The 72,089-nt window shown below is 25.2% G+C and overlaps 2 protein-coding genes and 3 long non-coding RNA genes across 6 annotated transcripts; 2 read left to right on the top strand and 3 right to left on the bottom strand.

Annotated features, from left to right (window-relative positions):
- Positions 1–11,480: 11,480 nt before the first annotated feature.
- LOC135120137 (uncharacterized) lies at positions 11,481–14,409 on the top strand. The gene is made up of 5 exons (XR_010278529.1): positions 11,481–11,556; positions 11,648–11,802; positions 11,873–11,952; positions 12,069–12,168; positions 14,196–14,409. It is a non-coding gene; the product is annotated as an uncharacterized LOC135120137 (long non-coding RNA).
- Positions 14,410–19,971: 5,562 nt separating this feature from the next.
- Positions 19,972–25,084, bottom strand: LOC135120139 (CAP-Gly domain-containing linker protein 1-like). Its single transcript, XM_064044463.1, has 8 exons — positions 25,046–25,084; positions 24,192–24,348; positions 21,431–21,762; positions 20,974–21,291; positions 20,669–20,905; positions 20,401–20,587; positions 20,270–20,341; positions 19,972–20,084 (listed from the first exon to the last, which is right to left on the bottom strand). The coding sequence occupies exons 2-8, from the start codon at positions 24,277–24,279 to the stop codon at positions 19,972–19,974; spliced, it is 1,347 nt and encodes a 448-aa protein (XP_063900533.1). The 5' UTR covers positions 24,280–24,348; positions 25,046–25,084.
- Positions 25,085–28,991: 3,907 nt separating this feature from the next.
- On the top strand, positions 28,992–30,001 carry LOC135120130 (uncharacterized). 2 transcript variants are annotated; one of them, XR_010278521.1, is made up of 4 exons: positions 28,992–29,061; positions 29,171–29,248; positions 29,307–29,343; positions 29,872–30,001. It is a non-coding gene; the product is annotated as an uncharacterized LOC135120130 (long non-coding RNA). The 2 variants fall into 2 exon arrangements; XR_010278520.1 differs by lacking the exon at positions 29,872–30,001 and having other exon boundaries at positions 29,307–29,397.
- Positions 30,002–35,028: 5,027 nt separating this feature from the next.
- Positions 35,029–49,432, bottom strand: LOC135120134 (kinesin-like protein KIF15). The gene is made up of 24 exons (XM_064044462.1): positions 49,345–49,432; positions 48,925–49,007; positions 48,382–48,483; positions 48,035–48,121; positions 47,816–47,947; positions 47,080–47,202; positions 45,602–45,680; positions 45,479–45,544; positions 45,299–45,390; positions 43,991–44,056; positions 43,594–43,693; positions 43,380–43,465; positions 43,251–43,311; positions 42,678–42,757; positions 42,467–42,601; positions 42,256–42,417; positions 42,132–42,197; positions 41,858–41,977; positions 41,663–41,804; positions 41,545–41,591; positions 41,429–41,489; positions 38,860–38,953; positions 35,250–35,310; positions 35,029–35,100 (listed from the first exon to the last, which is right to left on the bottom strand). The coding sequence occupies exons 3-21, from the start codon at positions 48,436–48,438 to the stop codon at positions 41,442–41,444; spliced, it is 1,749 nt and encodes a 582-aa protein (XP_063900532.1). The 5' UTR covers positions 48,439–48,483; positions 48,925–49,007; positions 49,345–49,432; the 3' UTR covers positions 35,029–35,100; positions 35,250–35,310; positions 38,860–38,953; positions 41,429–41,441.
- A 915-nt stretch (positions 49,433–50,347) lies between these two features.
- On the bottom strand, positions 50,348–51,141 carry LOC135120133 (uncharacterized). The gene is made up of 4 exons (XR_010278523.1): positions 50,914–51,141; positions 50,576–50,655; positions 50,449–50,525; positions 50,348–50,387 (listed from the first exon to the last, which is right to left on the bottom strand). It is a non-coding gene; the product is annotated as an uncharacterized LOC135120133 (long non-coding RNA).
- Positions 51,142–72,089: the final 20,948 nt, after the last annotated feature.

The following is a 72,089-nucleotide window of genomic DNA, read 5'->3' as shown; positions in this document are numbered from 1 at the left end:
ATTCTGCATATTATTGTTATAGTAAAGACTTGTCTATATTTATTTATATGAGTCCAGCATTTTCTATATATTTTTAAATTATTATAATTACTATTATTATTATGATTTTCATAAGTTCAGCATTTTCTATAATACTTAATAACTTATTATTTTTATATATAAGCTTTAATGCTTTTTATTATACCTAATGAAAAAATAGAATTATTAATATCAATCTTTCAGCATTTTCTATAATATTTTATTTAAGCATATTACCATTATTATTTGTAATAAACTTATTATTGTAAATAATTATTATATACAATAAAAGTTCAGCATTTGTATTATAATAATAGAAAATAATTTATTAACATTATAATCCTTTATACAAATAAACTTTAACGCTTTTTATAAACTTTTAGTAAGAAAAGTCTCACTATTTTATTATTATATATTAATAAAGTTCTGTACTTCCGATTATAGTTAATAAAAATTTATGAAATTTTAATCCTTTTTCAAACTTTTATTAAAAAGTTTGATTCACATTAAGTATTAGTATTATTAGTATAGACAAAAAAAATTTAGCATTATCTATTAAATGTTTTAAAAAAAAAACTTTAATACTTTTCATTTATTTTTATTTAAAATATTTATTCACGTTAAGTATTAGTATTAATATTATATATTACGAAAATTATCATTTTTTATTATATTTCTTATACAAAATGTATCATCATAATAATAATAAATAAACTTTATCTTTCTATTTAGTATTATTATATATCAAAAGTATTATTATACTAATTATTATGATTAAACTTTAATGCTTTTTATTAATTATTTACAAAAAAGTTATAGATACTGTTGGCAATTATTATAAAAAGTTACATTATTACAGTTTAGCATTTTCTATTATATTTATCAAAAAAAGCATTTATTTTCCAATTAAACCTTTGTGATTTTTATTTACTTCTTTTAATAAATATTTATTTACGTCAATTATTATTTATTAAAAAATTTAGCTATTTCTATTAAGCAAGTATTTCCTATGCTTTCATAAACTTTTTTTAAAAAAATTATATTATTTAATAATATTATTATACTATAAAAATATTCAGTATTTTTTAGGTATCTAAAAAGAAGTCATTACTACTATAAAAAGGTTTAATGACGTTTTATATTATATTAGTAAATGATAAATATATATTTTATTATTATATTAAACATTTTTAAATATTTTATTATTGATAATTATTATTATTAGTAAATAATTTTTAATTTTAGCGATTATAAATATTATACACACAAAACTTTTAATATTTTCTATTTATACTAAAAATATTTATTTATTTTTTTTATTATTTTTTTTCAAGATATAATTTAGTTTGTTTGCTTATAACTTTATTTATAATGTTTATTATTTTCAAATTTTTATATATAAATTTTATAATAATTGTTATTATATAAAAAGTTGGGCATTTTTTATTTATATACTAAGAAAGTTTTATTTAAACGTTTACTATTATATATAATAATTAAGTAAAGCTTTTCAATATTATTATAACAAAATTTTTTTATTTACGTTTATAATTATTATTATATATAAATTTAGGCATTACTTAATATATTTTTAAAATTAATCTATAATTGGTTACCATTATTTATTATTATATTTGAAATATCAACTTTTCTTATATTTATTTAATATATTTTTATATAATTATTATTATAATATACAAATAAATAAATATGTTTTATTATTTTTCAATAAAAAGTTTTTATTTATATTATCATATTAAATTAGCAATTTTTATGATATTTATTAAAAAATAAATAAATCTGATTTGTATGTTTTCTAAGATTTTCAAAAGTTTTTATATTTATTTTTATATTAATATAGCAATTTTTATAATAATTAATGAATTAGAACATTTTTTATTATATTTTTATAAAAAAGTTTTTATTTTTATTATTCAGATCTTTATAAAATTGATGTAAATATTTGTATTTATTATATTTTTGTATTTTTTTTATTTATTACTACATAATTTAGCAATTTTTATATTTATCATTATGTATAAATAAATTTAAGATCGTGTATTAGAGTTTTAATAAATTTTTTTTGTATTTATTTAATAAATATAGCATTTTGCCAAATATTATAATTATATATAAATATATTGAAGTGTATTTTATTATTATGTTAATAAAAAAAAATTTTATTTTTATTATTCAGTATTTATAAAATTTATTATTATTTGTATTTTGGTTATATTTTATATATAATTTTTATATAGCAATTTTTTTAATAACAATTATTAAATTGAAGTATTGTTTATGACATTTTAATAAAAAGTTTTTATAGTTATTATCATAAAAATTCAGCAATTTTAATATTATAAAAATTATATATACAACAATACTTCACTCATTACTTTTATATTACAAATATAAATAAAATTTATTGTTTATTTTTTTTATTAAGTTCATTATTATATTTTTTAGTATACTTTATATAAAGTATTTATTATTACTAACATAATTATTTCTTATTTTATTTTTATAAAAATTGTATATTTTATTTATTAAGTTTAATGCTTAGTAGATATAACTATAAAGATTTTATATAAAAAAATTATTATATAATTCTATATTTCTTAATATATTATTTATGCTAATCGCTAATAATTATATACATGTTAGCAGTTTATTATTTTCGTTATAATAAATAACAAAATACTGCTAAATATAAAATTGTTATAAATATATATTAAAAAAAAAAATTAAAAAAAATATTAAACTTAAAAAAAAATATTTATTTTTAAATAGATAAAAACAGACGGCTTCGTTTTCTATCCGCATGGCGATTGGACCGTTAGACTTTACAATATTTTTATAATCTTTGATGCCAATGGCTACTTCGTAGCCAATCATATTAAGAGTTCCTCTATACACAATTCCGAAGCAACCTAAGAAAAAGGTTAGTTTTTTCGTGATTGCTAAGTTATTATTAGAATCGCGATAATAATAAGTATTTAAAAAAATTAATAAAAATAAAAATAAAAATAATAATATATAAAAATAAATAAAAATATAAATATAAAAATTTTAAAAAGTTTGCATTTGTAAAAAGTTTTTAAGTAGTTTTTTTTATTGCTTATTATAATGCAGATTTAGTAATAATAAGAATTATTATTAATATCAGTAGTAAAATATTTATATTTTTATAATTTTTTCTTTTAAAGTATAAAAAAAGTGTATCATAATAATAAATTTAATAAGGTTTGCATATATAAAAAGTTATTAAATAACTATTTTTATAATAATATTGTTAATAATAATTATAGTAATAATAATATCAAGAAAAAAATGTTATTATAAATATAAAATTATATAAAGTCTGTACATATATAAAAAATAAATTAATAACTTTTTTGTTATATTCAAAATAATAATAGTATCAACAAGTAATACGTCAGTATAAATATAATTATTATAAAAAGTTATTAAGTAACTCTTTCTCGTTGCTTATATAATGCAGATCAAGTAATAGTAATAATTATTCTCAAGTAAAATATTTATTCTATTTTTCATATTTATTATAATGATAAAAATATAATAACTTTATAAAGTTTATGTATATGTAAAAGTTATAAATAACTATTTTTAATTGCTCATGATAACGCTAATCAGGTAATAATAATAATACCTTCTCCTACTTTTTCTTGTATTTTTATAAGTCTTGGATCGAGCCACACTGTATACTCTTTACTATCATCCGGCGAGTTAAACTTATCGATTTGCTTTTCAAATAATTTTTATATATATTTTTTTTTTGAAAAAAATAAATTAAAATAAATAAAGTAATTTAGTTTATACTACTTATTTATGATTACTTAATAGTTTAATTTAGTGGTTGCTCATATTTCCATTTAACTTTAATAAAACATTATTTTATAATACTTTTTTACATTAAATTTATTTTTTTCAATAAATAATGATAATAATAATAATTAGCGCTCACCTTTTCATTTTTTTTTTTCTTCTTACTTCCTTTTATTTTTATGCAGTAAACAATTATACACGAAGCGACTGCAGCAAAGAAAATAGCGCAGCATAGCGGAAGGAGAATAATAAGAAAATCTTTTTTGTAAAACTTCGGTTCTTTATAGCCCGCTTTCTCAAAACTGGTAGTTCGATAGTTTTCTTTGGTTTTATTTCCTATAGTTATATTTTCTTTTTATTTATAACATTTAGTAAAATATTTATATAATTTTTATTAAATAAAAAAATAATATAAATAAAGTAAATTATATTTAATAATTTTTTTTGGAAATTAATAAATTTTGTATAATTAAAAAAAACTTGAAAGAATAAAATGAACACGTGAAATTCTTATAAATTTTTTTTAAAGAGCTGTAAAGTTATTGGTTAATTACCAAACTGACATAAACTTCCGTAGCGTCCCTTCTCGCACGTGGCACAGAGGTTGTCACTTCTGCGCCCGCACTTTGTGATGAAAGTAGCGCAGTGGTGTTTGGCACAAACTTTAAAGTTATAATAAATATTAATAATTATTAAAATAATAAGAAATAATAATAAGTAAAAATAATATGTACTTACTTCACAATTTTAAAAGAAAAAAAGTTTGGGTTCAGAATATTATAAAAAGTATGCAAATTAAGAGCACCCTGGCAGGTATTATTAGTTCTGAAGTGCCCAGTTCCGCAACTGCACTTATATGAGCCGATCGTATTGGTGCAATTCTCACCTTTCAAGCAGTTATCAATATTCTCAGCGCACTCGTCTATGTCTACAATATTGTTAAAACAGCCAATCAAACAAGTTTTAAACTATTATTAGCAAGTCATAAGCGCTATAAATGGATGACACACCAGTGCAAACGTAGCCGTTTCCTCTATAACCAGGAAGACATTCACAAGTATACGAGCCTAAAGTATTATTCATTATTATTATTATTATTGTTATTATTAATATTACTAGCTCACTGTTATTATAATTATTATTTATGCATAAATTTCTATTTTTGTTTATTATTTTGTGCCTTATATATAATAATAATAATAATAATAATAATAATAATAATAATAATAATAATAATAATATATTTATTTTAAAGTAATACTTTATTTATAAATAATAATAAATTGTGAAATTATATTAACTAAACTACTATTGTTCTAATTATTATTGTTGCAAGGTTTATAATATAACAATTTCTATAAGTGTTTAATAAATTATAAAAGTATAAATTTTAGAAATTTAAAAAATTTTTTTTATAATAATTAAATATTAAATGAATAAATTATTACATTATTATAGAATAATAAATATTTATTATAAATAAATAATATATTTATATTTTGATAAGTAAAAAATTATTATAAAAAGGAGGGTAATAATTATTTATTATAACAAACAAAAGTTTTAACATATTACTAATTTTTTTACAAAGAATTATAGTATTTTTATATAATTCTAAGTATAATTTAATTCCATTATAATTCTTAGTTATTATTATTAAAAACAAAATTAATATAATAAATATTTTATTAGTTTAATAAATTAATAATAAAAATTTATACTTCATAAAAATTGCAGTTATAAATTTAACTATTATATTTATAGAAAAATAAAAATATTTACTTTTTATAAATTGTGAACAGCTATTGGTAATAAATATTACTAATATATAAAAATAAAATTATTATTACCTCCATAATCATATAATAAATATTTCATTAGGAAAAGTTTACTAACAAAAAAAAAGTTATTTATTATAAAAATAGCTAAAATATAGATAATTATTATTTATAATAAAAAATGTTGATAAAAGATAATTATAAATTGTAAAATACTACTAATAAAATATAAATACTATATGTATATATTATACATAGCGTATAATTAATTTATTTAATATTGATACTGAGTAATTATTATTATTAATAGAAACTGGGAAGGGGAATATTTTTATGTATGTAATTATTATTACAATTAGCAAAATAACATTTTTAGAAAAAAAAGTATAATAATTTTTAAGATATTAACTTTACTAAATAATTATTAATAGTATAAAATTATAATAATCTCAGGTATAACAAAATTATGAAATATATTTTTACTATTTTTATTCCATAACATATATTTATCGATAAAGAAATAATTATATTAAATTAAAAAAAAAGTAATTTCCTTATTATTATATGACTTTTATTTTTAGTTAATAATACTTTTTATAAATAATTATTACTCAATGCATAACTATTATTATCGATAATATAATAAATATAAATATATATTTTTAATATAATTATATTATAAAAATATTAAATAATTTTCATATTAATATAATTATATAATTATAAAAAAAATAATGTTCATTATACATAAAAAGTCATTAAAAACTACTAAATACCGAAAATATAAATGTTTCTTAATTATAATCAAGAAGTTTGATACTTTGAACTTTTAAACTTTTAATAACTCTTATATTTGAGTACATAAAACTTTTTTTTAGTATATATATAAAGTAAAACTGGGAAAATATTTTCAAGTACTATCAAAAAGATATTATAAATTTACTGAAACTAATAAGTATATAAAACTTTAATAATAATAAAGCTTATAAAAATGGCATATATAAATTATTATAATGTTACTGAAGAAAATTTAGAAGATCACAATTTATTTAAAAATTTTAAAAAAAAAGGTATTTTTAATAAAAGAAAAACATTTAAATTTGGGCAAAAAAAAATTCATTATGAAAATATTTATCAAATTTTCTAGTAAAGAAGAATTATTATAAATTTACTGATATAAATAAAATTATTAAATTTAATAGTAAAATGTTTTTAAAAATGCATATAAAAAAATTGTAAATTTGTAGAAGAAAAACAATATTTTTTCCCATAAATTCGCTGAAGAAAAATAAAAATATCTAATTTTCATTTTAATAAAGTTCGTAGAAATGACTATAAAAAGTCTTATAAATTTGCTTAAAAGTATATTTATAATTTCTTTAAATAAAAAACTAAAGTAGAAATTAATGAACTAAAGAGATAATAAATCTTTATAATAAAAAATGCAATAAAAATTTTATTAAGTTGCTTAAGAAAATCAAAATATTAAACTTTAATAATAAAGAAAAGTCTATAAAAAAAATTTATAAATTTTTCTTTATAAATAATTATAAAAATTGGCGCAAAACAAACCAATTCTATTTGTGCACTTCGAATTGAGCGGGCAAAGTTTTTGGAAATAGTCACTGGTGCATTCGTCAATGTCTTTATTTATAGTGAAACGATAGAAATAATTATAATAATAATTTTATATAATAATATTATTATTAACCTTCACATATGTCACCTTTCCTTAGAAATCCACTATTGCACAAGCATACATAAGAATTATCATTAGTGGAAACGCAAGTCGAGTGATTCTGGCAAATAAATCTACGCGGATCAGTACAAGGCCCTACCATAACAATAATAATAAGTAAAACTAAATTTTATATTAACATCAAGATTAACATTTAAATTATATATAAAAATAAAATAAAATTTATTATTAAACTAAATTATACATAGAAATTCTATTAAAGTAACCTAAACAGTTGTTATATTTTTCTTCTTCTGGAAAGTACAACTGAGAGTCTTCTGTAGTCATTCCTATAAAAAATATTACTATAATTTCTGTAGATCTTCCATTGTTATAAAAAATTAATTCTTCGTGCAACAAAGCCACACCATTATAGCAAGTATCGTCTACTGCCTTTATTGCGTTGTGGGTTCGACTAAGTCTTTGAATTACAGCGACTGAGCAACATTCAAGTTTATTGTTTTCTAAATAACTTATATAAAAAAATTTAAATAAATAAAAAAAATTTTTTTTTTTTTAAAAAAAGGAAAACTTACATTTCAGTTAAAGGCAGCTCGTCCAGTGCATCAACTTCAATCTTGTAAATTCTGTTATAATTTAAACTTCTTTTTATATATAAATACAATTAATTATTAATTTACTAATATAATAAACTTACAATATTGTAAGAGATATAAAATTCTGGAACTCCTTCTTAAGTAATTGTTGAATTTGATTATTATCCATTGTTCTTTTATTAAGAACGTTAATTAAAATTCTAAACAACTTTTATTATATATATATTTTTATAAATTTCCATTTTATATACTGAAGTCCGCAAGCATTATTTAAAAGTGAATTGTGTACAATTTTCTCAGAGAAGGTATTGCAGGAGGAATCTCTCGCAAGCGGTTTCCATTTAAATTTCTTTAAAAAAAAATAAAAGTTATCAAAAATATTCTTTTTAATTATGTTTCCTCACAGTTCTGTTAATTTAGTAGTACTCAGAAAAGGATTCCCCTCGATTTTTTTAATTAAGTTATTTGCAAGTTCACTGTATAAATAATTATAATTATAAAAGTTGCAATTGTTAATACGATTTACTTGTTTATATAGATTATTTAGAAAAATAATAAAGTATACAGAATTTCCAAGTTGGTCAATTCACGAAATAAATTTTTGGAAATGCAGTTAATTTTGTTGTCGTTGAGGCAACTGTAAAAAAGGATAATAAATTTATGCAAAAGATTATATATAAAAATGCATTCTTAAGAATTATATAATAAAATAAATATATTGATGATCAAAAATAACAGAGGCGCCGCTTAAGGCGAAGCTGGTGCTTTGTCGAGATAGTATATGAAAAAATAATAATGAATAATAAAGATAATAAACTTTTTATTAAAAAACTTTGTAATCCTTAAATCTTTTAAAAAAAACCATCATTAAAAAAATACTTTTTAATTAAAATAGAAGACCATAGCACAATCACTGAAAAATTCTTGTAATGAAAAGGAAATGCTTTCTAATAGTCTAAAGTTATCTGCTTTACAAATAACTTTATATTTTCTTTATAATATACTTCATGCTACTTAAAGAGAGTTATGAGTGATGATGAAAATAAAGTTCAGAAATGAATTACTTAACAAACATTTTTTTTTTTTTTTTTTTTTAAGTTAAAAGTTAAAGATAGTATAAATGGTTCGCCTTTAAAAGACAAAGTTAAGCAGTACATAACACACGTTAGGTTTATAGGAAATTTAAGTTTTAAAATATTGTTTCTTTCTCTAAAATTTTTAATTTTATGTTAAGTAAAAAAAAGCTTCTTAAGTATTTAAAATTTAAAATAAAAGCTTGAATATAAGTTTCACATTTTAAAGAAGCATTGCTTCATTATAAAAAAATGTACAAAAAAAAAGTTGGTCAGTATGAAACTTTAGTGAACTATTAATGTATATATAATTTAGTAGGCCAACTAAATTTTCCTAAAAAATTTGATAATTTATTAACAACATATAAGTTAATAAGTAAAAAAATAAAATACAGTTTTTCCAAAGACCGTAAACCTAAAAATGCCTCGTTCAAATTCTCAACATTCAGGCCAGTTAAATCTCTACGATAAGAAATATAAAATTACTAGTGGCGTTAAATAAAAAACAATGTTTAATAAATTTTTTACAAAGCTGTACAACGGACTGTGCGACAAAAACAATCTTTTAAACTTGCTTGGGGGGAATTATAATCGCAAATAATTATTTCTTCTTCCTGTTTTTACGAAAGTTTTATAATCCAAGTGAGTGTAGCACATAAACGAACTTTAAACCATATTGTCATCGTCTCCATCGTTGAAATAAGTATGGGTAAGTGTGTTTCCTTCGACAATATACTCACTAAATGTTGTTAAAGAAAAACAAGCGATATAAGCCCAAAGTGGTGCTAATTTATTTTTCTTTATCATGGCAAATATGCAGGATTATTTCAAAGGCGTCATTTTATGGGTTTTTATTAAGTTCTTTTTTCATATAAATTAATTGTAATTAATATAAATACTGATAGTTTTTAAAATTAACTTTATTTTTCTGACTATTTTAAAGTTTTTAAAAATTTTAGGGGCTTAAAATTTGCTAAAAAAGGAATTTTTAATTACTTTTCCTTTTTTATAAGTCCGTGAACTGGCACCTCCAATGACTAATCTTCTGGTGTGCGTAGCTTCAAATTCCTCTTCATGTTAAGGTTAACACTTATGATACTGACTTTACTATATATATCCTGCGTATAGATAGCAAAAAAGCAAACTTTAACAAAGATAATAATACAATTGGACGTTTAAATAGGAATAAATTGGAAAGTCGGAATAAGAAATAATATCTTATACATATACATTGTATTTAAGAGCTCATAAAAATAATTTAAAGGTTAACTTGTCAATAGCAAACAAAATTTTGTAGGCTTTTTATAAAAAAATCAGTATTTCAATAAAAAAAAAAGTAATTGCAAACCATATTATGAATATTATAAATAATGCTTGGCATATCAAAGTCATTTAGTCTATAGATTCAGTCTAAAGTTTCTTTAACAAAGCCGGGCTTATAACCAAGTTTCAATTTCGATATGCATGCTGTCCTCCTGTCTTTCACTAAGCTCAAAATTTTGTCTAATCCGCAGACTTAGCAAACTACAGAGCCTTTTTACTTAAAAATTATAGTTTACCTAGCTTTTTTTTTCATTATTTGATAACTAAGTCTTTTCAATAGTAGCTATGAGCATTTATTGAAGTAAATTTTTATATTTTTTAACGCTAAAAGCACATATACAGGAAAAAAGCGGGAGCACCTCGAAATAGATAAGTTATTTTAAACGATAAAGATTGGAGGCCGCACCACGTAACCTCTAATAGATTTTATTAAGGGATTATAGTTAAAGTAAAGTAGTCCATCTTCAAAGCTAATTTAAACAGGTAGCAAAAAGTTTTGCTAATAGAGTATACTCGCTACTATAGCTTGCTCTTGTTATAAACTGATTTTCTGTTTTACTCTATTATTATAAGTTATTAAAATTAATGTGGTCGGACACAATTGTTTTTTCTTAACAGTCATTAAACAATATTACTTTAATCGTTACTAAGCAGTTTATTAAGCCAAAAAGATTAAACATCTCTGCAAGAAGTTAAGCGGTGCCATTGTGTACAATTAATGGTACGTAAATTTCAACAACCACAATATATTTCGATCTATGTTAAGTGTGTAATAAAATAAAAGGAAAACCTTTAGTTATTTTGAACTGTTTCGAAGTAAAAATAAATTCCCGGAAAAAAGGAGTAAGTTTTACATTTTTCTTTTTTGGTTTTAGTTTTCTAGCAATTTTTTAATAAACTAGATCCGAATTGTCGACAGTCCAAACTGATGTTTCTTCCTAATCCTCAGTTTTTCAAAACAAGACGGCTGTTATACTCCCTTATGATACCTCCGCAATTTTGCTTATACTCTTTTCGAGAAGGGTACAAGCTAATCCATTGAAGTTTATTTGAAGGGCCCCCTTAGTATGCCAGCGCAATAAAAAAAATAAAATTTTATGGGCGGTTGAGTCGTTTTCGTTTACGCTCGCTTGTTCTAAACCTTGGCATTTAAGTGTGCTTTAGTTTATAACAAAAGTTATGGAGCATAGTACAAGTATTCCCATACACTTCTGTACCTTTAAGTATACCTATTTACCTTTTATTTATAAAACTATCTATTTTCCTGATACACATTTAAAATTTCTTTGATGTTATCTTTTTTAATTATCACAGCCATCCCATAGCTATCTTTTTTCATCTCTTTTTTCGAAGTGCAGCACTCCTCACGTATTTGTTGTGCTCTATTTTTACTAATAATTTTGTTCTTGTGTTTATCTTCATTGTATTACTTTTATCCTTTGACTTTTGGACTGTCAAAAACGTGACGGGTAATAACACAAACATACGAAATAGTTATTCAAAGCTTGCCTAACTATGTTTTTATTTTCTTATTTAAAGGCCGGTTGCTCGTGGGCCTTAGATGGTGGAATCACATTAATGAAGACGGTACTTCAAAGTGGATTTTTGAAAGTAAAAAGGTGATTTTACTTGTAAGCCGAAAGAAATTTCGCACATTATTGTCTTCATTGCAGCTCGAAAAAAAACAGTTATACTTTTTTATAGTAACTTATTTTTTTTTTAATGAAAACTTTAGGGATCCTCCAGTATTAATCCTTTGGAATCTGCTATATTTTGGTCTTCCTTGTATTTATATCCTGTGCTGTGGATTTTTTTTCTCATCGTCGCTTTATTAGGTCTTTTTACTATTATAATTAATATTAAGTTATTATTATTTTAATATATAAAATGTCTCAATATATTATAAGCTATTCTTTAACCTTTGAAAACTGTACGAAACTTAACACTTTTATGTTAGCGATATAAAGAGAATTTTTATGAAAAATTAAAATAGCCACAAAGTTATACTTCAGCGTGTAAATATGGTTAAATTATATTTTTTTGCTTGCATTAAAAGCTTTAATAAATTATAATTTTTTAAAAAATATTTAACTTTAATTTATGTGTAGTTTTTTTTATAAACTTACTGCAGGAATTTTCTAAAACCCTAAATCTATTCACTATTAATACGAGAAATCTTAAATTAATTTTTTTTGAAGGCAATTGTCAACTATGTTAAAACTATTTAGTACAGCAAACTTTTTTTAATTCCTTGATTTATCAAAGAAGGAAAGAATATTTAAATTTAGTATATTTAATTGAATAATTTATATATACAATGTTTGGTAATAGATGCGGAGTTTTTATAATAGAAGATTTTTATAAATTTAAAAAATTTAAGTTTTTAAAATCATCATAGGGGATAATTTATTCTACTCGGAAATGCCTTTGTAGATTATTACTATAAATAGGAAAATAGAGCTGTTAGTGAAAATTGGTTGGAAGTTATGGGAAAACCATTTGATTTCTAATAATTTCAGGTTTTCAATGGTTTTATACGGTCTACTCGACAAAAGATTACTTTCTTTCTATAGTTTAAAAGTAGTGAATAAAACTATTTGCTGGAAACTTTGAGTGGAAGATGTATAAGTTACTGAAGTTCAGTCTAAAAAGTTTTAATAATTTTTAATTTGTTGGGTTTCGTTAAAAATAGATCCACATATACACAACCAATAGAAATAACAGTCTTTTGCTCTTATTTCGCCTTTTAAATGACGTAATAAGAAATGCGAGTTTGAAGTATATTTGAAATCATCAATAGTTTTTGTATTCAATGTTTAGGCTCTGCAAGGGATATTTATACTAACAAGGCTGCGTAGGCAATAGAATTTTATTTTAAATTTTATAATAAATTATTGTGATATTTATAAATTTAAAATAATTATTATGAAAAGAGTTCTGTAAAGCTTTTTTATACTACGAAAACGTGTATATGCAACTTTATTTAGTTTTATATTTAAGATATAGTTTTTACGTATTATATACATGAAGTTTTTATAAATTGGGTTCTGTACTTAAAATATCTATAAAGTCCATTAAACTTTGAATTTTTAATCATTTTTATTTTTACACATGAGCGCTGTAGGGCTTATTATATTCTAATGAAGTGTGCATATGCAACTTGTTGGCATTGATTTTTAAACTTAAGTCATTAATTCTTACAAAAATTTATACAGTTGTAAAATTGTGCTTACGTCCTACAAAAAAAGATAGCGTAGATGACTTGACTTGCTTTTAAAATTAAAATCATGGATAATATAAATAGACTTGAAATAAAAAATTTATTATATCAATAATCAACTTATTTGCACTAGAAATTAAAAATACAGTAAAATTCTAAAAGTAAATAACATTTGCATAGGCAATTAATAAAATTTGTTTATATAAATTAAATAAATAAGTTTGTTTTCTATTAATTTTTAAAAAATCTTCAAGTTATCATTAGTTGGGGATATTATTATTGATATAAGTGTTATTTATCTCAATTTTTATAAATATATAGAAAAGTAGAAGTAATGCTACAAGCAAAGTAGAAATGATATTTCTTGCTTGAAAATTTATTATATATTTAATTCATAGTTTAAAATTTTTAAAGGCATTTAATTTGAGGGGAAAAAAAATCTTCGCCACGTTTAATAGTGAATATTTTTGTGATCAACTAATTTATTACAACTGCTGAGATATATAAAACTTTTTAATTATTACAAAATTATTAGTAGCTATTGTCGGCTATAAAAAAACCGTTACGGTTTCTAAAAATAAAGGAGTTAAGAATAAAAATATTATAATTTTTAGTTCCTATAATAAAATTATTTATGTTTAGGCTTAAAGTTAACGTGGATGACTATAATTATTGTCGCGCTTATGCTTAACTTTGCTAACGTTATTGGATACAACAAGTGCCAGAGTGATGCTAGAAATCGACTTCAACAATTTGGCGCTCGATTGATTTCTTGGAATTTTTTACATAAAGCAGCAAATGCTATAAGGAATTTTTTTATAACTGAAAAAACTGGTCATATGGAAGTTGCATAGGGGAGAAACAGGCTCTAATAAATCAAAGAATATAAAAATAAAGGAAAAGTATAGTAGCTAGTAAATTCTCACATCCCTCCATCTTTTTCCGTTAGTTATTTTAACTTTTTAAGTTAGCTGTGCTGTTTTAATATTTTTTTTTAATAGGCAAGTTGTAGACTTTGTTCGACTTATAACTAGTAAAATATGTATACTAGACACTAACGTGAGCTACTTTCAAGCAGTGGGCATGGGTTTAAAGATTTTAACTATTATTAAAAGTACTATAACTGTATTAAAGGCGAAGGCGAATTTTCCATTGTAAGAGCATAAGATTTAATTATTGTTTTAGCTATTAATAGCGTTTCACGGTTTTCGATCGAGTTAATAACTTTGAACACACGAGCTCTCAAACAGGTTTTTAGTCTTCCACGAGTGCAAGTAAAAAATTATTGTCAACCTGTGTCCCTCACGTTCAATTTTAAACCCCCCGCTTAGCTTTCAACCGTCATGCTAAGAGTACATGGCGGCGGTTATGTGCGCTGTCCCACAACTCGTAGGTGAGTTCTTTGGCTAGAAGGAGATTAGCGTGTTCAGCTATCCGTTCGTAGAGGGTAACAGCTATCAATTTAAAAAGTGTGGTTGGCAACTCGATTCTGAAGTGTATCATTGCACACAAACCTCGGCGGGTTAGTTGAAAGGTGCAGCAAATTTTTTTTTGTCACGCTTGAAACGAGGGCAATTATCGCCGATAAGTCGTAGGTCCAGGCAAAATATGCATATATCATAATCGACCGGATGCACAACACTTTAAGCCTTCGCTTTTTGTGCAACGAAAGACTTTTACGCCATAAAAAAGGTTATAGCATCTGGATCGCTGTCTTGACCTTCGCCGCGGCGTGTGGGCGTCACGACAGCTTAGAATCTCTAATGACCCCTTGGTATTTTACCTAAGAACACGGAATTTTCATGCTGTTAAAAGTTAACGGAATCGGCAGTACATGGCGTCTCTTGGTTATAAGTAACGCCTTACTCTTTGCTGCGTTAAGGGAGAGGTCCCATTGACGATACCAGCTAGCAAGCGCTTTGAGGTAAAACTGTAAGTGCTGACATAGCTAACGAATGTCTTAGACCAAAAATAAGTCATCGTATCATCGGCGTAAATGGCGACCCACGGGGGAATATCGCCCGTATAGAGGCGAATAGCAGCGGTGATGGAGGAGAGCCTTGCGAGACACCAGCTGTAAAATAGCGAGGCGACAAAAATTGCAGCGCCAACTCGCACGATGAAGACCAGACCGGTTAGGTACGACTTGAGAACGTCTTGAAGGCCGCCCGTTATCGCCAAAGCATATAGCTTGCAGTACAAACCGCCGAGTGTTATATCCGGTTAAAAGCTTTCTTAACAACGAAAAAACAGTGCCGATGACTTTTGTGAATTTAAAGACTCCCCTCGTCCACTCTTCTAGGCGAAGAATTTGTTGGGTCGTTTAGAGACCATTGCAAAATCCAAACTGAAACTCTGGTAGAATTCCGCCAGCATCCACAACCGCCTTCAAACGGTTAAGTATCACTGCTTCCGCTACCTTATCAACTGCCGACAAAAGGCCAAGGGTCGATAGTTGTGAGACTCTGACGCCATTAGTGACATCTTTGATAACATCGCGACTTCCGCCATTTTCTATAGCACGGGAAAATATAGCTAAAGGCCAACACCGAGTTGACGAGGTCGCATAGATGATTTATAAAAGCCTTTGACAACTACATCAGGTTAGTGATGCCTCCAGGGCCAGGCGACTTTCTCTTCGAGAGTAATTTGATAATTGATTTGAATCTCTCTGTGGTAGACAGCTCCAGAAACTCAGTGGTATCAGACAAGTCAAGATTAGGCACAAGGGGAGCGTTGTCGGCGGTTGAGGGGGTAGGCAGTAAACAATGGGCAGTTAGATAATCTGTAAAAATTTTCGCTTTGTCTTCATCGCTTACGGCTACTGTATCACCGTTGCGAAGTGGTGGTCGAGTCAAATGCCTGGTGTCCCTAACTCGCTTAACAAATTTTTAAAGAGAGGCACGATCGATGTCACACTCCCGGTACTTCGTTTAATTTATTATCCCATAGGCAGTTTATATGCGCCGAGTCATTAGCTTTTTCCTGCTGTGCTGGTGAAGGTGATTTAGCACAAGTTTGTCTTCTGCGCGTTGGAGGGCCATGACTACTCGGACGAATCGCTGAAGCTCGCATATTAATGCCTTTATTTCCTCAGGAAGGCGTCTAGGGCGGTACACAACTTCACATGTCGTTGTTGCTTTGCTGTGGGCTTCCGTCACCGAGCGTTCAAATTCGACAATAGCACCATTTAGTTTAGCGGAAGTTTCGAGTGGTGTCGTAAAGGAAGGGGGAGCCTTCTCGGTGCTTCGGTGAATTTGTTCCACTCTCCTTTATATTAATCGGATCATTTTACTAAAGCGTTGTCATTGTATCATAAACTTATATTGGATTAAATGGAGTATGTGCTCTTGTTTCTATTTGTTAAATATCTTTCATATTTTCACTAAATATTAGGTGTTGTTTGTTGTAGGAAATTAGCATTCGTATGTATGTTTTGTATGGTCTATTTTGTCTCCCAATTAACAAGTCTTGATTGTGACTTTTAGTTGTCACTTGTTTAGTTTTAAGTTAGTAAAAAGTGAACTTTATTATAACGCACCTTTTAAGCCAGCAATTGCTGAGTTTAGGAACAACATTTATAATAAAAAAATATCAAATCTTAAATAATTAAATTAATAAAGTATCCCTTTTCATTTGTTGCTTCTAGTCTTGTAACTAGTAGTATTTGCTAGGTATAAAAGTTTATTAGATAAAAACCAAAACTTGATCATATAACTGAGTTAGATAAACCCATTAGTAACTACTTATTATAAGTAATTAATGTAGAACTTTTATTGAATTCGTTGGTAGACTTGAGCAGTTCAAGTTGACTGGGATTTCAGGGTAGGTGGGAGAAAGGTTTTGTGCAAGGTGTTCAGGGTGTCTTGACCCTCCTTTTGAAGTAGCGCTCTCACAGAAACGGTAAAGGAGTGTGATAATTTAGTGATGATTAGAAATGCGTTTCAAAAGGAAAAATATTAGGTGTTTAGCGTAATTTAGTATAATGTTTGGTTTATTAGTAAAAGAAGAAGCTCGCCCGCCAAATCAAAAATGATATTCATATAAATTAAGCATACCATTTCGTTTTGTAAAGAATGCTGTTATAAAAAATATAAAACTAAAGTATTGTCCCATGAATATATATAGACTAAAGTGGTTACAGTGAAGATCAAGTTGTTTTTTTATAATCAAAGAGTATGTGGCGATATCACACCTAAGAATTGCAACAAACCTTCCACGGCACGTAACTACTTTGGCCATCACGACAGATTAGATTGGATTTAATTTCTGGAAACTTTGTGGTGGAATGTGGATAGGCCGTAGTACGTAAAATTTAAATTTATTTAATTTCTGTTTTTAACGTTCCAGAGTACGATCCAGCTAACTGTTTTGTCATGAAAAATGGTCCTGTTTTAAAGTAAATAGGTGTTCTGAAGCTCCCTGGTAGAATCGGGAGTACATTAGCTAACTTAGAGAAATTAAAATGAAAAATCCTTAAGGCGCTAGCGAGCACTTGAAGCCTAACATACTATTTTTATATATATATACTTCATAAAATATAAATAAATTTGTTATCCCCACAAGGCAGCGCTCTAGGAAATAATTTAAAAAATACAGACGGTTTCATTTATTGCTCGTATAGATCATAATTTAACAGAGTTAGTGGTAGGTTAGAAAATCATGAAGGTTTTGAGCGCCTTCCAAGAACGCAATAGCTAATCAAATAGTTTTAAAAATTGCTTGCAAAAGAAAAAAATTGTAAAGCAAAAACATGTTGTTGCTGGCAACAATTGTTCTGTGCACTCTTTCTCTATACTTTTTTAAAATAGTGTTCTTCAAAAATTTTTAAGTCGTACAGGTTAGCTTTATTGTCTTTAACAAACAAGTGGTACTTATTAACTTAAGGTTCATTCGTAATTATGATTAATTGTAATTTTCTCTTCATCGTTCCATAAAAAATGAGGGCTTTATATTAATTTTAATTTATCAATTTTATTAAAAAAAAATCAGGTAATAACTATTTTAAGATCGAGTTAAGATATAAAAGAAAAAATAAGAAAAAGTAAAACGAACTTATCAACTTGAGGATAATGCTCATTTACCCCAGTTATATTGTTTGAGCTTTTAACATCAATTATTACTTAGTTAATTGTAGTTGAAACTTCTAACGGATGTTCTGATCTATGAATAAAATAGTTCGTGCGAACATGCCAATCTTTTTTTCTTTATAACTTTATTTTAGTAACATCCTACGTCAATTGACACTACTTGATTTTATAACTTTAGACACCAAAAAGTTATTGGAACCTAAGATTTAAAAATGGCAACTTAAAGCTAGTAACAGAATGAAAAATAGTGCATAATATCACTGCGTCGCCTGAACTACTCTGTCTCCCACTTTGCTGCGGTTTGTGCGGTATCAGCCGCCAGTCATAAGTTTCGAAATATTGCGCTTTCGTAAGTGAGTACACTAACTCAATTGAGTGCGCATACCTAGTTTACCTCTTATTCCCTTTTAACTTCTAAGTTTATTCTAGTCTATTATAAGGTGGAGTATAAGATTTTAATTTAATTTGTGAATCCATCTAGTATAAGCAATGTCTTAGCCTTGACTTAGAGGCTTTTGTTAATAGCTTCTAGAGGCTCAAGTCCCAGCTCATCCTAGACAGCCGTACAACTTCGCTTAATTTGTACTATAACTTATTAACTTCAAGTTGATTAATATTTATCTTTGCAACCCTACTTGGACGTATACTTATTAAAGGTAGCAGTCTTAACCAAAGAATCTGGAAAATCGATTGTTCTTCAATTAATATATTCTCACAGAATGCTATACTCCTCTTAGTAATGTATATGACTACCGTACCACAATGAGACATATATTATGTGCATACACCGTTAAATATTAATCTTAGGATAATTGTTTTTTTTCCAAAATTCCTACTCCTATCGCGAAAAACTCTTCTCCTTTATATATATCAGTTTTTATTCTTTAGTTTTCTTTGTTACTTTGTGTAAAGATAGATAACTTTTAGTAATCGAGGCATAACCCCTTCAATATTCTTCGAGGTATTGATATATCTAAGGAAAGATAAATTATTATAAACCAGTTTCAATATCTTATCAAAAATATTTTAGTTTTAGACGTTTTATTCACTATTATAAAGAAGTAGAAATATTTATAACAGAAATCATACTACTTTAAGAGACTTAAAGAATCGTAAAAATATAAAAAGATCGGTTAGTTGAATATCCTATATTGTATTGCTTTCCTTCTTACGGGTGATATAATATAGCCTTTTTCAATCTACACTCAATGGAAGGCAAAGGCTTACTTACTTTTTTATAAATCTTACTTAATTGAACTCCTGTAATTCCCTTAAACAGAAATTCGAATAATAATTAAAATAATAGTAATAGTAAATACATTATAAATTTATTGTAAACTCGATTCCAATTGTTTTTTAAGAAAAAGTTCGTTAAGCAAACTTATGGCCTTTTCACGCAAAGATTCGCGAATAAAATGGATTTCTTCAGGAGTTTTTGCAGCTACAAAGAACATAATTAAAACTACTTATTAAAATATAAATATAAAGTGAGTTTATATTTACAGTGTCTAAATTTTAGACTATGATTTTGACAAACATATCCCAAAAAAAATAAAAAAAATAAAGTATTCTTTAATGCTAGTATTAAAAAAAAATGAGAGAAGAGAAATAACTTTTTCAACTTACATAAATCCACATTAGAATTTTTGAGAATATGACTTACAGCCGTTTGGATTTGCTCTTCAGTAAAATTAAATACTGCAACATAATAACTGTAATAACAATTGAAACAAAAATAAAGACCGGCATTAACCCACCAGAAGCAGGTTGAGTTGTCACGCGCCCCAACAACGCTTGAGTGCTTTCGTTTTCAGACTTTGATATTTTTTGGAACAAAGTTTGAAGCTCCTGATAGAGTTGAGGATGCACAATATTAATACGGTTAAGAGTTTCTTGCTCTTGTTGGTTCAGCACTTGCTTTTGCGCCAGCTGTTCTAAAAGAACCTAACGATGGATATATATATAGTAACTCAAGGTCACCAGATATCTGCTTGTAGTAAATAAAAATAAGTTTATGTAAAAAACTTTTCTTTGGTTGATACGTATAAAAGTGGCTTTTTTTTGGGCAAAGAGCTGCTTTAGGTTCTGTAGGGTTCCTTCTTGGGGCCGCCCGCCGCCCTCAAGGCGTATGGAGGCACAAGCACTCTCGCTAAAGTTTGTGGCCGACAACATTTGCACAACCTGTGCTTGTTTTTGTTCCAGTTGTTGTTGGACGGAAGTCAACTGGGCAAGTTTTGACTGGGCTATACTAATCAGTGTCACCTGGTCAGTAGTCAGTTTTCAACATTTAATAATAGTAATAATAATAACAAATTTTTTTTTTTAATTACCAGTTGGTTTTGCTGTGTGAGCAGCTGCGTGTGTGTCTGCTGCAGAAGATCGAGCTGCTGTGGAGTTGTGGAGGGCTGGGTGGCCCGATTCGAAACCAACTGCATATGCAGGATTATCTGCTTTAACGAGGATTGATTCTTCTCCACTTGGCCCCTCAACACGTGGATATTCTGCTCATTAGACTTCTGCTGTTGCACGAGGTTGTGCAAAAACTTTTGGAGTTGCACGTGGTCCTGCTGAGGAGGCGTCACTAGCCTGACTTGCGGAGATTCTTTTTTAATGGCCTCTGGGTTATGAACCACAGGACTTCCAAAGTGCTTTCATTTATATATATAATTTGAGTTAAACATTATTTCTCCTGAAAAAAAATTATTTCATAAATTATCGAATTTATTAAAAAAAAATTTTTATAGTGTAGATTGAAGTAAGTAAGCAAAATATAAGTAGAAAGAGAACTTGAAATTCTAACACATTGTCTCCTTTATCAACTTTGCTAGACTCGCGGCCATCCACTTTTAACTTTTTATGAAACATCAAATCCTTCGAGCCGGGTCGAATCGGCGAAAAGATGGGACTCGAAAATGGAGAAATACTTTTTTCTACTGCGATTGGCTCCTTAACAAAAGTATCTGCCGAGGATTCCATTAGCGCTACTGAGGAGGTTTGAGAAAAAATTTCGGGTGTAGCAGTCATTGGCTGATCAAGCGTTGAAATGTCGCTTATTGGGCTATCATTGATGCGTTGGTTCAATGGGCTTTGGTGTTGCTGTAGATTGGGCAAACCATTACCTTTTGATAATATATATATAATTAAAAAAGAATATATATTAAAAATTATTGTAATTTTAAAAATTGTATTGTAAATATAATAATAAAAAATGAAATAAATTTCTTTATAAATTTTTATATTAAAATTATCATGAAATAAAATTTTCTAATTCCTTCTAACAATTTATATAATTAATAATAACATAAACTATTAAAAAATTATACTAATAAAGTTATTGTTAAAAAATGATAGTTAATAATATTAAATAAATGTTTATTACATTATTATGATATATAATAATATTATTTACTTAAAAATGTATTAAAAAAATTAAGTAAAATTAATAATAAAACGTTTTGAATTAATAATGATATTTATTGCTGTATTTAACGTAAACAACGGAACAGGATTGAATCTTTTTATTATAATAAAATAATTATAGTAATTATAAAATTGTTTATAACTATTGAAAATACTATTTAATATTAAAAAAATTAAACCTTTGCATAATGGTAAAAGTCAACGTTACCGCATATATATCATAATTTAAAAATAAAAACTTTTAATAATATTAATAAAACGTTGAAATTACAATAATAATTACATTAAAATATAATTTATTATGATGATAATAATTAAAAAAACTTTCAATAATAATAGAAATATATAAAATAATAAACTCTAAAAATATTTATTTTATATATATTTATTATAATAAAAATTTTAAATAGAATAATAAACACTTAAAATAATAATAACACAATTTTTTTTAAAAAATATTGTATTTATTTTTGTCTGAAAATGTTATTTATTATTATTTATTTATAATTATTATTTTGAACTTTCTATAAATATTTTAATGTTTATATTTTCTTATTCGTTAAGTTTTAAATACTAATTAATAAAAATAAAGTTCCGATTAATATGAAAAACAGCAAAAATTTTAAAAAAATTATTAAATATAATATATTGATAATATTAGAAAAAATAAACAATTTTCTGAGCATTATTATTAAATAATTATAATAATAAAAACGATTAACTAGTATATTTAGTAAAAGGTAATTTTTAACAAAATAATATTAAATAAACAATTAAAATAAAATGATTTATAATTATAAAATATAAATATAATAATATAATATAAAAATACAAATAATATAAACATTGTTGAAAAATATTTGTAATAATAAAAATACTGACTATTTTATAAATTTTAGAAATTATTAATAAATCTAAACTTTATAATAATAAAATAATCATTACCGCTTGAGGAAAGTCAAAATATTGATATTAATAAACGAATAAATAATAATAATAACTTAATAAAACTATATTATGTATTATAAGTAATAATAATAAAATATTAATAAATCTTTCATATAATAATCTATTAATAACATTATAAATATATTTATAACTATTAATATAAAATAATTAATAATATGTATAAATAAATAATATTTTTATTATAAGTATATTTAAAATATTTATAAAAATAATAATAGTTTTCTATTAATATTTTTATTAATAAATATATTATTATAAAGTTATTTAAAAATAATGCTGAAGAGTGGTGGGTTAACTTATTATTAATATTTTAATACAATATTATATATACGCATTATTTTTTTTGTTAATTTATATACTTTATTATATACTTTTATTTCTATGAAACCACACAAACTTCTTCGTATTTATTTTTTATAGTTAAAATATAAGTTAGAAAAAAAAGTTTAGCAAAAAATAAAAATCTCATCTTAATAATAATAAGTACGTGAAAAGTTTTATAATAATAAGTATACGGCGCAATTCGATAACAACAATTTTAATTTATAGAATAAAATTGACTTTTTTATAGTAATTAAAAGAATTACTAAAAAAGTATTTTTATAAGAAAACATACATTTTAACTAAAATTAACAAAATGAGAGAAATAAAAAATTTAAAGAAATTTGTAACAAAAATACTTTTCTTCTAAAATATATAAAAAGAGAAATAAAAAAATAAAAAATGTCATATTTTTCAGAGAAGATAAAAAAAATGAAAATAAAAACAACCACTTTTCTGAGAATTTAGATGTATAAATTAAATTTATATACGTATTAGAAAATTGAGTATCAACTAATAGTAAAGAAGACAATCTATTAATTAAATATAAATAATTTGTAATAAAGTAAATTCTGGCTCTTTAGATTACTTAATTACTAGTTAAACTTGGTATAAATTAATTTTTATTCGCCTTATGTATTTCAGCCTAAATAAACTTTAATAAGATTTCTTTTTTTATGAAAATTCCAAAATAATAAAAAATTATTTAGAAATGCTAGAAAATACTTTTGAACTACGATCACAAAATTATATTTTATATAAATTTAATATTTAATTAAAAATATTCAGTGAACATTAATTCATAGTTTCTAAAATTTTGATTATAAATTTAGAAAACCTGTTAATATTGTACGAAGTAAAAAGTTAGTGTCGTCATGGCTATAAGTAAGCTTGTGCTCTGTATTTAAAAAAGATTCACATTTCATAGAATCAAGCTGTGCGAGAAGTCGAGAATAAATTTCAGAACGATTATAAATTTCAATGTCTTCTTCTGTCTAAATTAAAATTTTACACAAATTTTAAAAATTATTTTAGAAATTTATTTTCAATAATCTCTTAACAATTATTAAAAATTTAAAATTATTAGATTTCGATTTGAAAAATAAAAAAAATAAAAAGCTCTAAGCAAATAAAAATAAAACTATTCTAAACTATTGGTCAAAGAGGTTAAGCTTTAATAAAGAATGCACTTCTTATAAAATCTTGTTTTAATTTTAAAAGATATATATAAAAGCTACTAAATACAGTAAAAGTTTCCCTTATGAAATTTCTGACTCAGTTTAAATTAAAATTTTAATTTTATATAGGTATAAGCTTTCGTATTTATTTAATGGAAAATTTATTCTTAAAAGACGAATAAATATTATATATAGAAACGGTGATATAGAAATTTAAGACAAAGAAAAGTGTAGTACGAAAATATAAATATAAAACATTAATTTTAAAAATTTATTAAAGTGTAAAAAATAATATAGTCGTATAGCTTTTATGTTTAAAAGAAGAATCACTATACATTGTTAATATAAAAAAGTAAGGTATATTTAAATTATAAATAGTTAATATATAAGCGGAATATATAGAGTTTACTTTAAGTATATAAAAGTATAATTTAGGAAGAATATAATAAAAATAGTAAAAAAAAGTTAATAAGGGGCAAATAAAAATTTACATTAAAAATTTGAATTTATTAACCACTTCTGGGAAAGATTCTTCTGGAAGAAATTCTTCAATATATTTTTCGACTTCCAAAAGGTTTTTGGTTCGGAATAATCTGCTACCTATTTATTATAAAAATATTAAGTCAAATATATTTCAGTAAAAAAAAGGTTTTTACAAATTCCAGGAGAAAAGGAAGGAACTCTTCCTTCAGTTAATTCCTTTAAATCTTCATCTTCTGAAGAAAACTTTAATTAATTTATAAAAATTATACAATAATTTAAGGTTTAAAGTAATAAAAGTAGTCACTTGTGTAGGAACAGGAAATGTTTTTGAATAAGAGGTAGTGTTTAACAGCAGGTGTTCTAGTAACTTTAAGTTTCCAGACCAGGAAGAGAATTTATGAAGTAAATCATCCCTACTCTCGTTAGTTTAATATAAATGCATTTTCTTTAGAGGGAAAATAAAAGAAATTATAACTTAGTTATTTAACTAAACCTACATTGTCCAAAGATATTCATATAATATAGTAGGGCTAAAATAAAATTCTTACTTAGCATTAATAACAGGTATATAATATATATAACTTACTATTATATTAATTAATCAACTAGCTAATAAAAAAAAATTGGAATATTAAAGGATGTTTACACGAAATACTACTAAATTACCACTTCAAATTTGGATTCAAAAACACGTCGTTTTCTACAAAAGTTTTCTTTATAGAATCAAAAATACTCAGAAGGCTTAATATATCATCCTTTCGATGCAATACAGACATTTTTTTTTAATGCTCTTTAGCTTTAAAAATAGAAGATATTAGGTAGAAGAGCCGCATAAGCTCAAAGCCGTAACAATTTATTAGAGTCGATAACGTTCTAACCCTTTACAGAGTGTGCATAGTTAAGACAATTCAACTTTTATAGTTTTTCCTTTGCTTGTAGATAATTATCCTCTACAATGTTTAAAGTTAAAAGATTTTATGAATTACTAAAATTTTTAGGATAAAAATTTCTAAATTATAATAATTTATAAAATAAAGTAATTAAAACACGAAGGTCATGGTAAATATATATAAATTTCCTATTAATACTTCTAAGATTTTAAGTCTACGATAAGAGTAAGTTTATTATTCTCGGGCATTAATCAGGAGAAATTCACTGAAAAAATTTATTGGCTGGACTTAATAAATTGTACTGGTTTTGAGTTGAACTGAAACGGATAGTTAACTAGATATATACTTATAAAGCAAACAAAAGTCTAGGCCTAAAAAGAAGTGAGGTTACTAAGTTGTTAAATAGCTCATTTCAGATTTAGAGTAAGTAAAGCTTTGAGTCAATACTAACAGGCAAAAATGGCATGCTTCTGCGAAATATTTTTTTTTAGTCAACTTACAATAATCACCATCTCGTATATACTATTATGCAAAAAAGACTTTGCCTTAGTACCATTTTTATAAACAATAATAAGAGTGGAACTCTAACTGAAACAAGATTCTTGAAATGTCTTTTATGTGGCACTCAGAGTAGCATAGAAACTGTAGAGTTGAGCCATTTTTGGTCTTTTAAAAAAGTTTACAAAACACTTTAAAGTGGTAGAGTTCTCTCTCTTCTCAATTTTAAAGCCAGAAAGCCCGAGACAGGGTAATATAAATAACACTCAAAAAAATTGGTTAACTAAAGTGAAACTCAACTTTATTTTAAAAAATAATAAAACTTAATAATAAAAATACATATATAAATCCTGATAGAGAATAAATATGTAACTAATTCTTTACGCAACTTATATTATAAGAATATAGTAGTAAACTGAATAGACATTAAAGCGAGCTTTATAAAAAGAAGAGCTCACAATATACTCTACTGTAAAACAGCTTCTGCGAATAATTTAAGGGAAATAACTTCTATGGAGATAAGAATACCCACCTCTCTTTGCGTCCAGGTTTACGATAACCTGATTATTAATTTTTTTAAGCCATTAAAATAAATAAGTATATTAAAAAATGCTCTTTATCAACCTTGTAATCTAATTTCGGCTTTAATTTTTTTAGTTAGTTTCGTTATTTATAATAAAACCTAAGTATACACTGGAACCCTTTAGACTAAAAATAATATTACTTTTATGGAGAGGGCGGTCTAGTCTTCACTTTAAACTTAATCCTAAAGTGCATTGCGTGCCTGACATGCGCACGCTTGGACGCTCTAACTAAACTCACCCTGCCAGTAGATGACTAGTGTACAGGAGTTTGAAAAGACATGGTCCAAGGCCTCTAATTGAAAGTTGCGAGGCGGAGGATTGTTTCATCTAGCATATATATTTAAAAAACTGTTAAATAGTTCCTTTGCTTTTAAAAATAATATTTTGAGTTCTTTAAGCAAAGGGATTAAAAAGCTACCATGCGATCGGGAGTATACCATTCGATAAATAGTAATAGTACTCTTCGCTTCAATTTTACCACACCAAAGCTGCTTTCTTTTTATAAGAGGCTTGATTACTATAATAAGTAGAATTCTAGTTTGATTTTAGCTACCAAATACGGTTTGAATTATTTAATAAGATCATTAACTATTAAACTCTTCTCTATTTACTAATTGTTATAAATTCTAGAAAACTAATTACGAGTTTTTTATTTCTAAACCTGGAGACTAGAATCTATAACAATTGCGACAATTTTGCAATACGGGACAAGCTAGTCTAATAATTATAGCTTATAGATAGACGAACAAAATGTTAAGGCACGAACGTGGAGCAGATAAGAAATTTCAAGCATTTGTTTTCTAAAAAAATAAATATACATATAAGGATACATTTTTATATTCTATCAAATAAACTATTTGTATTAGATAATATTTTACAAAAATTAGTGGCGATTTATCACATTTGCCCAAAGCTGCTAATAGTGCGTTTTCTAATTTGCATCATAATTTTAACCACGTGCTGTAGAGGTAGCTTTTTATCTAAGTAATCTCGTTTCTTAAGTTTAGCTATATAAACATTTTGTTTCTAACATCGAATTACAACAACCTGGGCGAGCTTAAGTTCTTTTCAGATTCCTAACCACTAAAACAAAAAAACTTCCCACGCCAAAATTTCATAACTTTGAATTTTGCGGAATGAAGGATTTTCTTTACCTTAACATGAGTCCTTCATTAAATAGCTTCTAGTATCGATAATTTTAAAGTCATTTACCTTTCCTTAAAAATATGAAAGTCTAAATATATACTTGGGCAATTATAACCCAAGGCCATTTAAAGGTTTTTTAAAACTAATTTAAAACTGTTCTATTTCAGAAACTTGAAAATTGTTGTATAACTGCAAAAGCGATATATTTATTCATGTGAAAAGGATTAGTGAGATGGTAATGATGGTGAAAGTGCTAGAGCTAAATTTTAAAGGCTGGGAATAGTATGCAAGACTTAACATAGTCAGGCGTTTGCAGGATGAGCCCTCTGCGCTATTTTTTAGCCCTTCAAAGTGATCATCCAATTTTTTCATAGAATATAAGCACACCCGATCCTTATCTGCAAGAAAGGCATTAAAGTAGGCAGTAACTAAGCTTTGTAAAACGGATATTAGTGAACCTCTACTGATTTTTAAGGGCCGAATGTACATGAAACCATGCATAGTGAGGTTGCTACTAGACGAAAGCCCTAAAGACGGGGGTTGAAGATAGATGGAGTTTACTTTTACTTAAAACAGCTCTAGTCACCGGTCAAAGATAACTATCGCAAAAGTTTGTAAATAGTCAAGGTTATAAAGATTGCAGATGACTTCACCCTCTCCATCAGGTTTCTCTTAACTGGAAAGTTTACTTTTACTTATGCTAAAATTGAAACCTAATAGAGAACATACCGTCACCCAAAGCAATAACAAAGAGTAACATCGTAAAAACTGGCATTCTTTTAGAAAACCAATCAAATATTAAGTTAACTTATTAATATTAACACTATTATATGATCATTTGATTTAGCCATATAAATGACTTAACCTTTCGTACTTATATTAAAACTTGAAGAACAGAAATTGTTTTTCCTTCGCGGATTTCCGCCATGGTCGTCCCCTACCTAGATATTATTTATAGTTTAAAAGTTTATCTCTTTATTCATAAATATAATAATATCAAAAATAATAATAGTATTAATTATATAAATTTCTGAACAGAAAGAACTGGCTAACAATGAATATAACCCTGATAAAAAAACACCACCTAAAAAAAACTTTTCGCATGTTAAAGCAAAAGTAGACTCTTTAGCCTTTTATTTTTTAAAATCGCTAATATTATTTTACTTGTTACTAGGTGGGCTCTTTAGAAAATAAAAATTATGTTTCTAAAGGTGGTAAACTTACTATTCCTGCAGCTAAAAAACTTAACTTTTCTTCTATAAAACCTAAAGTAATTGTGCAATTTTGGCTTTCAGCAGTTATAACGTTTTTATTTATAATTAAAATTTAAGTATAGTAATAAACTCTGCTACTCTTACTAGATATTTATAGATTTTCCTAAATAAATATAGTAGGTATTTTTGTGAAACCAATTTGTTAATACTTTTAAGTTTTTATTTATTACTTCTCAATTATTTATATTTAATAAGCCTAGAGAGTAGAGTTTTTTTATGTCGTACACTAATTTGATACCCTATAGAGTTATTACTGCTTAGTTTATATTAAACTTATAGTTATTTTTTTTTATTTTTTTAACTTTTTAGTTCTATAAAATATGTTATGTAATATCAAAAAAATGGATTTAAAGATGATATAAAAATACGTATCACTATAAAATGTGATCTGTTGGTGGTTTAAAAAGTTTTCTTTATATTCATATATATAGTAAATTTCAAATTTTTTTTGTACTTTTTCTTTAGGTTAAATCCTTTGAAAATATTAATTTTGTTACCAGAGGAGGGAATATTCAAACGCCTACATACAAATACGATTATTCCCATGTGAAGTCTAAGGCAAGTTTAGGCTTATTTTTCAATCGATATAATTTACTTTTTACAAATACTCCTATAAATTGTTAGCAGATTTAAAAATTTTATATAAATTTATAGTATAAATGAGGTTTCTATAGCATATACTTTATAAGAAATATAAATACATTTTTTATATTTGGCCATCGAGCTTATTCAAAATAGATTGGTTCTTTATCTGAAAACAGCAGAAAAGTTACCAATAAAAATTTCGAGCTCTCCAACAAAAAGTTGGATTTTACGGCTTCTGAGGCACATTTTATTTTCATATCAACCTCGTTCCATCAAGCCATATCCTAAATTTTTTGTTTAGGCCCCTTTGACTCCCCGAAAATCTTCTAAAATTCCAAATTTTAAAATTCCAGACTACTCCAATATTAAATCAAAAGTAACACTAATTCTTTATTTTTTTCCTTTAAGTATTTATATTATTGGCAAAAAAAAATTTTGTATATACTATTTCACTCCACATTTTGTAAAATTCCGCTTAAATTAACTATATATAATAGATTATTTGTAAACCTTGAGCGTTCCCAGTCTTTAAATGGTAAGTTTATTTACATTTTAAATTGGGGTTTCTATAGAGTTAACGTTGTCTTAGTTTATTTATAAAGACTTTAGTTCCTTTTGTTATTGTTTCTAACAAAAAGTTGTGTTACATTATAAACTTTGTAAAAATTAATAAAATAGTTGGATTGGAATTGATCTTTGCTTAGGCTTATTTATTACTTTTTAATAAAAAATTTTCGGAATAATACAGGAAACTTTTTTTGTAAATCCTTCTTTATTTAAAAAAAACCGAGTTGGTTTTTGTTCCCTGTTAAATTTTTTTTTGGTTCGAGAGTTTAGTAACAGTAAAAATATAAAAGGATAAAAATAATTTTAAAATATATTCTGAGTTATGTATCTTATGAAATATAATGAAATCAAAATATAAGCCTTTACGACATCATAACAAGACTTTATTGAAAACTGTGAGGAAAAAAGTTGATAAGGTTTTCTTATAAAAAGTTAGTATTACTTAAAGGAAAAAATTATCAGTTAAGGAATAAAAGCTTTAAAACTAGGAAAGCAAGTGCTTGAATAATATTATAATTAATTCTCTTTTCTTTAAATAGATCTGTTGTTGTAATTTGGGTAACTTTACTCTTTATATTATTGGAAGTTTTAATTACCTGTACTACATAACTTACATTGCCTTTTATCTTTTTTTTTTAAAATTTATAAACTTGGCATATTCACTTTTGCAATATTCGTAAATTTTTTTAAGTGAATTCAGGTTTTCTGAACTGGTATATCCGCTTCTCACAGAAAATGTTAAGAAAACTAAGAAAGTAGCTTTGTTATTTTTAAAGTAATAATTGCTTCGAGCGAAGCACACTTAAAACTAGACTTTAAAAATAAAGTATTTGGAAGTTAGTCGTTTATCAACGCTAAACAACAAACTTTTTAAAAGCAAAAGAGCTTTCCTAAAGAGCCAAGAGGTTTTAATTTATAAAGAGGATACCAGCAAGCTTCCTCAAATTTTATGTGTAGACTGATTGTGTAAACCTTCTCACTAGCTCTTATTATCGCTTTTTAAAAGTGTCCTTATGGCAGTACTAAATAGTTTACCTCCCTACAAAATTCTAAAATAGTTAAGTTTTATTTTCTACACAGATTTAATAAAACCTTCAGTTTAATACCAGGATCTCCTTTTCTCACTTTAATTTTAGGGGTCTTCCTTATTATTTTCAAAGTTACATTGCTTCTTTATATTTTAAGTTCATATCTTCCTCTTAACGGTAAAGCACTTGTTTATAAGCTGATTATTTTTGGAGTTTAGAGTAATCCCCTATAAAAGCAAAGGAAGAGTTCTATAATTTGCAAAAATTTTTATAAATTTTGGTTTAATTTTCTCGTTTTATGAAAAGCAATATTTTTTTACAAAATTTACAACTTTTTAGTTTCAGATTTGCTTAGACAATGACAATGTTCCTGTAGAATTTTTTGGAATATAAAGTGCCCCTTTGCACTCCCTTTTTCTTTTTATAACTTTTGAGGCGTTTAAAAAATTATATTAAGAATTAAACATATAGCCTGAAGAAGATATTTAACAAACATTCAGTTAAAAGTCTTTACTCAAATATGACTGACTGTTTTCTTCCAAACTTGTCTAGTGTTTATAAAGAAAAATGTACATTTATCGCAGAGTAACCAATTCAAAATTGCATTTTAGCCTTAATGTTAAAAGCGATATTTATTAAAGGTTTACTTAAAATATTTAACATGTAAGTTTTACTTATTGAGTATATCAATTTGTAAATTAAAAAGGTAGTCCGCTTTTTGTGGTCATTAACACCAGAATGCTTTTTTTATCAATCCGGTGTTCCAATGTGGCTCCTTTCACTTCAAAATTACTCAAATACTAGTTGTTTATGGTCCTTCCGAAGTACCACTATTATTTTAACGACCGATAAGATTTGATTCAAACGAATATCTCGTGAATATTTGAAAATTTCCGCTTTACTCACAATTTTTGAATTGTTCTTTTTTTTTTTTAACGGCCGGTTTGCTTAGCAACAATAAGATAATCTACTCAGATCAGATTTTTATTCAGTCGAAACCTTGTAAAACCCCTGCTTAACTCCGATAGCACTCAATTTTTCGTTTTTTATAGCACTTCCGAAGCACCATTTTTTAACGGCTGGCATGCTATACTTTCGGGGATTCAAAAGCTTCATCTACATAATTAGATATTTCAATTCCACCCACCATCTGTTATGTGCTACAATTCTGCTTTACCCCGAAGTTACATATCCGTTTTTTGTAGAATTGCAGACGTGCCTTTTATTTTTCCAAAGGTCCACATGCTATACGTTTGAGCATACCAAAAACCTGGTCTGCTTAATTGAAGAAATCGATTCAGCCCAAATTCTGGTTAACTTTACAAATCTCTTGCTCAGCGTAGAGAATAAGCAGACATTGAGACTTTTTTAAAACTAAATGCAATTAATAAAAAATTTTAAAAAGTGTACTATCGTCACACTAATGTCTTTTATCGGTTTTCCTTTAAATTTAAATTATAAAAAATTATAAAAAGAAGATAACTGAAAATTCTTTTATAAGTCCTTTATAAAATAAATAAATAAATAAATATCCATTTTGGGCTGCTTACTAAAAATATTAACTCGTTGATATAAAAGTTCGCTAAAAAATTGAGCATTAAACAAATTGTTGGCCATAAAATTATTGAAAAGCAAAAAATTATTTTAAATTTATCAGTTCTTCTTTATTTATTTAAGCCCCAATAGATTTAAACTAGTATCTAATAGTTTTGAAAACTTTGTAAAATTATTAGTAGCTTTGGTTTTATTATTATTATTGTTAATAAAACAATTAATTATTTTAATATTTTAATTAAATGTATTTTTTTATAATAAAGAAAATAAAAAAAGTCTGTACTAATTATTTTCTGTCCAAATTTAATATATATCATTTTTATTAGTATTTTTAAAAAAACCAATTATTATATATTCTTATAACTTTAAAAACTATAAAATAAAATAAATAATAATGTAAAATGAAGAATAATGCATATATATAAAAATAAATAGATCAATAATGAAGTATAAATAAATAAAAATAAGTAACTACATAATAAGCATATATATATATTTATAATAATAATAAATTAAATATAAGTACATAATGATTATAAATATAAATAAAAGTAAATATAATGAAGAGTACTAATATATATACCAAATATAAATAAATATAGTAAAAATAAAAAATGTATAAATAAATGATTATGAATATAATAAATTTATTGTAATAAATAAGTAAAAAAAGTAAACAATATCGCTTGAGTTTGCTACTAAACAATAAAGCATGCTAGAGACTCAAATAATTTATAAAAAGTTAATAAGAAAAGTTATCATCAATACAAATAAAAAGTAAAACATTTTGAAAACTAAAAATTGTAATACTATATAATTCAATGTTTAATAACTTTTTCTAAAATAGTTAATTTTATTTATTATTTAGATTAACTTTACTTCAATTTTTACGTGCAGATATATATATTTTTTCAAATAGTAAACAATTAACGCAAATGCAGCACAACAATATCAATAAAATATTAGGACTATTTCATTACTTTATAAATTTATTATTGTTTTACGAAAAACTTGTCATTTTTTTCTTTTTCTTTTTACTCTTATTTATTTACTAAAAGACAAAAAATAAAATTAATTATTGTAAATCAATAATAAAGTAATATTGTATTTTAAATTTTATTTTTTTTCGCAATTTTTTTTCCGAATAGCAAACAATTATATAATAAATTTATATATTATATTCTAAAAAATTTGTAGTTCACTTTTATTAAATTTATTGATTCACGAGAAACTTTTCTTTTGCTTTTTTTTCCCTATAGTATTTATTTTAAAAATAAAAATACTCATTTGCACAATCCTTTTTCATTCCAACAATTTTCTTTATCTCCGGAGCACTCGCGGATTCCGTACCGTTTTAGTAATGCGGAAAGTCGAGTATTTTCCTATAGAAAATAAACTATTTAATATTTTTGAAAAAATTCTAAAAAAAAAAAAAATTAAAGAAGTTAAAAAAAAAATAACAAAAAAATAAAAATAATATAAAAAAGTTAAAAAGTAAATTTTCTATTTTAAAAGAAAATTGAGAAATATAAAATAATATTAATAACTAAACTTTATAAAGTTAATAAGCAAGTCAAAACAAATTATTTAAAAAAAATTATAGAATTTGTAAAGAGCAGTAGCAATTATAAATATTATAAGCAAATAACTAAAATTAGAAGAAAATCTAAAAATAAAAGTAAATAGTGAATAAATAATACATAAAAAACTAAAAAATAATAAAAAATAACTTTATTAAGAGTACAAAAAATTTAAGATAAAAAAAAAAATTTAAACAATAAATAAATTAACAGAAAAAAAGTTTAATAAAAATATTATTCAAAAATTTAAAAAAAATTTAAAAAATACAATAATAAAATAATAATTACAAAATAAATTATAAAAAAAACTTTTATAAGGATATTAATATCTTCAAGTTTTCTTTGAAAAAGTCTTATTTTTTGAGAGGGATTCTTATTACCTTTTATAAAATAATAAAATATTAATAATAAGAAATACAAATCAATATATGAATCTGTTTATACTAAACAACAATAACCAATAAATATGATAATAACTGAATATATTAATAGATATTAATAATAATAAAAAAAACAAAAAAGTGCGAACCACCCACGGCAGCATAATCTTTTGTTACTTCTTCCAAGCACTTTTCAAGAGAAGCAATTACCTTCAATTATTTTATAAATATATAAAAAATATACATTAATTTGTCTAAAATTTTAAATAAACTTATAAAATCTTTATGAAAAAAATAATTATATTATTTTCTACTAAATATGAATAATTATCTTAAAATTTTTATTATTATTTTCAGTATAAACAAATTTTAGTTTATTTAAAAATTTAAAAAAAATTATAAATATATAAAATTTATATTTTTCTTTTAAAAAATTTTTGTTGTACTTGTTTATGGTTACATTCTAATTTTTATAGTTATATAAATAAAATAAATTTTACTTTAAATTTGGTTAATTTATAATTTTATTTATAATTTATAGAATACAAAAAAAATAAAATATTTAGTTTATTTATTATTAAATACTTTTATTAACAACATATTGAAAATAATAATTTCCTTTCAAGTAAAATTTTTAGTTTGTTTGTAAACTATAGAAATAAATGTACTTAATTTATAATTTTTATTAACTGTTGGTGAATTTACTTTAAATTTACTTTCATTAAAAATATTAAATAATTTTTAATCAGAAAAAAATAAAAATTAAGATTAATACTTTTTTTAAAAAAGAATGGAAAATATTTAATATAAAGTTTTAGTTTAATTGTTTTTTATAAAAAAATAAAAAATAAAAAAAATTACTTTTATTATTATATAATAGTTATTAATTTTTAACGAAAGTTTTTTATTTTTGTTACATTGTATTATATTTTATAGTATTATTTCCTCATTTTATTTATATTTCTTTTTGTACTAACTAATGTTTATTCAATATTTTTCTATAAAAAGCAGTTCGAACATTTATAAGATATTAAAAAAAATCAAATAGATTATGAATTGCTAAATAGAATAATTCTGCCTATAATATTATAAATTTTTTAATAAAATTAATATTTTCATATAAAAACCACTAATTAATTTTTATATAATAATTAAAATAATAAAATAATTAAAAAAAATAGAAAGTAATCAAAAAGTATTCTTGAGTTTTTCAGTTTTTATTATTATTAAGTATTATTAATTTTGCGATTTATTTCTGATAGAAAAAAAATATAAATAAATTTCCAAGAATACAACAAACCAAAGAATGTAGTATAAAAATTATTACGTCCTAATACCATAAAAATAAAGAAGTGAAAGTAAAATTACTAATATAAATTTAAAAAAGTAAAAAAAAAAGATATTATAAAATAATGAGAATTATAATAATAATAATATAATAATAATAAATTATATTTACAATAAAATTATTATAATATAAATAAAAATTAGTTCGAATAATGAAAAAATATATATTTTATTTTATTGGTAATAAAAAAAATTAATGATAAAAAATTATAGTTTAATAATAATTTTTTTTTATTTTTTATTTTTCTATAAAGAGTTTTACTTTAAACCTTTTTTATATATAATTTAATATTATAATTATTACAATTATTGTGTAGTTTTCTTTATATAGTTTATCTATACATATTTATTAATTATTATAAGAGGGGCTTGTTATTTTCATTAAATATATGTATATTTTGCTTTTCTATTATATTTTATTTATTATTATTACTATATTAAATCCCGTTAAGTTCTTTATAAAAGTTTTTATCTATTCGATATTTTTGTTATTATTATGATATCAAACCTTTAAAGGAATTATTTTTTTATTTTTTTTTTCCAGCTAGCTAAATAATTTTCTATTAGTAAAAGTTATTAGTATTATTACTATATAATTTATAATTAACAATTCTTTTACAAAATTATATAATTTTCCTGTTTATAATTAATATTATTTCAGAAAATTAAAATAAATATTAATAAACAAGTAAAATAATATATAAAGTTATATATAAAAACTGTAAGAAATATAACACCTTTTGTAACAGTAATAAAAAGAACTTTTAATAAACAAATTATTTTCATAATATAATAAAATCAAAAAAATTATATAATTTTTCATTCGAAAAAATTCTGATAAGTTATAAATAAGAAAAAAATATATACAAACTCAATAAGAATAACCAGTAAAACCTTTAATGAAATATTATAAACTACAAAAAATTTCATACCAAAAAGATATTAAAAATTTATCAACTTTTGTAATAATAATGAAAATATTAAAATAACATAAAAAAATAAAAACTTTTATTAGAAAAAAGTTAAATCAGAAAATTATTTATAAAATAAAATTTATCAACTTTTGTAATAGTAATTATAATATTATAATAATATTAAAAAACAATGATTTTCATTAAAAAAAAGGAAAAAAACTCATAAATTATAATGCCGCTCATCACTATTACGACTACTCTTTAAAAAAATACACAACCCAAAAAAAGCATAATCTTGTTGTTATAAAAAAAAAAGTACTAAAAACGTTGCAGAAAGCCAATAATAATAAGTTCATCGAAAAATATATTTACTTCTTACTATATTTATAGAAAAAACGAATTGCTAATTAATGAAAATATAAAACTGTTAAAAACTTTAGTATTATTAACATCTTAATATAATAATTCTTTATAAATTTATAAATATTTGGAAGTAATAAAAAAGTCCTCAAAATATTATAATCTATAAAAATCCCGTGAAGCTAATAAATTAGTTTATTTATAATTATTATAAAATAAAATATTGAGGCAATAAATAATGATTTTAATAAATTACTCGTTCTATATATTAACAAATAGAAAATTTCAGTAAATTATATATAAAAAATTGCAAATAATAACAAAATTTAGAATATTTTATATATTTATGCTGTAAAAGTCTTCATAAAATTTATAATTTATTATTAAATAATAAAATAATAAAATATTAAAATCGTTAATAACTAAAAATAAAATTCTGGAAAAAACTTATAAAATAGATGAGGATTTTATATATTACTAATGATTAATATTAAAATAAATAAAAATTTACTTTATGAATTATTATTTATTGTCCTTTAAAAGTCTGTGAAGTACTGAAAATTATAATTAATATTTTATAATTTTTACAAAACAAAATTAAATATTAAAATCTCAAAAATTGAACTTCAAAAATAAAAATATTAATAACTAAATATAATAATCTATAAAAAATTACAGAAAAATTAGGAGTAAATATTATAATTCTATAAAGAAGTAATAAAATAAAATATTAAAAAGTAAATAAAAAAGAAATTCTGTCGAAAAATTAAAAAAATATGAAAATTACTAAATAAAAAATGCTAATATAAAAATTATTCAAAAAATATATTTTGCTATATTAACTGTTTAAAAGTTTTAAAAAGTAAATAATTTGTTTAAGTATTTTTAAAAAAAAAAATTAGTAAAAGTCATATAATTATTATAAAATGTAAAAAAAATAAGTAGTAAAAGATAACAAAATATAAAAATTTACATGATTATTATAAATTTATATATAAAAAATACTAAAAGTTACATAATTATTATATTATTAATAATATAAAATAAATAATTATAAAAATAGAATACTAACAGCTAATGATAATAATTCTGCGGAATATTAAAAAAATCATAAAAACTTTAAGAAAAAAATTATTACTAATTGCTGATTATTATAATTCTTTCGAAGATCTTCAAGTTCAGTTCGTTGGGCTTCTAAAAGTTTGTTTTTTTCAAAAAGTTCACTCTTCAGACTAAAAAGAAATTAAAATATATAAAAAAAGTTTATGAAAAAAGTATAAAGTTATAATATAAATATATATATAAATATTATTATATATTTATATAAAATATATTTCTACGGATTTTTTCAAAAATAATGATATTAATATAAATATATTAATTATATGATATAAAATATGAAAAATATAATATTTATATATTAAAAAAATAATAATTCTAAAGAAGAAATAATATAACTACGTAAATAAAATATATTTATTTATAATAAAATACTGTATATAACTAGTTATATAAAATAAATATATAATATACCAATACTTTATAATAATAGTTAATACTTCGAAAAAATCTTGAAAAATTAAAGATATAAAAATGTTACATCATCACTGAAAATATAACGATATGGTAATATTATTCCATAAAAAAGTATATTTTAAAAAAGTAGTTATAATGTCTATTAATGATATTCTATTATTATAAATATTTACTACAAATAGTATATTTATACGTATTCTATTAAATATAACAAATATAAAAAGATACAAAATTTATAGACAAATCCTTAAAAAAAGTTATAATATAAATATAAACAAAAATTGTACTATTATATTTATAAATACTTCAAAAAGTTACAATATAAATATACATAAAAAAAAATAGTATATATGTTCAAATAATTTATATTAATATAAACTCTTTGAATTATAATAAATATATCAATATTAATAAAGTATAATATATATAAATACTTACAAAAAGTTAATACAACGGAGATATATAGCACTAAAAAATACAATATATATATATATAATTTATTTACACATACTTTTAACAAATTAAATATAAAAAATAGAAATAAGTAACATATTTATATATACCTTATGAAATTCATGTATATATAAATATTGTACAAATCTTTTAAATAAAATAAATATATAATAAGTTTCTAGAAAAGTATTATATATTAATACTTTTTTATTTTTATTAATATTACTGTATATTTCAAATAAAATATCTTTTGCACACAATAAATATATATAAAAGTAGCGAAGAAACTTTAGATTCAAAAGAAAAGTTTTACATTATCATTCTTAAATAATCAGAAAAAACTATAAATACCCATTAAAACGATAATAAGAAAAAATATAAAATTATTTATCGATAGTAAAAACTATAAATATACTTATTACTATTATTTTATGATAAATATTATTACGATTTAATACTTTTTATAAAGTTTTTATTTTCCCGGTAGTCAAAAACTAATAATCATTATTTTTTTTTTATTATAATAAAAAAAATATAAATTTCCAAAATATATAAAAGAAGAAAAATAAAGAAATAATAAAAAATAGTTTTCTAATAATCATAAATAATAATAGTAACTAATTAAAAGTTTTCTAAAATTATATAAAAAAGTAATAATAAAACTTTTTTTTTAAATTTATAAATTAAATTTTACATTTTTAAAAAATTTAAAACAAAAGTAAATAAAAAGTGTTTTGAAAATTTTGTATATAAAAAATTTAAAAAACGAAAAAGTAAAAAAAAAGTTTTAAAATATTATATATATTTTTTTATTATGAAATAACTATTAAAAAGTCTATAATAATTATTAAAAATATATATTTAAAGTTTAATAAAAGTAACATTTTCAATATATTTTATTAAAAACCGTAAAAATTTATAATGATTATTTATGAAAACAACAAGAAGAGTAAATATTAATAAAATATATTGTAAAAATAAAAAAAATTATAAAAAAACTAATATATATATACAAGTAAAAAAAATTTGTATATTTATAGAAATATAAAAATAAATGTCATTTATATAATGACAGTTATTATTATATATATATTGAGAGGAAAAATAAAAGTTTATTAATAGATATATAAAAACTATAAAAAGTAAAATAGAGAAAAATAATATCTAAAAATAAATTTATAATAATATATATATATAAAAAATTAATTATATAAATAGTTTAACACATTAATAATAATGAGTATATAAAAAAAAATAAAAAGTTTTAGATAAAAATATTTTCAAACTTATTTTTTATTATATTATTTATTATTCATTATTATACAATTATTTTAATATATAAAAGTAAAACAAAAAATTTAAAGACAAGTCTTCATAATAATAATTATAAAAATTAATTTTTATAAAAATAAATAAAAATATTATTAACAATTTTTAATATTTACAAAAAATATAATAATTATATTCAAAAAATTCTAAAAAAGTTGGAATAATTTTTTTAATAAGAATAATAATAGAAAATATTTATACAATATATTTATTTATAAGTTAAAAAAGTTTTTTAATGCCATTTTATGATGAAGAAAACAGTTAAAACAATATATTTATAAGCTAATAATTATTTAATACATGAAATAATATGATAGTGTATGAAAAACTATAAAAAATAATAATACATTATTATATATAACTAAAAATTCTAATAACAATAAGCGGACCTCGATTCTACCTCTAATAAAGATTTATTATCTTCATATATGCAACTCCATAATTGAGTTTCTATAAAAGTTTATATAAAAATTAATAAATAGAAGTAATAATAATAAAAATGGACCAATTTTTGGTATTTTCGAGTGAGAAGAGATAATTGTTGGTTAAGTTCTAAGTAATATATAGTATTTTTTATTATAGAATAAAATAAATATACGTAATAAATAATCATAATGATAAACCAGATTCATCGATCATGTGCTCCAGTTTACTTATTATACTTTGCAGCTCAATTTTTTCATTGTTATGTTGAGAAATGAGTTTGTTTTGTTCGTCCATCAGCCTGGAAAGTTCCTTACTTTTTTCAGTTATTCGTGTGTTTAACTAAATATTATAATAATAATAATAATAGTAATGATAATAAAAATTAAAGGAACATCATTTATCATCTGCTTATTATTTTCATCAAGTTCTTCATATAACCCAAGTTTGTTTGTGAGTTCTTCAACTTGTAAAGAGCACACGGAATTCTTATGTTTCTCTGTTTTAAGCGCTTCCTAATAATAATATATAAACGAATAAAAGTTTTTCTACATTACATTAATAACAATTAAAATGTTATATTAAATAATAATAAACAAAAATATTAAGAAAACGCAGTTAAAAAATTTATATTAAAGTAAAGAAAAATTAGCTAATAATAATAATAACCTGCAAGAAAATATTTTCCTTACTAACTTTTTCATTTTTTTCTTCCATATTAGAGAGTAATAATAACTTTTTTTTAAGAAAATCAAAAGTTTTAATCGCTCCAAAAAAAGAACGTGCGCAAAACCTTTTCAGTTAATACGTTTTTTTCATGGGTCAGTTTGGCAGTTGAGGCCAATAAATTTTGCTGAAGCTCGCTTTTAGTAAAGTTTGCTTCATCTAAAAGTTTATTTATCTTGAATTCCAGCGAATTATTAACTTTTTGCAGCTCTTCATTTTCTATTTTTAACTAAAACGGAATAAGAAATAAAAAAAAATATTATTATTACCGTTATTACCTCTTCTAAGGTGGCTGCTAACAAGTTTTTTTCTATTATTAACGTTTCCTTCTCGCCTTTTACTTCGTGTAACTCCATTTCAACTTCTTTAAGTTCATTTTTCAAGTTATTGCATTCGAGTTCAATGCCATTATACTAATTTATTATAAATAAGAATAGTAATAATAATAACAATAATAAAAATGATAATAATAATAAATAACAGTTTTACAAGTTTTAGCTGAAGTTCCATGTCAACAGTTTGTTTCAGTTTCCACTTTTCTATATCCTCAAGTTGGTCGGTTGCTCGAGCTGAAGAATAAAAATAACAAAAATGATAAAGAATATTATAATGATAGAGCATATAAAGTAAAAATAAAAAAAATAATATATTACTAAAAAATTATAAAAATAATTTCAGGGCAAAAAGAAAAAAAGCAAACCAAAATTTCTAAAAAAGGGCAGTAGAAAAGCACCGCATCAAAAGTGAAAAAAAAATTCACTAAAACGAAAAAAATTATATAATTTTTAAAGACCCAGACTGTAAGGATTTGAATAAATTTAGTTATTATGGGCTAAATTATAAAAAACTATCCAAAAGTAATTATAGTTAATTGTTATCATTATTAGCTTCTTTTTTGTTTTTCATACCGTTAATAATTATTGTAGTAGTAAATTGTTTCTTTATAACTATTTATTATTAAATAAAAAAGAATAAAGTAAAGTATTCCTAAATAATTTTAATAAAGTTTTAAAAAAAAATTCCGGATAAAAGTTACAAAAAATTAAAAACAATAAAAATTACTTTTTTTACTTGTTTCTGGAAGCTCAACGGAATCGCTTGAGAATAAAATTTGTTCTTCCAGCTGAAAATTATTTATTAGAAACAAAATAATTATAATATTCATAATAATAATAATTATTATTATGAAACCTGTTGTATATATTCTTTAAGTTCTTTTATATAAATATTATCTTTATCAAAACAAGAATATTGCGTTTTCAAAGTTTTTAATTCCTCTTTACAATAAAAATATTTTAGTTCTGAACGAAATAAAAATACTAAACAATATAAAAATAATTATATAAGTAAAAAACTATTAAATCATTATCTTGATGTAATTATATTAGTAAAACTTAATTCATACGTTTGAGCATGTAATAATTTGAAGCATATTGAGTGACTTCCGGATTAGTCTTGTTACAAACAATTTCTACAGAAACCTCCTCACATGGTTTGCCAAGTTCCTTCATTTCATTGGTTATAAGCATGGTCGTATTTTATATTATTTAAAAAAATTATTTTTTTGTAAACTTGTTGTAAAGTCAATAAAAGTTCTTGCTTCTAAATTTCTTGAAAAAAGTTAAAAACAATGAAAATTGGGCGTCGACAATAGTTAACAAAGCCAATAAAAGGAACAGCAAACAAAGAGTAACCAATAGAATTGCACGCCTCACTAACTCTATAATTAATAACGGGCTGCTCCTAGTAACAAGGTCATATGCATAGGATAGATTAGCCAATGAGCATTGATAAGAAGTGACCTTTTCAGAAATCCAATCGTTTTTTGTTTGTCTACGTTGGAGAAACTTTACTTTCATTTTTAAATTCTAGTAAAGAATAAATATAAAATATTTTTAATGAAGCGAAAAAAAAAAATTATATGTAATAGAAAAACCAATTTACTTTATTTGCAACAATTAAGGCAAACAAATTCATTTTAGGTATTGTAAAAGCAAAGTGGTACAATGTATTGTACAAAGAGTGCCAATATAGGTATAACTTTATTTCATTATATATATTTTGTAGGTATTGTAAAAAAAAAAAATCTAGCTCGCGATAAAAAATATATAAGAAACTGAATGAGCTGATTCGCTAAAAATAAAAATATAAACTGTATCAATATATGTATATAAACACAGTAAAAAGTAAAACTGGGCATTCGAAAATTTATCGATAAAACTGAAGTCTACAGAGGACCGCACAAAATACCAAATAATAAAATTTATCAGCCTCAAATTAATAAAATGTAGCTATAATAAAGAAAATATAACCGAATTGGAGAGAATGTCAAGTTGGACAAAGCTATTGGCTTTGCTTTTATCAAATGTTTTCACTAACAAATTTACGATAGGGAGATAAATATAAACTTTTTGATAGTGAGAAAAGTTACAAAAAAGTTAGGGGAAGCAAAACCCAGTGTATTTGGATCAGAGAAAGTATATGGAGCCCGATAATAGTAAATTGTAGCACAACTATAGGGGCGGTCTATATATAATATTCTTACAAAATAAATTAAAAAATAATGAATCTTTAATTTTCTATTGTAAAAAGCTTTTCGCAATTTTTTTTCTGAAAGCATAAATGATATAATACAAAATAAGTATCCAGAAAAAAAAATAACAGAATATATAGAAATGCTTTTATTGGTGAAATATAGTAAAAATTATTTGCATACTTAATAGATTGAATATTCTAATTAATTATAAACTGCTCAACTTGTTTATTATATTTTTATTTATAAAACTATTATTATTATTATAAATATTGATATATTTACTATCAATAATATAAGTAAAGATTATAGTTGTTATCACAGTTGTTATAATAATATAGTATATATTAATCTGTTCAACTTGTTTATGTTATTTATTCAACTGTTATAATTATTATTACAAATATTGAAATTCCTTATTGTAAATAATATTATTATTTATTAAAAATAATAAAATTATTATTTATGAATATATTTTATCAAAAATATAATAAAAACTTTGAATAAAATATTTTTTTATAATAATATTAAAAACATAATGAAAAAAAAGTTCTATTCCCATATCATCTTATACAACCTGATTCCTCTGGTTTAAGGACTTTATAGTTTTATCATCGAGTTCTTTCACTGCTTCATAATTATCTATACGTTCTTGCATGCGTATTTTCTCTATTATATAAAGTAAATAATAAAAAGATATAGAAAAATAGTACTAACGTAAAATAATATACATAAAATAATATATAAAAACCGAAACCTCGTAGAAGAAAGGCGTTCATCTTTTTCACGCTTTCAAAATTAACTTTATTATCATCAGCATTTCCTTTATGTAAATAGTAATAATAGTAATAATAGTAATAATAATAATAATAATATAAACCTTCAAATCTCTCTAAAAGTTTTAAATATTTTTCTTTTAGTTGTGAAAAAGTTTCATGAGTTTCTTCATTTATTACCGCCTTAAAGTATTATTTATTATACAACTTAAATGAAACTATATAAAAAATTACTATTTCATAAAAAATATAAATTATATCAATATTAACTAGAAATATAAATAATTAAAGTAAAAATAAAATAATAAATTATATAAAAGTAAATAAAAAAAATATATAAATATAAAAATAATAGAAATAATAGTTAAACTTTTAGAAAATGTATTTTTAATCAATTTATTATAATTAATAAAATAATAAAATATAATAGAACAATTATAAAAGTATATTTATCTAATAATAAAAGTAAAAAATTAATAATTAATTGAAAATTATTATATTTAATAAAAATTTAATTAAGAATATAAATTAATAACAAAAAAATACATAAATAAAAAAAATAAAATTATAGAATTGAAAATATTTTTTTTATATAAGAAAAATTGCAGTAATATCAAAAATAATACAAAAATAATATTTGTAATAAATAATAGTAATTATTAAAAAAACTACTTAAGATACATAATGAATTATAAAATAAAAAATAATAATAAAAAAAGAAAATAAAGAAAATAAATATTAATAACAAAATAATTATAAAAATATATATATGGATCATAATAATAAAAATAAAAGAAATGATATACTGATATAACAATAATAATATAATTTGTATTCTAAACAAAAGTAAAAGCAAAACTATAGGATATATAAAAATAATAAATCAAAAATAAATATTATTATAATAATTTTTAAGTTATGAAAATATTTAATATATAAATAGATAAAAAGTTATATTATATTATTTATAAATATTAAGAAAAGAAACATTAATAAATAATATTATTATTTTTTTATAGTAAAAAAAATAAGAGAAAATATTTTTATATGAATAACAAAAAAAATAATATATATAACCCGTCCTACTTTTTAGAAACTCGAATAATAATAAGTAATTAATAAATATAGAAAAGTAAAAAATAATTATAATAAACAAATTATGAAAAGAAATTTATTAAGTAATAGACAAATAAATAAAACTGTAAAGTACTCTAAAACTTTATAATATAATAAATATAATAAATACTCATGAAAAGTAGTTGATCAAATGTATATATAAAAAATCAACAGAATAATAAAAATGAAACATAAAAAACATTAATAAAAAAAATAATTAAATATAAATTTATAAATAAAAAATATTTTATTTATCATTTTTATTATTTATAATATTTTTCAAAATATAAAACTTTATAAACAATAATAGAAGTATAATAATATAAAAATTTTTAATATAAAATAAAAAATAGAAAAAAAAAACACAAAAGAAGAGATAAATTAAATAAATGACAAAAGTAATAAAAAGTAAACAAAGTATTCTATCATAAATAGTAGTAGATAATAGCCATATTATTATTGAAACTTTATTCTGCACAAGTTGCATTCTTTGAGTAAATAATAATGTGGAGCGAGTTTCAAAAAACTGATCGGCGTCTTGATGGATAGTCGCAAGAAAATAAGTTTTCGAGTTTCCCCCAAGCGAGTTCTATTATATAATAAAAAATAAAAAAAAATATAAAAGTAAAAATTAAATTTATAAGTAAGAAAACTTTTCAGCTTGTTGTTATCATAAAAATTATAAATTTTTTTATAAAAATTTTTTACTATTTTATATATTTTTTTATATAAAAAAATTTTAAAACATTTTATATGTATTATATATTTAATTTTATTTTATTTTTTAAATTTATAGTATATATTTTCCTTCTGCGGAATAAAAAGTACATCGGCGAAAACTAATTAAACGATATTTGGTAGCGAGAACAGTCAATTTATACCAAAATGTTAATATAAACGACTCAAATTAGTGTAGCTCGTAGAAATTAGAAATTTATAATAATAGTTACCAAACAAAAAATTAAAATGGCCATTAAGTATTAATTTGGTAATTAAACTAAATATATACTGTCTATTTATTTAGCGATAAATTAAATAATAAAACTATTATTATTACTATTATAATTATTAGTTGGTGTTAACCAAAAGACTATGCTCAAAAAAAAGTTTATACGTATAACTTTCCAGTCCAGATTAATGAAAGTTGGTTATAATACTATTATATAGTATTAATAAATAATAATAATCATAATAATCATCACCGAGAGTAAATGGGTAAGCAAACAGTCACGATAAGGGGGTTTTTCTTTTTCGATAAGCGCTTTAATGACTTTGCCCAAAGTGGATAACGATTGGTTGATTTTACATGATTCTTTTAAAGTTGCACCAAGTGCCTAATAATAATAATAATAATAATAATAATAATAATAATAATAATAATAATAATAATAATAATAATAATAATAATAGTAATCATAAACATTAGTATGTTTCTGTCGTTCCGAGCCGGCCAAGTCGACAAGGTCAAGTTTCGCAGTCCGCGTAACTTTAATGTCATCTTTTATTTCCTTAAAATAAAAACAAAAACTTATTTAACTTAAAAAAAATATTATACAAAAAATCTTTCATAATAAAGAGAGCCGCACACATGCAAGAAAGATTGGTTTGATAATAATATATCCAGTTTCATTACTTTAGAAGACTATTTTTCTCTTATAGTTATTAAACTTTTATGATAAATTTATATTTTTGCTACAACTATTTATTATTTATAATTAGTAAGACTTAATTATAATGTATTTCATACTAATAATAATATTAAGTAAACCTGAGACTGAATCGTTACAGTGAAAACAGCGTGAGAACGAGAACTCTCTTGATTCATAGAAGTTGAGGCCACGCGACGGTTAAGTGAGCCAAATTTAATGATCTTTAAAATAATAATATAAAAATAAAGAGTTTCATATTATTAAATTAAATAAATGTAAATACAAATAAAAGTAATAAAATTTAATAACGTGATTACTATAAAAACAGAATTTTATTATAAGCAAATTATTAGTTAGAAATTATTTAATAGTTGGTTTTAACAAGAAATTCAGTACAAATTATTATAAGTATATTTATAAAATATCTTGAAAGAAAAATTTTATAATAATAAATAAAAATAGAAAAACGATTATTTAAAATATTATTATAACAATTATAAATAATATTATTATTACCACCAAAAAAAAATTTAATATATATTAAATAATAATGAATAAACGTTCAATTATTAATAAATTTATTATAAAGAAAAAGTACAGAACTTTTGAAAAAAAATATAAATTTATTCAGAAATGATAAATAATTGAATATTTATTTATACTTCGATGGCTTCACGAGTGTCCCGCACTTCCACTTCTTGCAGGCCTTTTACAAACACATCCTTATTAATATCCAATCCGAGGCCTCACAATATTATCATTTATAGAATAATAGTAGTACACATGTATTAGTGATATTAATAATTATATATATAACAAATCTATTCAAAAAAATAAATATAAAAATAATAGTATTATTAAAATTATTCTATTATGTATAATTTCAAAGCTAATATATATTAATAATACAATTTATAATAATGACAATAACAATACTTTTAAATAAATAAAATGAAAATTATAGCAGCAATAATGTAAAATATGAATAGAAAGATTTGGATGATAATTAATTATAATAATAAAAAATAGCAAAGAATATAAAAAGTATATAAAAAAAACGTATAATATTAAAATAAAAATACTGAGGTTGACGCAAGAGGAATCCAGAAGATCATATAAATGCTCGTTGTAGATTTGTAAAAACGAACATTTTAGTAGAAATTGCTTCGTTGGATTCTAATAATAGTAAGGGTATTGTAATAAATAGTAATAATATAAATATTATATATACGTGACATGGAAAATATAATAATAGCAATAATGTAATAGAAAGGAAAATATATATTGCAAAAAAAGTAAACAACAATATTATTGATAATTTCTATAACAATATAATTATAAAAAAATGAAAAGTGATATTTCTAATAATAATAATAGAAAATAAGCTGAAAAATATTAAAAAAGCGGTAAAGATAATAAAACAGTAATACAATATAAATATGAAGATATTACTGTAAACTAGTTAAAAACCTAAATTTTAAAAAAAAAGAAAAGTAAAATGGAAATAATCAATTAAATAAAATATTTCATAAAAATGTTTTATTAAAAATAATAATAATAATCACTAAATCGAAAGAAATTAAAGTTAATCATAAAAAATTAAACTTAATGTTTTAATTTGCTTTAGTATTCATTATAAATAGATATAGCAAAACAACAAAATAATTTGGAATTAATAAAATTTAAAAGTTCCTGAATATTTCTAACCACTAAAGAATTAAACTGTATACAAGATACAACTCTTTAAAATGGAAATATAAAAACAATTTCAATACTTGTTACAAGTATTTCAACTGTCTAAAACTCGAATAATCTTGACAGTTTAAAATTAAAGTTAAATTCTTAAAAAAATAGATATTTATAGGTGTAAGCAAGTTTTATCTTAAAAAATTGATATATATAAAAGAATTTTAGTAACGATTAAAAAAAATTTCCTCTTCATATTCTTTTTCAATTTCACGGAAAATACTTTGCAAAATTCGCGGTATAATTCCCCTCTTCTCTGAAAGAACATCATCAAAATCACCTTTAATAAAATTTTGACGTACCCTTATTATCTTTAAAAAAAAAAATAAAACTGAAAATACCAAACGCAGTAAAAGTTTTTCCTGACCCTGTTTGGCCACTATATTATAAAAAGATAATATTATACTATTATATTTAAGAGCGAATTTGATAAAATTTACTATGTTAAAAGACAGCCATTGTAGCCTCTCAAAATATTTTTTACTAATTCAACACCAATAATATCAAAGATTTCTTTCTATTAAGTTTATTGTATTTCAGGTTAACATCAATATAAAAAAAAGTTACCTGCGTTGTGTTTTCACCTAAGACTCGATCGCAAAAAAAAACTTTCTCGTCACTCCCTACCATTCTAAGGCTATCTAGCCCTTTTCAAGTTTTTCATTAGCAATATAAATTATTTTAAAGTAATATCATGTAAATATGTTTAGAATAACAACTATTTACTTAATAAGTGTGAACTCAATTAAAACCTACTATGTTAAGAAGTATAATTAATTATTTTACAATTTAAATAAGTATTTATAATAAAAAAAATGGTATTATAATAATTAAACAGAATAATCAATAGACTGCTACATATAATGCGAGAGGTATTCAAAAACTAAAGTAAAATTTATGAAAACCTAAAACTTCCAAACAAGATTTAGTAGTTGTGCGCGTCGAACAAGGTTTTAAACGAACTAAAGAGTAAATTGGTTCGTAACCTTCTTTATTTCCTTCATTGTTCTTAATAATCATACTAAATTTAAATTTTACTGCACCTCTATGGAATTATTCCAGCATTAACTACAAAACTTAGTCAAGTGCATAAACAGAAGGCCTCATTAAGCTAGAGGAGCTTGCCACATGCGCTGATATATGCGTATGAAACTGGATTCTACTGGGATTACAGACATGAGAAAGTAGTTGCTCGTTGTTATCCTAGTATTTTTAAATGTAAAGCAACGTAGACCGCGAGTTCGGGTAAAAGATGCCGAGTAGATAAGCGTGGCTTGATTAGTTTTAACTCATTTATCAATAGTAACCCTTAAGAGGATACAGCAAAATACTGTGAGGTTAGTACAAACAACGAGGTTACTATAATAACTTATACAATTTTCGTGAATTTTTACTAAAAAAATACTAAAAACCTTAAATCATTTGTGAATATAATGATTAATCTTGTAAAAAATATATAAATTTTAGATTGCATTAAGTTCAGATTATAATAATAAATAGTCGCACTGGAAGCTAAATACTGTAGACCAAGCGTTTGTAATTAATGTGCAATTTTTTTCATTGTAGACATTAAATAGATTTTTTTAATGAAGAGGTTATATCACTAAAGAAACCCATAAATGAGCACAATAAAAAAATTTAAATAGGGTTTACGGCTCCGACTGTAGCCCCTTCCTTTTTCATGTTTTCACAAATATTTTTTTCACAAATATTAAAGGCCTTGTTCTAAACAGTATTTGATTTTGCTAAAAAATAGGGCTGCTTATACAATTCTAATTCCCTAAGAATGGAAAAAAAGTGTAGGTCATTACAAAGCCTTTGCTAACTGAACCCATTATTGGTACAATATTATTTAGTGTGTCTGGTTTTTTTTCTTCAGTCTCATGCAGGCTAATTCCCCTCCAGCGCCAACAGCGCCGTTTAGCTGACCCTCTTTTATGCCATGTTAGTTCTCGACAACACTATCTTTAGTATTCGTGTTAAACCGCTACGTTTTCCATAAGGAGGGCAATGGACTTAGCGAAAAGCTACAAGATATGATTGTCAAGTAACAGCTGGATCTACATGAGAAGACTTAGAACTAAACCAAGGATTTAGGAACTTTCTTTCGAAGTGAAAGGAAAATATTGATATTAGTAGCATGTAAGAACGCTTATAAAAGGAAAATATTGATATTAGTAGCATGTAAGAACGCTTATAGCATTGCCTACTAATACCTTATTGAAAATGTAATAGTAGGAACAAAAAACAAATAAAAAAGGCAGATCCAAAGACAGAGGGCAAGAAGTAAAGGGCACGCAATTTAAAATTTACACACTATTCGGTCTTCATAAGGCCTTTGAACCTTTTAACTTGAACTTCCTTTTTATTATTATTTAAAAAAGGTTAGAAGCGTAGGCGTAAAAGGTCCGGACTCTCGTTATCCGACCTTTAGTGCTGGGAAATCGAGAAATAACCACCACTAAGGGAGATGGTTCTTAGAACTAGGCGCGAGCCCATTGGATAAACCGACTCCTATCGCGTTCAGTCAACTGTGCCTATCAGCTCCATAATTTTTTAGGAGAGAAAGCCCCTGTCTTAACTTAAGGTATTTAAATATTAGACTTAGATAATCTATATTATATAACTATATTAGAGTGATAAATTGTAACATCTGGGGCGCTGTAAGGGGCAATGTTTATTGAACTTCCGAATTTTGATTGTTACGCGGATCATTTTATCAACTGTAACTTCTCTCGTAGTAGATAAGATTTAATCTAAAAATTTGGTAACTCTTTATTAATTTAGGGGCCTGTTAGCTACATGAAGTTAGAAACACAGGACACTCATAAGAATCCCCAAGCTAATTGGTCCACCGAAGTTTGTAAAAAGTATGGCCTTAGATGCAAACGTATATAAAGATGAAGTTGGATCTAGTGGAAAGCAAGAATCATAAGGAATGTTCAACGGGTTGTTCAAGGCCGTTCCACTGCAATCCGACTGTAAAAACTTTTCATATTGGACCTTATTTCCTTTATCGGTAAACTTCACATTTGCTCGGCAATATCCAATAGGAACACAAACTATCAGGGTGTTGCAATTGGAATCTTTATAAATGCAAGCTTGTGGAACTGCATACACCTTTGCAAAGAGAATGGCAAGAGCGACTATAATAATTCGCATTGTGACTATCATTGAACCGCTTCCGTCCTTTTCAATTTTCTACAGTATATATATACTACTTTAAAAAATTTAAAAATAAATCAATTACTTTTATAAATTCCTTTTTCTTACCTACCTTACACTAATTTAACCCAAAAAAGGTGCTTGATAAAAAGATGATTCTAAATTTGACACTTAGGTAACTAAACTCCTAGCCATATTTGTAGCAAAAGTGAGAGAATGGGTTTTCCGTCGATATTAGACATAAACTAACAGTGCTGAGAAGTAGTTAAATAAATGATCCATACTTCAAAAATTAAGGAATGTTATAGTTTTATAAAATATTAGTTAGGCAACTTAAATTTTTATTGTATCCATAAAAGTATACTTGATAAAACTATATTTTCAATTTTGCCAATTTAAAAAACCAACTTTTTACCATATTTGTAGCAGGTCTTTAACATATGTGAATAATAGAGTATAAAAATTTATAATTGATATTTATATATCATTAAGAGGAAGAGTTTTTGTTTCTCAAAACTATTAACGTTCCAAGATTTTGTGAAATTTTTTTTAAAGGTGAGTGCTTTTTAATAAGGCAGACCTCGTACTTGGCAAATTATTTAACAACTTACCATCTCTGCCTATTACTAAGGCATAAGAAAAAAAAAGTTCTTTAAATGACATTTACTTAGTAGAATGGACTTAAAAATACCAGATGCGGTTCAGCAGTTTAGAAGAAGAATGGTTAAGCGCTAATGCTATTGCCAGGAAATATCCACTAAGAGTCGTCTAAAGTGGTTAAAGATCTTACTTTTTAGCTCCATAAAACAGTGCCGTAAGCTACTTTCTACTTGAGTGCTGTTCTTTGTTTGGGAAGGGGAGTATACCCTTTTCTCAGTATATATATATATTTTTAAACTAAGATTTACTCTTATAAGGAATCATGAGATCGAAGTCAAGAGCCAATTTATCTCTGAAAAACATAAAATTAGTATACCGCCCTCTAAGCTTGAACTGGCCTAGCTTACTCGACTTTATAAATGTAAAAGTAACAGTGCCTTAAATTGTCGCGTCCAATAATAAATATATTTACGAAATGTCAGTTGTATAGAGTGGCATGCAGCCTTTTTCGAGTGTAATATGACTTCGATCTTTAAAACTCGCGATGAGAAGAAATTTATAGTTGATAATATCTGCCTTTATATCGCAAAGTCAAGTACATCACTCGGTTCTAAACGGTAGCCTCAGTTTATGAAAATTTACTCAACAAAGACCAGCCCTCTTAAATCACAGAAAATTAACTATTTACAGTTGAAATTAACACTCATTATAATTAGTTGTGAGCTAACTACAATGCCTAGAGTTGTTTGGTGTATGATTTGTTCAAAAGTTTATTAACAGAATGTTTTTATCTGGCTATCGCCTTTCAGGTGTAAATTGCTAACAACATCCCGTCTTGAGTTGTGATAATAAATTTAAGAGTTGATCGAAGTATACGCCTACTCCAAATTTTAGTGCCCCCCCTTATCCTGGTGTCATTACGTATACTTGCTAAATGATTAAAATATACGTAGGGACGCTCTTAATGAACTTCGGACTTAATTTTAAACACACAATCAACTCGCAGTTGGTGTTTTTTTAAAATCTCCGACACCAGTACAAAATTAAGTTCGAGTAGTAAGTTGTGACTATTTACGTTAATGAATATGGATGTTGATTAATTTAAGTTTAACTTATTTCATCTAGTGTGGACATGAACCTGGTATCTAATACCATTATATAAACCTCCACTAAACGCACGACACATGAGCGCACAAATTAAACTTATATGTCTTTAAACTTGGGTAAACTGTGGTTATTTAGCTTTCTCCGAAGGGATGCACTTTTTAGTGTTTAAAATGTTGAATAAATAATTACCGATAACTTCTCTATCACAATCAACCACCTTAAAGTGCTTCTTTTACATTGTTCTAATTGCAGGTCATAATTTTAGTAGTAAATCAAACAAAGGAACAAAGCTCTTCAGTGTGCATTTAAAGCTAACTTCGAAAGCATTGTACATTTCTTTCTATTTGACTTATAAAAATGAAAACAAAACAATATTATAAATATATAAAATATCTTATGAATGCCTAATAAGAAAGTTTTATACTTATAAAAGGAACCAAATAAGTTTTTGTTCAGTTTCATATAAATTTTTAACTTCACTTGGCTGACATTGTTAAAGTTTTCGTTCTATTCAAAAAAAACAACTTTGTAACTATTTCTAAGCATTACAAGCAGAGACCTTAAAATTAATTGATAATCCTAAGGATAGTCCGTTTTTATAGAACAAACTTACTAGTATTTTGCCAATATTAATTTCAGACAGACCAAAGACTATGAGATCTTTTTCTGATGTTAAGGATAGATATAAGTTTCATGCCGGCAGTCTTCACTAGTATGTTGATGTCGTGGTTAGAAGAAAATTTGAAATGACATATCTTGCAAGGAGTTTTAACAGCTAATTTTAGTATATGAGTTAAGTTGCCTGCCATTCACTTTTTTTATAGTAATGAGCGGTATTCAAGCCTTAGCTGTTGGAATATAGCTATTGTTGTTATGCATTGCAAAATTTCATTTATACTAAAGCTTAAAATTATATATTTGTCATTAATATTATTGTTACGTTTATTAACCTTATCAGCGTTGAATTAGCATGTAGAATGATGCACTTCTTCTGAAGAGGAGACTTTTCTTAAAAGCTATTTTGGTCAGTAATAAATAAATAAGCTAAGGTCGCTCTTCGGTCATTAGTTAGTAGTTTACGAAGGAGGGCAGTTAAAAGGGAAGTCTTTTTAATGTAAAAATATAAAACAGTGGGTGTCAGCCTATTTTCTATTATCAAGCAATACTTTTTTTTTCTTTTATTAATTTTCGAAGCTGTATGACTGAGATTAGTGTCCTAACTTATTGTATTTGTTCATGAAACGAGTTAACTAGTTTCCGTTGAGGAAAAGAAACCAGTTCATTGGTTTTAACGCAAATTACCATTTAAGGCAATTTTATGGTTATTGATTATTTCATTGCTTAGTTGTTAGTATTAAGGAAGGTTCACGAAAAGTAAAGCGGCAGTCATGTTAATTTTTTTTAGTACTTTTTTTTTGTTTTAGTCACATCTCTACACCTATATATATATATATATTACAATTAATTTTAAAGGGCTTAAAGGTTTAGATTCCGGTCAGTAAAGGTTTAAATACCATAACAGTTTCTGGTTATGCCAGAAGGGGTTCTGCTAAATGTAAACTAGTTTGAAGTATATAAAGAGAAGTATGAGGCAAATTAAAAGCAACCATTTCTTATATGATGCACTAACAAACTAGCGGATTGAAACCCCAAGAAGCTAAATGGACGCCTCTATAATAACAATAAAAGTTTTACGTGTCTTTTATTTCTTAACTTTACTAAGTAAACCTTAAATTTTTAACACGAGCATATAGCTCAAGCATATAACTAAAAATGGCATCTAGTATTACATACTATGATAATTTTTCCAAATTTTTTTTTGATCTTTTGCTGCGGTTTTTTAATGCCACACAACTGGCAAAAAAAGAAAACTTTGAGGAAGATACAAACTAGGTGTACAGCTTTTACATGATTTTATAATGTAATCTTAACCCTATATAGGGTACTTAAATTAACTTGAAACCACACGAAAACAGTATTATATAGATCTAAGGTAATTATACTAATTGTTTTTTTAAAAAACAAATAATGAATAATAGTATTATTATAAATAGTTCATACAGGTATGCAGCATATACATGGGTAATGTAAAAATTTCTACCCAAATAACTAATTTACAAGACATTTTAAAGAAATTCGTATAATATATATATATATATATATACAGGGTATATTATACATGAAATATATGGCATGTGTATAATGAAGTGAAATAAGTAATGTATAAAATAAAATAGTGTAAAATGAAAAATTTAATATATTAAAACAAGAACTGCTTTATTAACCAGTTTTTACCTTAACAAAAGACCAAGACGCTTCCATATATGTATAATAAATTTAATTGAACCAGATTAGTTTTAAAATTTTACTTTGTTTAGGTTGTATCTAATCAGTAAAGTTGGTCGAAGTATTTTGTTTGTGATTGAAAATTAATTCTCTTTTCTTGTATTTTTATTGACTGCTTCTCAGGTATTTGACTGGGTTATTCAAGGATCATTTTTCCTGTGAAATTTAGGGGCATTGTGTTTTATATCCTGTTTTATGTTTATGTTCTATGTTATTTTCTTGTGTTTTGTGTTTTCTATAATGTATTTTTAACTGTTTTTAGTATGCTGTGTTATTCTGTTACATTTTCTCGTAACGGTTACCATATATGGAACTGGATGTTACACAGGCACAAGGATTGAATGCGAATTAAAGGTTGGAATTATTTTTCGGAAACAGATTCCAATGCCTGGAAATGGTTAATTCTAAATTGGAGTATAAAAGTCAGTTTACAATTTGGAAACATGACTAATTCTTGGTACTCGAGGGACTCCCTTTAGAGAGTCTACGCCTGTTTGCTAGTCGAATGGTAAGTGGACTTTATTTTCTACCTTGGCCCCTATACATATCTTATTATTATTTATAAAATATATACTTTTTCTTGCTCTACAAGCATTATTTAGAAGGAAGAACCATGTATATATATAAATGGCGGATTGATAAAAGAATGCAACTGATATTAAAGAAATGCCCAACTCCATTTAATCCATAATGTTAATTAAAACCATGTTTTTAAAAGTGCGAATTTTACGGATATACAAAAAATGCTATCAAAAATTTTAAAAAAGTAATTTTATTAAAATTTTTTCGAAAGATATTATACTAAATTTTTACGTCTCCATTCTTGCTCAATGTAAAATTAAAAAAGGTAGTCGCAGGAACAAATATGTTATAAATAGTAAAGCAATTTAATAATTATTAAATATAACCGAGAGGTAATGAAAAGTATTTGATTGATATAAATCTTACTAGCTCGTCATAAACTAATTGTACAAAAAAATGGTTAAGCTAACAGTATTAATCGAGGTGTATGGTCATAGCAGCTACAAGTTGCTCTGGAATTAGTACTCCAGGATATAAAAGGATATTGGTGCATAAAGATGGTTAAATTATTTCCGTTACAAAAAACGTTTCTTCTTTGCGTTTCAGTCGATACTTAACTCATAACTATAGTAAACCAAATTTTAAGGAAAGAAGGCAGGAGCTAACTTTATTAAAGCATAATTTTTATTTCAAGTTGCATCAAATATTAAACATTCGAACAAGCGTATCCATGTGTAATCATTTAAATTTTGGTACTTACAGTATTGGTATATTAAATTATGGTTGTTATATGATAGTAGCGACTGTTTTCGTAATTCACAAGGTAAGCGAGTGATCCGCTATCCCATCTTTAATGAAGATTTCGTTTATCTTGTTTTGATCGCTAAGGTTTGGTTTATACCAAGAATGAGAGCGAAAACTACTTTAGACTGGCAAAGGATAAAGATATATTTAATCTGAGGCAGTAATTAAAATTTCTGGCTAATCTGTTGCAAAAAATGCAAGTAACATGCGGCAGAAGTTAATAATGTTTTATGACAAGATTTATTATGTTTAAAATTGTTAAACCAGTCTTTCAGAAAAGAAAGATGTGTAATGGGGATTCATTATAATTTCCGGTAAATATAATGCATAACGGTCTTTCTTTCTATAAGAAGAGTACAAAAAAAAGAGAAAATGAATATCTGAACCAAAGGGTGGTACAAACTCTTGAACTTTGGAGGATGCGAACAATTATCTGAAAGTTTTACCCACAATTTATTAAAAGTTTTACTAAATACAAAGTATATAGAAGTAATGTGTTAAATTGAGCTCCTGTCATAACGGAATTGATAGCACCAACTAGGGGCGTCCTCTTTTAGACTTGCGATTAACCTTGACTGAAAATGACGGGAGGTTGATTATATGGTTAATGAGTATAAGCACAATAATAAATTTTTTACATCCCCTTTTTTGTCGTAATTTTTTCATATTTACATTATATACGTAGCAACTAGGTCAAACTTGCAAAATCTGGTCGGACTCTGGCTCTAAAATTAACTTTCTAGGGTAGAATATTGCAATGTCATTAGTGACAGAAATTAAAGAAAAACATTACATAATAATAAAATACTTGTATCGACTACTAAAGAAGTAGAGATAAAGGATGTAATATAAGCTTTAGATGTTATGACGTGAAACGCTATCTACCAAAGATGGTTGACTTAGTTATGGGAGTGGAAAGCTTGAGAAACTTCGGTATTAAATTGGTAAATATCTCTAATTAGGGACTACTTTAAGGGTTAAAGGTAAAAGAGATCCCAAGAAGCCAAATTCTTTATAAACAAATGGTACTTTTTTACAAGATTTAATGAAGTCAGGAGAAGTAATAGCGTTGTGACAGTTGAAAAAAATATAGAAGTTTTAATAAAACTGAAAAAAGAGGGGATGAATATGGTGTGATTCCAAAATTAAATATGAATGTAAAAAAAGAGTGATTTTAAGAGAAGGCGCACAGTGGTTGAGGATAGGTATGCTGGAACTAACTAACGTTTTAGGATGAATCACATGCAACTAGTAGTAGAGAAACCTGTAATGAGAAAGGCTACTCAGCAGATTTTTGGCCACTATACTAAAATATGAAATTTTGCGATGGACTCATGAATTAAATGCACAGTGCGTTATAGAAAGGTATAAAGTTTTTCAAAAAAGTATATAAATCTAAATATTTTAAAGGAAAATTTTATATTACTTTAGATAATTTAAGGGTTTTATCAAAGAAAACACTTAAAGATTGCAGTAAATATTTTACTTTCATACTTGTCGATGTAAGAAGAATTTAGTGGACTGTACCCCTTCCTGGTTATGTTAACCTTTTGCTGGTTATAGAAAGAAATGGACATAATAACTGCAAAATTCAAGAATACACGTGTGTGTTGATAACTGCATTGTTAGTATTAACACGGATCAGAGAACTTTAAAAATGCAATGAATTAGTATAATATAGATAATTTAGTGTTAAAATTCGAGTTTAAAGATGAACACTAGTTGAAAACTCCCTCAAGTAGTTGGATCGGGAATTTTTAGTAACTTTGTAATGGATTTGGCAGGATTGTAGGATTTTCAAATTATGGAGACCCGAATATTAAGATTATCGAGCTTTTTACAAGTACTATATTATAAAGATATGTATATACACAAAAATGTAATATTTGGAAAGCATTTAAACCAATGCAGTCATACTATAAACAATTTGGTTCATTATAAAAACATTTAAATTTTGTTGATAGCTTTATACATTATTAAATTTTGGTTGGTTCTTAAATATTGAAAAATTGTTTAGATTATATTTCTAATATAGGTTGTGTTAATGGTACTGTTAATAGATTTTAACTCGAATGTCCTTTTTTATGGGGGTTGCTACGTGTGAGTAAATTTTTGTATATGGTTGGGTTTTATTCATGTATTATTATAATTACTACATGCAAAATTACTTTAAATTTTAGTGTTGACAGTTTAGTTAACCAAGATACAGCCAAATTTTATTTTTAACTGCGTTTCATTGAGCTATCTATATAAATACACCATTTCAGTTCAAATATAATCCTAACCTGAGTTTTGATTCCTATCTCAGTAGTTTCAAGTTTCCAGCTAAGATACTTTTCATTTTTGATTAATTTTGTTTCAATTTTTTTATTTTATGTTTAGCGTCAATAACTTAAGTTTAAATTAAGTATGATTACACAGGTTATAATTACAGTAATAAAAGTTGTTAAATCAATAAAGTACTATAGATACTTTATAGTTGTACGTATGATAATATTTAATAATTTAAAAAAAAAAAAGACTACAAGAATTCAAAGTCACCTCAACACTAAGCTAAATTTTGCAGTCTACATGAATTGTTTACCTTGACCTTGATATTCAAGGGTAGTCATAAACTCCTTTGAAAAATAAGAGCTGGTGGGCCTTTATGCTCTTCCAAACCCCTAGTATGCCTTGGAAATAAAAAAGTATGCAATTACTTAACCCTTTCAGGTTTCTAAAGCGATAATACAAGGATAAGTGACTTTTACTGGGCGTCTACCATTTAAAAAAATAATAATACTGTGTGTATTAAACTTTTTTATTTATTAAGAGTTTTGTTATTTTATAAATTTTTATATATCTAGTAAAATATTACCATCAATTTCAGTTACAATGTACTTAAAACTCAATAACTATTATATTGTAAACATTAATTTAGCATCCGGTTCCATTGCTTCGGAGATTTCGTTGCCAACTTTGGTAATACTCCATTTTTTGTATTCTCGTGTTACCACCTGCTGTGCGCATTACCACTGCCAGTATGACAGCTCTCTGTTAGACTCTAAAAGTAACGAAAATATAAAAATCCCTATTTGATTCTTTTTAGTAATGCTGAGGCTGCCAAAGTTCGCGATGCTCACCTACAACATCAATACAGTTTAGAAAATTACATTTCGTAATGAGAGTATATGAATATCAACCTCAAGATATAAAAAGCAAAATGTAGAGAACGGCAAAGTCTATTTGCAAGACATTAATTTATCCAGAAAGTTCACACCAAATAAATATCACTGAGACTTCTCAAAAGAAATCGAAGAAAATATGAAAACAACCCCTCTAAATTTAGTTTAGGCTGCCATAATTCGTATTTTAAGTTTAATGAAAGGAGGTTTTTCACAAGTTTTTCTAGGAATATATAAGAACTTGTAAAAAAACAGAAGAAGTCGTGTACTTAATAAATATTCGGTTGATACAGTGGGCATCACATTTTATGAGAAGTTATTTGACAATAAACCGAAAGTAAACCTTATGTTTTTAGGAAATCAATTTTGCTCCTAGTCGTAAAATGCTTTGTAGTGGTAGTTAGCAAATGTGTTTCTTCTTTGGATAATTTGAAACAACTAATACTTGAGAATGATGAATTCGCCCTTAAGCATTGTAAATATGATGTTGTCAAGGAGTATATAAAATTCGCGGACGAAGGCTCTAACTAAAACCTTAAAAGATTTGACGAATTAAGGGACAAAGAGGTAGATGAGGTTTGGTATATTGCCTTCTTTCTTATTGCCGCATTAATGAAGGGTCGGCTTCCTGATTCCGACATGAACCTTAAAAAAGTACTGTAGTTTAAAATGATTATCTTATTACGAACATCTATTATTTGCATTGATTTCCTGAAATATTATAATAATATATAGCTTTAAATAATTACAATCCCTTTACTCAGCCATAACCTATGTAATGGGACTAATGTTTAGCTATATATAAACGTTCACAAATTCGATATTTAAAATAAAGTTCTTAGTTTATTCTAATTTCTTCTAATATCTTGACAATAAGCATTAATTGTGTTTAATGATTTTTTAAGTTCTCTTAACCCTAACCTAACCCTTAGTAAAAAATATGTATAGTACTTTAAGTAATATAAATTTCATATTACCAGTTATTATAAAAAACGTAGCAAACTCTAGAATTAAGGTCTGTATTATAACAAACGTTACAGCCTAAAGCAGTTTTGTAATTAAACTTGTTACTTATACAGCGAGCAAAAGCATAAGCTAAAATTAATGTTAACTAGTTTGAAAAAATTGAGAAACAAAACTTATTAGCCCGGAAGTCGTTAGCAAGCGAACAACTGGAGTAAGCAAGCAAAATTCGATAATAAAGAGTTATATTGTGCTCCACGAGTATAGCTAATGTTACACCCCGAGACTAGAGGGAGTAACCTTCACTAATCATTTTTGAAACCTAATATAGCACACAAGATGTAATAACTAAAATTATGTTCCATTATTTTCATTCTTACCTTTGCATTCTTAAGTAAAAGGTAAATCTTTTTTATATATGTTTCTTTCCTTCTATTATTCAGTACCAACTAAAACCAATCATTATAGAAGCGATAGATTTAAAGTTACCCAAAATTACACGTTTTATCCTGGTGTGAGTTAAGTAGATTTCTCGTTTATGTTAGCATATCCAAAGTTACGAGCGCTACAAAAATAAAAAAAATTAACAGGAGTTTTTTCAGGTCTCCCTAGGGTAAGGGTTGGCTATGATAGCAGTTTTGAGGGGTTGAATGTTTAACAAAAAATTACGAAGACGCCCCAATGGATTGTTAGTCAACCTCAGCATGTAAAATTATTGAGGCAGGCCTCATTATCAATAAAATATTTTTATAGTTAGCGAAACTCTAAAAATCTATTTATATAATTTAAGATTTCAACATATTTTTACAATGCTATTCTAAAAGTTATATAAAAATCATTACTACCCAATAAAGCTAATATTAAAATTAGCCAAAAAGCTGAACTTCTGTAATTTATCATTAATTATATACAATTATTAAAATTTTCCTATATTTATTTTTTTTATTTTTTTATAGTTTAAGTTAGAATTAGGTAAATTATTTAATCTTTGTTATAAGATTTTAAAAATCTGGTTACTGTAACCTAAGTGAACTTTTCTTTTTTAGGTTTAAAAGGAACTTTAGTTTCTTAGTGCTTTGGTTGTTTTACACTTTACGAAACATTTGTATATTGTAAGCTACAATAACGCCTATAGTTTTACTTGAATCCTCGAAGGTTCAGCTTCAGCCTTTATTTATTTAACATAATATTTCGTTTAAATAAGTAATTTGAAATTGTAAATTAGTTGTTATAAAAGGCCTTATTTTTTTTTGTTATAAATATGTCAATAATACAAAATTTTGCCAATTATTAAAAATTAAAAAGGTAAAGTCAGTTTTTTTTGCTTTTAGTGCACCTGCAAAATATAGATTTTGTACGACAAACTAGATAGATATAAAAGATCTAGTAAAACAGAAAAGTTAAAGAGTAAAGAGTACTAAATAGCAAGGACACGAAGTGCAAAAAAAAAAGTAATTTAAAGGAATGTAATGTAGCCAATTAGTAAATAATTTATACTACTAATAATAGAAATAAGGAAAGGTATGTTAAACGGTTCGCTTGGTCAAAATCTACCTTGCATTTATAATTTGAAGTCTATATAAAATATATATCTGAAATCTTAGATTTGAAGTAGAGATAACATTTATTTTAATTAAAAAAGATACACTAATGAACCCTAAAACAAAAATATTCAAAATTCCAATTCACTAACACAGTTCAACTTAAACCCAGACCAAAAATAAACACAGCCCTCAACCATTAGGAAAAATAAGAAGTAAAAAAAATAATAGAGCTCCTACAAAAAAATACTTTTTATTTTTATCAACAACCTTTTTTAAAAAGTCAAAATCAACTAAAAAATCTAAAAAAATAATTTCTGGTAAGAACCTACGGATGGCCTTTGACGGCCATCCAACAATAAATTTAAAGATTTCCCCAAAGCAAAAGATTTAAAACTTTTTAGTTTCAACTCTCTTCTTTTATGTAGTCTGACTAGTTTTCCAATAGGACCTACTTCAGGAGCCATCCCTAAAAACTTACAATACTAACTTCATTAATTCTGTCCCCTGAACCTTCTGTGCCATTTTTTAACGTTTCATCTTGTCTATCCACGGTCAAGTTATCAACCCTTTCTATTGAGAGAACAAAATCTAAAGAGGTTGTCTGCTTCCTGCAAAAGGCTCCAGTACATTCGGTATTTCTAAAGCGGTGGATATCGGACTTTCAACGTTAGTAGGTTTATCAACATACTGATAACCCTAGAAATATATCTAAAGGTTCCTCATTTGATGCAACCTTGCAGGCCTTTGCTCTTCAATTAGTCGCGTTACAAAGAGCATATGGTTGCCTCACCTCAGTGCACGATTCCAAAAGGATTATCGGGTGAATTTATCCTACGCATATATGTTTCAAAAAAAGAAATGTGTTTTGGCAAACTCTTGTTTATCACCCCTGCTTAAGAAAGGCTGCCTTACAATTCTATTGAGCTGTAAATCGATCTTAACAAGCTCAAAAAAAATATGCGTGAGTGGCAATACCATCAAATTCCAAACCAAATTTATCCATATACGTTTTTCTGACTTCAATAAAAAAATTCTTGGGGTGAAAAACGTTTATGCCATCCAATAATTTAATTTTAAACATTTATTAGCTCCAAACCTCCTGCTAGCGTCTTTAATTTGATAATGAACCGGCAAAGAAAAAAGTTGTTGCTAAAATCATTGGCACTAGCTTAAAATATATTAAAATTTCCTTTATGCTTAAGGAGGCCATGCATTAACGCATTATTTCCTTAAACTACCTTTTATAACAATCCTTTTAGGCCTCCCCTCAAGCACCTTGTCTACTTAATACAGTTTTTCTCTTTTTTATATAGAGTCGCCCTTTTGAATATACAACTGAATTAAACTTATTACCTTTAAAATTTTTATTTCCTGGAACAGTTTTAAAAAGGGTGATTTATGTTCTCCAAGCCTTCTAAAAAAATTCTTCATTGGTAAGTTTAAATCGTCTATTGACGATTTCAGTCATATACCTAAAAGGAAGCTTTAAATATGATTTTTCCATAAAAAAGAAAGTTAAATGCATATAACTCTTAGAAGAAATAATATTATTGCACTTTATCTCTTGAAAACGTGTTAACTTTAAGTAGAAACATTAACTCGGTAGATTTTTGAGTATGTTTGAATGTACCCATCTACAACATTGTCCAAAGTCCCCCTTTTTCACGCAAATTCTATGGAAAAAACCCTTTTCAAACTTATCTTTAAAGAAGGACTGATTCTTTTATTAGAATACACCAAATTAATTTAAGGTTGCTATATGTCAACCTTCTTCTTTGGAAGATCTTTAATTTCATTCAGAGGAAGAATCGGAACTTCAAGGTCTCTTCAAAATGAACACGGCACATTTCGAAACTGACTGTGAAGGAGGAGGACATTACTACCCCCTTTCAAAGGAAATTCTTTTAATACTATTTCAAAAACAACCGTGTAAAATAAATAATTACCAGCATTCATTACAATCTTTTTGCGAAGAACTGACGTTTTAAAAACAGTAATAGCTAGTCTTCTCAACACTCATCTCGGAATGCTCCATACGATTAATGACTTGCCAAAAGGGTAAGTTAAACTCTACACGGTGCCCGTTTGAGGAATACATATATTCCAACGCTTAAGAACACTTTGAATTTTTGTTTTTTATTTCATTTTTTTTGATATTTCCTTTATTAATAAGAAATTATTATATTTTTACTATAAAGGGCGTAAAAATGTAATAGTAATAAAAGTAATTTTTTCAATGTATTAGTCTATTTATATATATATTTTTTTACTGTTTTATTATAGTTTTTTTATCAAAAAAGTAGTTGCTTTTGTAGGTGAAAAATAATATTTATATAAAATGCATTGAATAATAATTTTTGTAAATAGATTTTTAATCTAAATTGTGACTTATGTAGGTTTTAAAAACTTCTGTCAAGTTTATTAATATTCAGATGTTTTAAACAAACTTTTACAAGTTAAATTTTTTGAAAAGAAAAAACTTTAATATTAATAAATATAAAGATGAAAACTTTCAACTATAAATATCTCCAAGTAAATTTCATAGAACTTTAATAACAACCATAACACATGACAATCCAACAGTTACAATTAAATTTTTTTCTTCTTTGCTTTCATTTTGTATAATATCTGCAGGGTTGAAAGATTGGCGTTAGTAACGGCGGTGAGATTTTCTTAACTTTTTATCATCACTGAACGTTATTATTTAATGATAATAAAGATGATAATGATAATAATAATTACTATTTATGTAGCGGGCAAGCTGGGCACTTGCGTCTCATTGAAGAAATTATGATTGGCGAGGAATTTATTTTTTTTTCCACCATTCAGTTGGGAGTCGCCTGTACCAATGTCATTCGTGAGGCCACCAAACAAATTTTAGGTAGTCTGAACTTTCCCTTCATGATGACGCTCTTTGGTCTTTTCACAAACCTTTCTCATCACTATAATCATTATTTCTTTTAAGCATACGCAAGTATACTTTTTGCTTTTTTTTTTTATATTACTATAATACTATTTTTTGTATTTCTAATAACTTGAACTTTGATATTTTGTTTGTTTAGTGACAAAAAGTACACATTAAATTAGTATTGCTTCTGATTAGCTATGTCACTGCGGATACGCTTGTTGTCCACGGGGGCGACTGTAGCGAGTGGGTTATGAGCACGGCAGCTTCCAGTGGAAAGGAGTCTTTTGGTAAGGGAGCTTTTGCTCGAGCACTGGAGCAGGTTTTCCCACTTTTTAAAATTTTTTTATGAATACTTTTGAAGTTTAATTTTTTTAGTGATATTGATTTTTTTGGCGGTTAAATATTACATATTTACATAAATTCCCCCCCCCCCCCCCACTCCCCTAACTAACTTCCTGCATTGCTAATACCCGGCGGCTACGATAGCAAGGAGTTAATCTCGCAGCTTCGCGCTTCTCATGTGCAGGAAACTAGACTTTCTGGCTCAGTAAACTTTAATAAAAAAATTTTGGTTATATTATAATTAAATTTTTTATTTGTTTTTGCGTGAAGATGTTATGAGCGGCTCAGTGTGCGACATACAAAAGCTCGGAGTTTTAGAATCATATAAATTCAGGTCGCACGTGCTAATCTCTGCCTCTCTTTTGTCTTATTATGTTTCTCCTGTCTTTCGTTGATTAAATTTTAGCTTGTGGGCTGTGTTGCCTGTGCAGGGGTACTATAGAATGATGCTGTAGTCTCTCGTAGTGGTTCGAGGTTGTGAGCACGCCTGATGACCAAAGTTATAGTATTATCTGTTGGTTGTATGACGTCCGTTTATTCCGTTATATGACTTTTACCTTTTAACGGATATTTGTTCTCAAAGCAAACTATGTTTCTTGTTTTTGATAATACCACAAGTGCTACGGTTTACTATTATATATTCGTCTACTGCGCATTGAAAGCAATACTCCTTCTATGGTACGAGCACTAGTTTAGTTGGTGGCTGAGGATTGTGTATGAGACCTCACCTCCGAGGACTTTCTACTGCTTAACGTCTCTCTCTGTTTTATCGAAGATTTTACATGGAGATAGGCGATCATTACTGTGAGGGAACCTATTCGTAAGAAAAACTGCGCTAGCCATCGCTTCACCCTCTTATTCGAAGCTAATTTTTGAATGCTTGAGTAGTGTTCTTGCCATGTTGCTCAAGGATAATTCTCTCACTCATCCTGAATTGATGACAGTCCTTCCATCCCAATGTAATCTGTCGGTTTTTCTCAGTTTGTGGATTTCGTGTGTGTTCATTGACTTCTTCCTTTTTTATTTCTATGAATGCACACATTTCACAGTCTTGTTTTTAAAGGGCTGAATGCTGGCATTTTGTGCTTTATCTGTCTGTAATTAAAATGTCCGTATTTACGATGTTTAAGAAGAATGAATTTGGTGCTTTTTAAGCCTACCAATGATCTTTTGGTCAATAGTTAGCGGTTGATTACATACGCTGACGGTATGACCGTATAGACGCCGATTTTAATCGTCCTTCTCGCTATGGTGTCTCCATTTCTAGGCTTGATTGTCACTTTTTGGTCCAGAAGGTAATTGTGAAGCCGCCTTCGTCTAACTTTGCCACTGACAAGAGATTTTGCTTGAAGTTTATATCATATATAGCTTTACGTTGGTCCAATGCTTATAAATTCCCGTCCTTTTCGTGTAAGTCTATCCCTGTACTAGTATTAATTGTACTGTTTTCGTTGGCTATCCCATGTATTAGCGCTTAATGTACGAGTAAGCGGGTTTATCTACAATCATAGTGAGAAGAGACGGCGAGCCTTTCCTCAGCGTGAAAAAGTGCTTTGGTTTCTACGGGCTCTAGCTTGAATTTTGCGAGCCGCTTCTATGTGCTAACTTTCATGACAATAGGTGCATTGGAATTCTTATGTTTGCAATATTGCTAATTTCGTTATTTGTTCATCTGTAACATCTGCATGCCTTTTCTATGGGACCTATTTTTGACAGATGGCGCACTATATTATTTTATAACCGCAACTGCTGTGAATCGTGGTAACCACTGCATTTATAGCATGAAGCGTGTGCTTTTGACTCTTTGTTTAATAGTATTGTTGTTAGTGCATCCCAGTTGCGTGTGTGTCATCCTGTTCTGAGCGTAGTGCGCTCATTTGTCTAAGCTGTGGCTGTTTTCAGCGTGTAGCAAGGAGTTTAGTGCATAGTCGTAATCAATTATTTCCTGTTATTGCTGTAGTGTTCCTCTAAGGATACTATGTCATCTTTGTACATATTCCCGCTCCGATAGATTAGTGGTATCTTTAAAAGGTCCGTAAATTTTGGCAGGTGGGGGATGGGATAGGGGGGGCATTTCCTTTATGGTACATTGTTCGTATATCATTTGCGGTAAGGTGGTCTAGCCTTTTGCGTATTGTTGTTTATTTTCATTTTTTAATTTTTTTGCGTTGCACAGTTCTTTAAGCTTAGCCATGAGCGTTATAAAGGATCTTTTGCCAAATATCTCCTTTACTGTTTGAGCTGTTAGCTCAGGTTTTGGAGTGTCTTTCTTTCATCCTTGTTATAAACTGAAATGTTTTTAAGAAAATCCTATCAACTTAGCTTCTTTGTGACAAAAAGGAAAAAAAATAGTATTTATTCTAATTAAAAAAAGATACAGGAACCGACACTAAAGCATAATGTCAGGCATACGGTAAAAAAGTTACTTTCATTTTCACGGTACAACTGAACACCAGGATAAAAATTAATAAAGCCTTTAACCTTCAAGAAAACTAAAAAGTAAAAATGATTTCTGAGTTTCCTACAAGAATGTACTTTTTTTATATTTATCAACAGCAACATTTTAAATTTCATATTCAGCCATAGAACAAATTTTTTCATAGGAATCTATAGGTGCACTACAGCGGGCATCTAATAAAGAGTTCAAAATTTTTTCTAATGTAAAAAGGTTATGGGTTCTATATTTTTTCTCTATCCTCTTGTGCAATTAGACTAGGCTAACAGTAGGGTCCATTTAGGGAACTTTCTCCAATAACTTGGAATAATTAACTTATAATTTAAGCATTATAACTCTGTATGCAGAGCCCTGAAATCACATCCTGTTTACCTAAGGTCATATTATTAATTTTTTCTTTTCCGGCATCGACAAAATATAAGGAGGGTGTCCATTTTCTATAAAAGGCTCAAACATTCTGGATATTCTGAGCTAGGCTTTCAACGCTAATGCTGTTATTAGTACACCAGTACCTTTTTAAAAAAATTTAAGGGCTTTTCATCTACACCGAAATTTTTACCTTTTTTCTTGGGCCCAGTGGTATTACAAAGGGCGAATGGCTGTTTCACCTTCTATGCAGCTTCTGAAAACCGCTGTACCACGCTTCCTCAAAACGGTAGTAGACTGGCTCCTCCCTACGGAACCGCACCTGGTTTGAGGTAGTTCACTGCGCAAATTTACTTCAGTATAATAGAATGTAACAAAATAACTCTAAAATGTGTCCAAAAAACAACTTGGAAAACTTAACATAAACAATAACACACTCTTCCTATTAGGAACCCAACACGAGAAAAAGGAACTGTTTAAACATAGAATTTAGTAAATGCGATAATTTCATGAAAGAATATCTAAGAATGCCTTTATCTAAATATATACATATTACGCAAAGTTTAGCTCTGTTTTATATGTCACACAAGTATCTATTAAACCATTGTTGTGATATAACAAATTACTCATATTTGTCATGGATTTATCCGGAATATCTTAAGCGAAACACAGCCCGTCTGCATATACCAGGAATGGAGTCAGAAGAGATGCTGCACTATTGGCGCAACTTCGTAAAGGAAACATTTGAAATAGATATATATAAACCGCATAACAAAGATTCAGAAATGCTAGAGGCTTTGGCCCTACTAGTCCCCTTTATAAAAATTGACACTACTAGTATTATTGGAATGGTTAATAATGGCATTCAATAATAAACCTATTGTTTCCTAATAAATAGGCATTTCCCTAGAAATATGAAGGGAATTGATTTTACAAGTTAGAAGTTAATACTGCGCTAAGAATTGCGATATTTACCGCTTATTATTTGGATCTCAAACAAGAATTAGTAACAGAGTATCAATACTACAGTATGGATGACTCATTTTAAAGAGAATACTTAACCAGGAGCCCTTCTAGGAGTATATATAAGTAGGCAATACAATGTTGGATAGCTGAACGAAGGAATAACGATGGCAAACAGCGTTACTACTTTTTAAATAGTGCATATAAATGATGATGATTACATACAAGGTTAAAAAAGAGAACTTTTTGACATTATAACGGGATATTTTTCCATACGCATGTATAATTACAATCCCTATGATATATACGATATGTATATTGAATATTTTACGGACAGTGAGCACGGTCAGTGGATCTACAACTGAAATATTTGGATCTAATACGGATGAGTGAATCTATAAAAAAATATAGGGTATACTAACTCCATTGAAATGTGTGATACTGTATTGACTGAACCGATTTCTGTACCGTTAGAAATCTTAATATAGATTTAGTAAAAAGAGATAAGAACAAGGTGAATGGTGATGCTATAAGTTATAAAAAATTATACACTGAGTTTACGCTAGGATTTAAAGGTAACACAGATTGCACCCTGGTTAGATATAAGTAAGGATGCACCTCATTTCATAAAAAGTACAAAGACAGTAGCGATAGTTCTAGCGATTGTGGAAACATTAATATACCGGGCGCTTATGGTTCAGATGGTGTGGAGTTTTATTAGATGTTAGAATTTATGAAACATAATATATAACACTCGCATCATGACTGGTTTGTGGTGAATGAATCTATAATGATGCCTGCAAACGAACTTAAAATTCTTATAACACCAGAA

The sequence above is a fragment of the Zophobas morio genome, unplaced genomic scaffold, assembly GCF_036711695.1.
Source record: "Zophobas morio isolate AGI-343-1 ecotype UQ-CSIRO unplaced genomic scaffold, CSIRO_AGI_Zmor_V1 ptg000345l, whole genome shotgun sequence".
In the NCBI taxonomy this organism is placed as follows: Eukaryota; Metazoa; Arthropoda; class Insecta; order Coleoptera; family Tenebrionidae; genus Zophobas; species Zophobas morio.
Note: the sequence above shows the minus strand (reverse complement) of the source record. Positions and strands in the feature narration are given on the sequence as shown.

Excerpts from the sequence above, each read along its gene's own strand:
- LOC135120139 (XM_064044463.1), bottom strand. The coding sequence starts at position 24,279 with ATGAAATGTGAATCTTTTTTAAATACAGAGCACAAGCTTACTTATAGC. Across the intron at positions 21,763-24,191 it reads ACTTCGTACAATATTAACAG|GTAATGGTTTGCCCAATCTA; the intron begins GTTTTCTAAATT and ends TATTATCAAAAG. Across the intron at positions 20,906-20,973 it reads TCACACAGCAAAACCAACTG|GTGACACTGATTAGTATAGC; the intron begins GTAATTAAAAAA and ends ACTACTGACCAG.
- LOC135120134 (XM_064044462.1), bottom strand. The coding sequence starts at position 48,438 with ATGAATCAAGAGAGTTCTCGTTCTCACGCTGTTTTCACTGTAACGATT. Across the intron at positions 45,681-47,079 it reads TGCAACTTGTGCAGAATAAA|GCGGTAATAAATGAAGAAAC; the intron begins GTTTCAATAATA and ends TAATACTTTAAG. Across the intron at positions 41,978-42,131 it reads AGGAAAATATTTTCTTGCAG|GAAGCGCTTAAAACAGAGAA; the intron begins GTTATTATTATT and ends TATTATTATTAG.